The following is a 72,089-nucleotide window of genomic DNA, read 5'->3' on the forward strand; positions in this document are numbered from 1 at the left end:
TGTGTGAGATTATGGATTTAGAACAGGCAACGGCGCCATTCTGGGAAGGGCTGAACCTGATGCCCTGCCCCAATAATCCACTCATCCACATCTTTCCATTTTTTTCTATCCCTCTGCAAGGACTTTTATCAAGGCTTACCTACGCAGGTGGAGAACTAAGCCTGCCTTCTCTCTGAATTTCTGGGAAGTCCTTCTCCAACTTGAACTGTGCTGTTTTACACTGTGAGAGATTTTCAATTCCTTTTTCCTGGGAGCAATGGGCAGAACTAATCTGCATGACATTCTACCGTCTCGGTAGGGGACAGGCAGGTATGACTCAGAGTCTGTTTGGTTTCCAAAACGTCTTTCCAAGGGGTAATGGCTAACGAGCTCACCTTTGAGTCTGCCAATAAAAGAAGCCCAAGGAGACACCCAGGTCAGTTGAAATCCACCAGTCACAGAGAGGGAAGATGAGGCACACCAGCATGGCTTATGAATGCCTGCCAGGCAACCTTATAGACAGGAAACCCTGACTCTGAGAAACTGGCTTCACTGCTTCACTGTGGGATTAGCTGGTGATTAGTCCAGCTAATCACCAGCTAATCCCACAAGTAACTTTTAGTGGGAATAACCAGGAAAAACAAGGGTCATAAAGTCTGTATTCATGAAATTTTAATCTGTGTTAGCGTTTGTCTTAGGGCTCTACTTTTATTTATTCATCAAATATTTGTTGTATCGGGGATGCATCAAACAAAAATCACTGCCCTCCCACCCCTCTGGAACTCATATGCTGTTATAAGACTCAAAAAGCATCCAAATTCATAGAGTTACACCAGCTTACCAACCTGAGCCCCTTTGCCCCTCAGCCCCCAGTCTCTTCAGGGCTTAGTTAACTAGGCTCTATCTCATGTGCAACAAATACCTAGCCCTGTCCTTGCTGCTCAGATATTGATTTCAATATAGTTGAAAAGGTCATAAAAACACCAACATTCACATTCTGGTCATTAGTGTGGTAACACACTTTCTGAACATGTGACAGTTGTGACTGGTGTGTTTTCCAACTCCCTCATCATTAGTGAGTAGCTCCGCAAAGGGTGAAATTAATGATTACCCAATGATGCTGGGGAAAGAGCAGGAGATGGCCTTAACTCCCCTCAAAACCAGAGCACCATCATCATACCACACCTCTTAATAGAACTACACAATTTTCAAAGTGCCTTTACTCATGTTTTCAATTATTGATTGCTTAGAGCTTTGATCAGTTTTCCCAATAAAAACTGAAAACCAACTAGAAATCCAGATTAGTTTTAAAACATATGTCTTGGATGTCCACTATGTGTAAAACATCTTGCCAGGCACTAAAAACCTACAAATGAACAAGAGAGGCAGGACCCCTGCCTTCATGAGAGTGAAAACAAAGATGTGGAGTACTGAGGGAGCTAGGGAGGGACCCTGAACCAGTCTTAGAAAGCACTGGAAGTTTTCTGGGGAAGCTGAGCCCATGCTTGGCCCTGAAGGGCAAGTAAGACTTTGGTGAGTGGAGGAGTTTTAAATATTAGTTTCTCATTGGCCATATGACAGAATGAACATCTGTTCCATTGTCTCTGGGGGTGGTGAGAGACGTTGGAAAGAGCAGGTAATTCTGCATATTAAATTATAACTCACTAGGCGGCCGGTGAGATGAAAGAGTCTGGTTTTATAATCTTTCTTTCCATGAAGTCACCATATGCTCACCTTTCAGCTGGAACACGGTCCTAGGGCTGAAATGCTTGGCAGCTGGTGACTGTTTTTGTTCCATAAGATTAAAATTACTTTTTTAAAAAAATTATAAACACAATCAATGGAAATTGTTTTTTAAAGTTGGGAAAGGCAGAAAAGTATAAAAAAGAACAAAGAAATAAACAGTAATGCTACAATTCAGAGAATTCAGAGAATACAGGAATTTACATTTTTTAAAAGATATTTCTATTCAGCATTTTTCACTGATACAGATACTCATTCATTCACACAGACAACTGGGCTCCTTCTGGGTGCATTGGGAAGAGGAGGAGAAGGAGGTCACAATTGGTACATTTCCAGTACTTAGCAAGGCACAGCGGAATCTAATAAATAGGTTTTAAAATACATAGATAGTGTTGGTTGGCTTTTAGTTTTTAGGAGATTGTGGTTATTTCATCCTGTGAAAAGTTTAAGTTCCATGAAAATCTGAGCTATGCGTGAATATATTATTATTTAAAATGACTTTTTGAGGTAGGTGTGTTTTCTTATCCTTGCTTTACAAAGGAATAAGTTGCTAAAATATATTCAATGCATTAATGGGTAACAGATAACACACCCAGTTAGATCCAGACACCATTTTGCAAAGGATTTCACTTACCTAAATGACTCTGGCTTCCAGAATGGTAACCAGGCTCTGATACTACTTCTTTACACAATGGTTTAACTTCAGAGTGCTAAACAGAAGCGCTAAACAGGTTTAATTAAAATTGATTGAAACTTTGTAAGATTTTCTTTTCTTTGATTTTCTTTGTAAGAGTGGACTCTATTGACTGTATGGCCTTTGCTTGTGTTGGCCACCTTGATATGCATACGTTTTTGGATGCGGTCTGTACTGAGCATTAATAGGGGGAGAAGAATCTGGAAGGGTAAGAAGAGAATCAAGTAGGTTGGAAGCTAGATGGAGGACCAGCTAGAGAGAGGGAAAACCCCTGACTACATGATGGACAATAAAAAGAAAAATCATGGAAGAAGGAAATGTCTAAATTTTAAAGTTTTTTTGTTTTGTTTGAGTTTGTACATTCATTAATGCTTTTATGAGAATACATTCCTCTGAAGGAACTAAAAAAAAATGTTGAGTTTCTGGTCTGGGTCAAAGCAGTTGATCATAAAGATAATATATGTGGATGAATACCCAGGATGGAGAGAAAACTTCCCAGGCCATGGTATTGTGCATATGAGAGGAATGGAGGAGCAGAGGCAAGAGTTGATAAGTTCCTTCTCCCTAGATTTCTAGGAGACCCCAGCTGCAATCTGAGTTCTAGATAGATACAAAAATTGCAATTAATATGCATAAATAGTTTATGGTGCTGATGTGAGCTACCAGTACATCCTTAGGGCATTATGACTGCATTTTGTGCCTCCGAGACACCTTGGTGACATCAGTGTTTCCTAGGGAACCTTTCCTAAGCCTATACATCTTTTTATGCCTTCCATGATGTTGCTTCTATTGCCTGAAATGCCACTTTCCCTTTTCCCACCCTAACCTCTCACCACTCTCAATTGAAATGATACCTATTCTTGACTTATCAATCTGGACTGTAATGATTTGTTTGCTTGTCTGACTCCCTTAGTTTATAATCCTCTGGAATGCAGGAACTGTGCCTAGCACAGTGGTTAATATATAATAAGAACTTAATAATTTATTGATTCAGTGACTGAATATGAATAAACAAATAAATAAATGAATGAGAGCAAAACTTAAGTCCCACCTCTTTTATGAATTTTCCTATTCTGTATCTCTACTAATATCCAGCTTACCTGAGGAACATTTTTTCTAATATATACTAATAATATTCCATTCCTCTTACTACATTTATTGGGTACTTATTATGTATAAGACACTATGAGATCACATTTAATCCTTACAACAACCCCATGAGGTGGGTACTATTATTGTCTTTACTGGTAAGGAAATAGAGTCTCAGGGAAGGTAGGTGACTGAGTCAAGGTCATACAGTTGATAAGGGATGGAACCAGGATTTGTGCCCAGACAGTTGGACTCCAGAGCCCACAATTTTCCCACTCACCTCACAAGTTCTCCTGGTCCTTCAGGGCTAACCATAGGCTTGGCTTCCTCAGGAAACTTTCCTGCACTTGTGTCTCCATTGTCTGTTTTTTCATCTCTCCCTACCAGACTGTAGGCCCTGTGAGGCCAGAATCATGTCGCTTTTCTTCCCATTTTATGTGATCACCGTCTTGTGAAGTTATTGGAAAAGGGATTCCTGTTCGTACCAGGCAGATGAAGAAAGGGTGGGCCTGGGGATTTGTCTAGCATTACACAGCCGCTTTCTGTCAGAGCCAGGGGTAGGACCTAGGTTTTCAACTCTCATCCCAGGCTTCTTCTCTGGAAGAAAATGCCTTAGCAAAGCCCTTTGTAAACAATTTGGGGCAGATGATAGCATTCATGGAATTCTAGGATTGCAAGAAAACACAATGATTACCTAGATAAATGTCCTCCTAGAGTGGAGAGGTAGCTCATCCAAGGTTGTGGACAAGTAAGTAGAAAGATTGGAGTAATGAGAGCACAGAGAGAGAACTTGCAGTCAAAAGATCTGGGATTTAGCCCCAGTCTGGCACCCAGTTCTTACTGACTGACGCGATAGAAAGTATAAATTATTCAGGTTTGAACCAAGTTGATAATGTCTTTAGTGTTACTGTCCTTGGCCTATATGCTAAAACAGCTTCTCTCATAGTTTTTCTCTCCATTTATTCTACTTGGCACAGACACTTATTGGATTGCTTTATTATTTTTTTTTCCTCGACTTGTGCTGTCTGGCAGTCTCCTGGGCTGCTTCTCCCAGCTGCATCTCTCCAACCTCAGCCCTGGTGAGGTGCAACCCCCCCTACACACCTTTGGTTTTCATCATAGCTGCTAAGTCAGCCAGTCTGTGTCACTTGCCTCCCTTCCAGCTGTGTTCCACACACCCAACTAAGTCCATTTCCTGGCTGCCGTCCTGACCCAGAGCTGCAACTGCTAAAATATTAATGATGCCCATTGTGAAACAACACTGTGAAGCTTGCTGTAAAGTTGCCAGAGAGGTGGAAACAATGAAATGGAAGAAATAAAGCAAAACCATAATCTGAAAAAGGGCCTCAGCATTAAGACAAAGGAGGACATCCTTAGCTCTGCCTTCCTCTTCCTAATACCAGGATCTCACTGTGGGAAATGCAGCATCACTGGCTGAGATTCACTATCTTGGCCCCCTAGATGGCTTGCATAGCAAGGTGGATGAGCTCTGTGCTTTTGCTTGGCTGCCTGCTCTCCTGGGTCCCCTGAGAGAGAAGAGAAGGGCAGGGCAGCATAGATCTGAAAAGAAAAGGCCAACTGTACGGATAAAGGAAATAGGGGCTCCCTGTGGTTAAAAATCATTGGCTTGAGGGGGTTTGGAGGACGTTGAGGACAAATCAGGCTGGATTTGAAGGCAAAGAAATGTGATTCCACCCTTTGTCCAATCCTTAATGGAAGCACTTAGCACTTTATGTTTTATTTATTGGATTTCTTAACCATATTCTGCCATTATCATTACTGTATTATTCCTGGTGCCCTGCATGGTACTTGGCACAGATCACAATGTTAAGCTATGTTTTCTGAATGGATAGATGAATAATCAGAAAGGGGAGGTGAAGAGAGCGAAAACTGACCCTTAACATTTGCAGCATTGTAAATGTTAACATTTTTATTCCTTTTATGATGAAGAGAGTGCAAAGGGCTGGGGACGGAGACATCACAGGAGGAGGAAAGATAATGCCACCTCTGCAAAAGACACTCCTAAACGACACACAGAAGAGAAGTAGACCCCCCAGGACAGCCTTTCCCATCCAGAATACTGAGACCAATCCAAGTGAGTTTTCCAGTAGCTCTCACAGCTACAGGGCATATGCCAGCCTTTCCAGGTGCCAGTGAGTTAAACCCCTTTTTCAGTTTTCCAAAGCAACCTGACCACACTCCCCTTCCCTCCAGGTTCCTAATCTGAGTCCCATTCTCTGACCTCTCTCTTCTTTCTTGTTTCTGTCTTACTTGAGACTGATTCCCACAGGTTCCTCTGGTTCCTATGCTCATTTTCATTACTGGGTATGCTAGTAGCCTTCTTCCAATTTAGGAAATTCTTCTAATCCTCAGTCTTTCAGCCCCCAAACTTTTCCACCTCCTCATTTCACCTCCAAGTCTCCTCCCTCCTGGAGCACAGAGCTCTGCAGCTGAACTTCTAGGCAAGCATGGCTCATGTGGTGGGGGTGAGTGGAAGCACGTCCCCTGAAGGCAGAAGGTCTGTTCTAGGTGACGACCCTAGGTTTCCTTCAAACAGTCATAGCTGCAGACCTTCCTCCCCCTTCCTCAGTTTCTGCCCCTTCACTCCACTACTGAACCTGTTCACAGACACTGCTCAGCAACAGGCAGCTTATTGGGTAGTAAAAGCAGCAGCAAGGCTGTGACAGGTGCTCCAGCAGTCAGGCTTTTTTTCAGGCTGTGAGCATGCACACAGAATATATGGTGTGCAACAGAGCCATTGTCACTCATATAAAATGGTTGCTATGGAACATGTCGAAAGTGAGAAACTGTGGATTTTATTATAAGTGTGATACTAGTCAGAAGGGCCCAGAAAGCTGGCATAGCAACTACCAACCAGCTCAGGGAGAAGAAAAGAGAGCAGTAGAAACCACTTAGGAGTCCCAACTGATGTTAACATAAGTGGACATCCTCAGGTCTCCTGGCCCCCTTCCCTTCACCCAGATTGGTAGGTTGCAAATCTAAACATTTGCAAATTCACAGTTGTAGTCAGTCATCCGGCACATTATGAACTTCCACTGGCGATCCCTGTGGGGAGAGAGTCAGAGAGTTAACGTCAGTGAGAAAAGACACCTTAGGAAAAATCACTGCTAAGAGAAAAGCAATGAAAAACCTTTGGAGAATTTAAGGCCAACTAATTTCACTTTCCTCTCAGAAGACACATCTATGAAGTCTCTAGAAAACATACAAGTAATCTTCTATGAGGTCAGGAGTTCTGGACACCTCCTCACCTAGTTATGTTGCACCTAGGAGGGGACTAACTAGGTCACTGGCATGTTGAGGTCCTGTTTATCACCAGTGATCAGTTCACCACTGCTCTGTCTCCAAGGGACCTCTTGGACATATAGGTTAACAACTTGTAATAAAAGCACTTATTCAACATTGTCTCCACTTCACGGTAAAGAATCTTCTCTTACTTAGGCCATCCATTGGCTCATTCTTTCTTTTCCTAAATACCTATCATGTACTAGGCTCCATGCTATACCCTGTGTGTTCCCCTTCAGAAGACACTATCATAGGGAAATGAAGGGAGGGGAAACAGCTCTAAAAACCATAAAGTGAAAAAGAAAATGCCTGCCATTCTTGTATAACAGAAATTGAATTGAGTATTTGTTTAAATGGTCAGGCATGGGTATGAGAGGGCATAGAATTGCTCAATTTTGAAAAAACATGGTGTGGATACATTTCAAGGAATGTTCTTTGCTAAGAGCTAGCCTAAGTTCTTTGTTTACCCACTTAACAAAACTTTATTGAGATCCTACTCTGCACAGCACTTTTCTGGTCTGATACTGTTTAACAATGATAACGGTGATGGTAATGACAATTGTAACTACTATTTGCTGAGTCCTCCAATATATCCAGCATTGCACTAGATGCTTTACATATTTTTTTGTTTAATCCTTGTGATAAGTCACTGTTAAGGTGGAGAAGCAGACTCAGAGAAATAAGTGACCTTCATTAACATAATTAGGTGACAATTTCAGGTTCCAAGTTTGTTGAACTCTAATCTTCCTCTTTATCTTATATCAGAATGCCTCCATAACTTGATACCCATAACCCCATCGAGGACATGGGCTGTCACATCCTTTGCAAAGTCTTGATGAAGGGCAAAAAGAAAGAGTCATTCCGTATACGATCACACAAATGCTTCCCAAGCACAGTGAGGTCATTCAACCTTAGAATATACTTCTTCCTTTTCAATCTGAAAGGCCTCTTCCCAGATCAATTTCTCTTAAACACCAACAGTGATAAGATCTTCATCCATCTGGAAGGTGGGACTGAACACTCTCAGTTCTGGGAGATAACAGCAGCTATGGTACATGCTGCTCAAACAGCCTAAGGCAGCCTTTATAATTTGAGTCTGCTGCTCCAGGTTGTTTGTTTAGAGTTATTGGGCATAGGGTCCTCCAGTACAAATCTTTAAGAGCCTGGATAACCAACTATTTATTAGTATTTATTCCTGCAGTTGTCAACAGAGGACATGGCTTGTTTTAGATGGAGGTTAGAAAATTGGTGGCATGCGTATTTATCAAATGAATTTTATTACTCTAGACAAGTCTTATTTATCTCTGTGCCAACAGACACAGGTAAATAAGATCTTCAGCCAGGCATTCACACTACCCTTTTACGAGGCTTTTAATTGATGCTAAGCAAAATGTAGACTACGTGGTTGTAAAAGAATCAAGGTACTCAAATCAGGCTTAGTCGCTGATTTCTTTCCTGGACAGTGGTGCTCAAGCAGGGGCAGTTTTGCTCCCCAGGGTTCGTTGTTGTTGTCACAACTATGGGCGGGGGTTGCTACTGCCAGCTAGTGTGTAGGGGCCAGGATGCTGCTGAACATCTAGACTGCACAGGAAAGGGTCCTGCAACAAAGAAGTATCTGGCCCCAGTTGTCAGTAGTGCCCCAGATGAGCAACTCCATTCCAGGAGGAAACCACTATGCTTTGCATGTAGAGGAAAAGCTCCTGCCCAGTGAGTCCTGTGCACTGACAATATCTCTCCAAGGTAGTGGCCTCAGCCTCTTTTAGCAGAGTGGAAGAAATCCAAGTTGTGGACCTTTAAGCCACTGATTGTTAGTGACAGCAGCAGAATTGCATGGGTATATTCATTTTAAACAAATGCATGACATAGTATCTCAATTTTCCAAGATTTTGAGTTAAGCCACATAACTGAAAATTTCCAAGCCAAGCAGTTGGACATTTTAACTGCCAAAATGTATTTATGTGGTGGAAATTTTGGATGGCATGCTTTCTTTACTGTATTCCTTCCTGCCTTCTTAAGCAGGAGATGCAGAACTAATTTTCATGATGACTTGGAGACATCATTAGGAATACTGAGCACTCTGATATAATGTTATCCAGTGTTGACCGCTGGGGATACACACTCCTGCTAAATGTCACCGGGCTTCCATAGTCTTTGAGTTCTTAGGTCTTTCCTTTTCTTTCTTTCTTTTTCTTAAGTATGTTTTTGTGTGTGTCACATCATTCAGCTATTTCTTCTAACTGGTGAGGTGAGTCTCATTCTAAGTAGTATCTTCCCTCTTAATTTTTAATTTGCCCCTTCTAGAAAATAGTAACTAAGCGAGATAAAAACGTATCTAAAATACAAATAATTAATGTGTGAGAACTAAGAATTTCTCCTATGAGTAAATGTAAGGGTTTTTGTTCATGGAACCGGCAACACATATTGTGTCATTTCAGAGCTACTTCATGGTTTTTTTTCTGTTTTATTCTTGTTTTTTAAATTAAGGGTCATACTAAGTAACTTAACTTCAGTTAGGTGTGATATCATTGCACTCAAAAGCATAAATATACACAAAAGATGTCACACTCAAATTTGTCAATCTATTATTTAATGAGTTAATGAGTTAGGTTTTGTCCTATTTGAAAAATATTTATTGCTAACTTTTCAGGAATTCATTTGCTGTGTAAAGTGATGATCACCTGACTAAAAGTAGACAGATCAACCTTTTAACACCTGAATTTATTCATATCTCTTTATCAGTAGGGAGAAGAATTTTTATTTTCTTCTTATTGTTTTGTTTTGATGTAGTCAATATTTGTGATAAGATTGGGAGCTGATTATGAGAGCAAACAGATTTAAAAAATTAGTGCCGTTTTCTTTTCCGTTATTTAAATTCTCCTTTTTTATTTCTAAACATGGTTGGTAAGTTTTGTGTGTTTCTCCCCTCCAGCCCCCTCTTCTTCTCTTCTCTCTCCCTTCCCACAACCCAAAGTGGGGACCATAGGGAGAAATGGCATTGGAGAGGGTTCATCTTGACAGTGGGTACTCTTTCACTCATTTTTTGCTCTCTTCCTAATGTTTGGTAAGGAAAAGTGCTCTTTGAAATTGAGTAAAGGGAAGAGCTTAGAACATCATGGAATACCAAGTTGGGAATTTCCTGCTCTGAGCAAGCTGGAACACAACCTCATCTGCAAGGGCGAGCTGCTGCATGAAATGGGTTCAATTCCCATTTCTTTCCACTGTCCCATCAATCTCTCAGTTAATCTTAGACCAAGTAGGAAACTAAAATAGGGAAAACCCCAGATCAAGGTTCCTGCAGGCGTGATCCTTGTGTGGAGCTAATTCCTGACCTCGCTAACCCTAGCCCATGGTGAAGGCTCACCTTTCCACTGAAGAGAAAGTGGTTGTTGCTCCTCGCATATAGTGATCATAATTGTAGGAAATCATGTCCATTTCCTCACCATAGTGGCCTGGATATTCTGTTGTCAGCCTATGTGGGAAGAACAAAAGGTTAGAGGAAAAAGATAAAACTATTATTGCTGGGGGCAAACAGGAGCAAACAAGAGACATACTATAAAGGAGAGATGGAGTTTGAACATTATGGGAGACCCAAACCAGAGCTGGATGGCCTCCACCAAGCCATTCCAGGCTGCAAAATGATGGACAGCTTCCTTGCACTTCTCATATTCCTTCTTGCCATTAAACTATACACTTAGTTTAAAAAAGATGTAGATAACTCCTCAGGCCTTGAGGAAATATTGATTAATATCAATAATAGTCCATTCCATTCAAGTCCACTAGAACCATGTTTTCAAACTGTGGATTGTGACTTAATAGCAGATCGTGAAATCAATTTAATTGGTTAATACCAGATGAACTTTAGAAAAAGAAGAAATAGAATAGAAAATATCAGAGATTGCATTGTACACACTAAAGATAAGTTCTTGGGTATGTGTGTAAAAACTTTGTTTCAAGTATGTACGCATGTTTGTATTTATATGACGTTTGCATTGTGTAATAGTTTAATATGCATTTTTTACTGTGAGTCATGATCAAAAAGGTATTTGAAAAATATTAAAGTAAAAGGTAAGCTGTACAAGGGTGGTCTTTACCTAGTCTGCCATTATTTGGCACCTAAAACAGTTCCTGGTACCTAGTAAGTATTTGCTGAATAAATAAATAGCCTTGGAAGAGTCATTTAATCTCAGTTTCCTGGTCTATAGAAGAATGAAAGCTACCTTATAGGTTTGTCATTGGCACTAATACAAATATGTGTGACACGTGGTAGGAGTTGAATTATTAGGAGAAATTTTGTTTCTTCTTCCTCCTTCTCCTTTCCTTCTTTCTCCAAGATTAAGTCAATCCTGGGCCTCTCTCTGAATAGGTTCGTTGTGGTCCACCCTGGAATAAATCTAGAATTTCCTGGTTCTTATAAGGCTTCACCACTGGGGCTCTTCAGGACCAAAATAGTCCTTTCATTATGATACATTCCCCAAAGTCTTCATCTGCACCCCCAAGGCTGCTTGGGAAACAAATAGTGAGTGTTAGTAATTTAATGTGATTTGGGGTCACAGGTCATTGTCTGTTGATGATAGAAAGATCTCTCTCTGTGTAGTCATAATACTGCAAGATTGTCATGAAATCTTAAAAAGATTGATTTATAAACTGGAAGGTCTCCCAAGAGAATATCAATGCTTAGATGCAGCAAGATCAATGGTTAGCTCAAGGTAACCTGGGTTAGCCAGAGCCCTAAAAATTCACTGTCTTTGTTCATAACCATTCCTTTTCCCACATTATGCAGTTGTCCTTGTTCTCTGATTTTTCTCTTCTCAAGACATAATTATGCTCTATCAGGATGCCAGACCCAACCTGGAGTGGGTTACATGTATTTCTGCTTAATGTTCATGAAAGGAAATAAGGCTAATGCAGAAGTCTATTTTGTGCTTCTAAAGAGACCCAGAACAAGGGCTTTCTCTTTCTAATGAAAATGTTAAATGACTCATAAGTGGACCTAATAGGTTGTCATTTGGATTCCATTGGTTTATGATCCCTGAGGATTCTAACAAGTGCTAGATTCAAGTTTACCCAAAGAAAGAGGGATTTGTTGAGAATGTTGATAATGCAAATTAGGATTAAAAGAGATGGAGTAGGAGGCGTTTTTCTTGCATCAGGAAGCACAAAGTATTTTCCAGAACTTTTAGAGCATTCTTTAGATACAATGTATAAAAGTTAATTGCCAAACATTTTAATACCTGCTGAGGCAAAATCTACATAAGGTAATACTGCATTAGGCTAAATCCAATTGCCAAAACTATTGGAAATAATTAGGCTAGACTTTTATTTTTTAAGTCTTTACTGATCTACTTTCAGATGATTTGGATAGTTAAATACATTTGGAATAATTGGGAAAGAGGCTTGCATTTAAAAAAAATCATGACGTTTTAAGCTTCAAAGGCGGACAAAAGTCATCCAACGCTTTCTTCAACAAGCATTCCCTATTATTTCATTTTTGGAGGTGACCAGACCAAAGGTCCTGCTGTTCAACTGGGAGGTTTCTCTGTGGGGGACTGCTGTTCAGTGAATTTCTAGAATGCCCTGGAGAAGGTATTATGCATGCTTATTTGTGTATTTCCATCTTGATCCCAGGCAAGTTTTTGTTTTTGCTTGATTTCTGGAGTTTGTTGTTGTTTTGTTTTGTTTTTCTTATAAAATCATGAGATAAAGTTTAGACTATCTTACAGAATCCTGGATTAAGGGGGCTAGGGAAGGAGTTTGGATATTGATAGAAATTATCCCTACTTTATGAAACTGAAAATACAGAGGGGGAAAGGCCCCTTTCCTCCCCTTTGGGAGGAAAGTGAACCTCCCAAACACCGTTCATAGAGGGGGCTGCTGTTTCAATACATTCCAGGATTCTGAATTTTAGAACCAGATAGACGTGTCTCCATTTAGTTCATGATGACATCATGCACACACAAAATATTCTAATAAATGAAAGCCCTAGTAATGGCTCCTCAGAGGAAAAAAAGAATTTAAACTTTCAGAACTAGGTATTGGGACAAGGGCATAGGGACTTGTCAGGAAATTAAGAGACTACAAGGAAGCAGAAGATCAGGGTTTCATAAGCTATGGCAATGAGCTTCCAGAGGGAGAGAGGGGGAGAGTTCAGTGTGGTTCCAGATTCCTTGTGAATTACCAGGTCACTTCAGGAAGCTTTTTGGAAAAGCACACTTCATAATGAGCATTACCATACATTCCTAGACCAATTACAACAATCAAACAAGCCTTCAGCTTGGCAAGATGAAGGGAAAGGTCAGTCAGAAAGGTGTCTTTATTCAATTTACTGAAATGAGTCTATTACTGAAGCTCTTCTATCAGGAGCCTTACATACCCCTTTACAAAGAAGTACATATGTGTGTGTATGTGTTCCTCCTATCACTTTTGGATGAGTGACTATTGGGGTACAATTCCTCGCTTGACACTACTTTGTATGCCCTATGCAGGCAAGACGAGAGAGACAGAAAGTTGTTCCAAAGCTAAGTGAGAACCTGATAACATAGAACCACTTGTACAACTTCTTGTATGAGATAAGGTTGAAGGAGATTAGTTATGAACTGAAGAGAGCCCATGCAAATGGAAGGGATTTTTAAGACTGATATAGGATTTTCTCATCTAAGGTTATTAAAGCTCTGAAATTATCAGTAGATCCAACTAGAATCAATAAATGATTGCTCTCCAATACATTACCACAAACTGAACTGCAGCTGATAGATGGCATTCTCCTTCGCTGTGAGAATAGGACATATCACAGAGCTTACTCAGATATATGTTATCACATTCATTTTAAAAAGGGGAGTAGAGATAGAATTTAGTTAGATAAAGAGGATAATTTTACTTTTTGTCAGAGGTTTGCTTAAGAAATTATGCAGTTTTTAATAGTTAAAGGGTTTTGACTCTATTCTTTAACAGAAAGTGACTCAGTATAAGATTTTAACAAACTTCACCTTTATTATTGATTACTGAGACTTGAACATAAAATCAGACTTCATAGCACCAGCATCTATTTGTTACATTTCTGACCTGCTGGTAGGTAGGACAGCTGGATTATTTGGGATCATCCTAGAGGCTCCACTTTCAGGCCGTGCACCCCACTGGAGTGCACATGAACAAATGGGGCCATGTCTCATGGCCCAAAGTCAGCTAGTGTCACATCCTCAACCTTATCCCACTTTGTGGGATGCCAGAGAGGCACACACTACAGACTTCTACCATAAAAACTGGAAGAAAACTCAGCATTTACAAGTTAACAAACCAGAAAGGGGTACCTGAGGAAGCCATACTTGAGCATTTTTAAAGACAAGAGTAAACAATGTTTTCCATCCCATTTTTTAGAGCTCAGCCCATGCTCAAACAACATTTCAGAGAAGCTTCTTCTGGTCAGTCCAATCTCTAATTCTGTTTTGCTCCTATTTTCTCCACTTCCCAATTAGCACCTTATTTAAAATATCATATTCTAATGTTCTATTACTTGTTAGCACCACATATTTAACATTTGATTAAAAACAAAATACTGTATAGCATCTTGTTTCATGATGATGATCAAAAGAGTGAACTCTTTGAGGGGTCATTGGTACATGGAAGTCATATACACCTTTATGATCTAGTTCAGCAGTGGGCATGGAGGAGAAATTCAACATTTATAGACTTGATGTGTTGAAGCTGGCCTACATTCTGCATCCAGCCAAAAAGAGGATACCCCTTTCTGACAGGCAAATCATTGAGAAATGTCTTAAATAAACAGAATCTGTTTGTGATCAATCCTCTTGCATAATAAATGCTTTCCTAGGTAAGCTACAAGAAATGAGAAAACTTTAGGTTAGGCTAATTTGCCAGTGGCCTGGCATCCCCAATAGGTGCTGTATCAGAACCTGCTTGAATTATTTTTGCAAAAATGCAAAAAGTAAAACCCAATTGCACTTATGCATAAAGGAAAGCAACCTCAAGGGAACAGTCACCCTGGCTTCTCCTGCAAAGAGCTGGGGAAAGTGGTCAAGTGAGACTAAACGACTCTGTAGTCACCAAAGTGCCCTTCTCTGCAGAGAGACCCTGAACTCTGGGGGTATGAGAAAGAATGCAGTATGTTCATGTCTGTCCTCTTGTGGTGGATTTTGGAGATCTATATATCAAACAGTTCAAGTATGTATCACAACATGGGGAACACAGTTCCAGAGATATCTGTGACAAATTAGAAGAGGAAAGTCCCTAAGTATTTTCCAAATTATTCTCTTAGAACTGAGTTTCCAGCTCACTGTCCAAGCTCAGGGCTGGTCAGCAAACACGTTTGTTTTGATTCATGCTGGCTTTCACTGGCCACCTTATATCATGGTTGCCATGGTCCTGCAATCAGTGGGGGCAATTTCACCTGCAACATCTCCCCTTCAGCAAAAATAACCACTTTCTTCTCTGTTTTCACTACTAGATGCCTACTGTATTGTTACCTAATAATTCATCTGTCCAGGGCTTATTTCCTTATCAACACTCAGAGAGCTCAGTTCTCTGCAAAGAACATGGGATTGGGAAGCAGATAGACCTGTTGGAATTGAGTTCAGTACTTTGAACAAGTCACAATTTCTGCACCTCAATTATCTGATCTGTGTCATAGTATCATGAGTCACATGCATAAGAAGTAAATGAGGCACAAGCCTCTTAGATAGCCTCATCCACCAGAGGGCAGCCAGCAGAAGCAAGGAGAATTACATTCCTGCAGCCTGTGGAAGGAAAACCACATTCACAGAAAGATAAACAAAATGAAAAGGCAGAGGACTATGTACCAGATGAAGGAACAAGATAAAACCCCAGAAAAACAACTAAATGAAGTGGAGACAAGCAACCTTCCAGAAAAAAAATCAGAATAATGATAGTGAAGATGATCCAGGACCTTGGAAAAAGAATGGAGGAAAAGATCGAGAAGATGCAAGAAATATTTTAAAAAGATCTAGAAGGATTAAAGAAAAACACCTAGAAAGAATTAAAGAACAAACAAACAGAGATGAACAATACAATAACTGAAATGAAAAATACACTATAATGAATCAATAGCAGAATAACTGAGGCAGAAGAACTTATAAGTGACCTGGAAGACAGAATGGTGGAATTCACTGCCATAGAAGAGAATAAAGAAAAAAGAATGAAAAGAAATGAAGACAGACTAAGAGACCTCTGGGACAACATTAAACACACCAACATTTGCATTATAGGGGTCCCAGAAAGAGAAGAAAGAGAGAAAGGACCTGAGAAAATATTTGAAGATATTATAGTCAAAAACTTCCCTAACAGGAGAAAGGAAATAGCCACCCAAGTCCAGGTAGCTCAGAGAGTCCCAGGCAGGATAAACCCAAGCAGAAACATGCAAAGATATATAGTAATCAAATTGACAAAAACTAAAGACAAAGAAAAATTATTAAAAGCAACAAGGGAAAAATGACAAATAACATAGAAGGGAACTCCCATAAGGTTAATAGCTGATTTTTCAGCAGAAACTCTACAAGCCAGAAGGGAGTGGCACAATACATTTAAAGTGATGAAAGGGAGGAACCTACAACCAAGATTACTCTACTCGGCAAGGATCACATTCAGATTCAATGGAGAAGTCAAAAGCTTTAAAGGCAAAAAAAGCTAAGAGAATTCAGCACCACCAAACCAGCTCTACAACAAATGCTAAAGGAACTTCTCTAAGTGGGAAACAAGGAGAAGAAAAGGACCTACAAAAACAAACCCATAACAATTAAGAAAATGGTAATAGGCATATACATATCAATAATTACCTTAAACATGAATAGATTAAATGCTCCAACCAAAAGACACAGGATCATTGAATGGTTACAAAAACAAGACCCACATATATGCTGTCTACAAGAGACCTACTTCAGACCTAGGGACACATAAAGACTGAAAGTGAAGAGATAGAAAAAGATATTCCATGCCAATGGAAATCGAAAGAAAGCTGGAGTAGCAATACTCATATCAGATAAAATAGACTTTAAAATAAAGAATGTTACAAGAGACAAAGAAGGACACTACAGAATGACCAAGGGATCAATCCAAGAAGATATAACAATTATAAATATATATGCACCCAACATAGAAGCACCTCAATACATAAGGCAACTGCTAACAGCTATAAAAGAGGAAATCGACAGTAACACAATAATAGTGGGGAAATTTAACACCTCACTTACACCAATGGACAGATCATCCAGACAGAAAATTAATAAGGAAACACAGACTTTAAATGACACAATAGACCAGAGAGATTTAATTGATATTTATAGGACATTCCATCCAAAAACAGCAGATTACACTTTCTTCTCAAGTGAAAATGGAACATTCTCCAGGATAGATCACATCTTGGGTCATAAACCAAGCTTCAGTAAATTTAAGAAAATTGAAATCATATCAAGCATCTTTTCTGACCAGAACACTATGAGATTAGAAACAAATTACAGGGAAAAAACCGTAAAAAACCCACAAACACATGGATGCTAAACAATACGTTACTAAATAACCAAGAGATCACTGAATAAATCAAAACGGAAATTAAAAAATACCTAGAGACAAATGACAACAAAAACACGACAATCCAAAACCTATGGGATGCAGCAAAAGCAGTTCTAAGAGGGAAGTTTATAGCAATACAATCCTACCTCAAGAAACAAGAAAAATCTCAAATAAAAAAATCTAACCTTATACCTAATAGAACTAGAGATAGAAGAACAAACAAAACCCAAAGATAGTAGAAGGAAAGAAATCATAAAGATCAGAGCAGAAATAAATGAAACAGAAACAAAGAAAACAATAGCAAAGATCAATACAACTAAAAACTAGTTCTTTGAAAAGATAAACACAATTGATAAACCTTTAGCCAGACTCATCAAGAAAAAGAGGGAGAGGACTCAAATCAATAAAATTAGAAATGAAAAAGGAGAAGTTACAATGGACACCGCACAAATAGAAAGCATCATAAGACACTACTACAGCAGCGCTATGCCAAAAAAAATGGACAACCTGGAAGAAATAGACAAATTCTTAGAAAGGTGTAACCTTCCAAGTCTGAACCAGGAAGAAACAGAAAATATGAACAGACCAATCACAAGTAATGAAATTGAAACTGCGATTAAAAATCTTCCAACAAACAAGAGTCAAGGACCAGATGGCTTCACAGGTGTATTCCATTAAATATTTAGAGAAGAGCTAACACCCATCCTTCTCAAACTCTTCCAAAAAATTAAAGAGGAAGGAGCACTCCCAAACTCCGTCTACAAGGCCACCATCACACTGATATCAAAACCAGACAAAGATACTACAAAAAAAGAAAATTACATCCCAATGTCACTGATGAATATAGATGCAAAAATCCTCCACAAAATACTAGCAAACAGAATCCAACAACACATTAAAAGGATCATACTCCATGATCAAGTGGAATTTATCCCAAGGATACAAGGATTCTTCAGTATATGCAAATAAATCAGTGTGATACACCATATTAACAACCTGAAGAATAAAACCATATGATCATCTCAATACATGCAGAAAAAGCTTTTGACAAAATTGAACATCCATTTATGATAAAATCTCTCCAGCAAGTGGGCATAGAGGGAACCTCCCTCAAGAGAATAAAGGCCGTATACGACAAACCCACAGCAAACATCATTCTCAATGGTGAAAAACTGAAACCATTTCCTCTAAGGTCAGGAATGAGACAAGGAAGTCCACTCTCGCCACTATTATTCAACATAGTTTTGGAAGTCCTAGCCACGTCAATGAGAGAAGAAAAAGAAATAAAAGGAATACAAATTGGAAAAGAAGAAGTAAAACTGTCACTGTTTGCAGATGACATGATACTATACATAGAAAATCCTAAAGATGCCACCAGAAAACTACTAGAGCTAATCAATGAATTTGGTAAAGTTGCAGGATACAAAATTAATGCACAGAAATCTCTTGCATTCCTATATACTAACAACAAAAGATCAGAAAGAGAAATTAAGGAAACAATCCCGTTCACCACTGCAACAAAAAGAATAAAATGCCTAGGAATAAACCTACCTAAGGAGGTAAAACACCTGTACTCAGAAAACTATAAGACACAGATGAAAAAATCAAAGATGACACAAACAGTTGGAGAGATATACCATGTTCTTGGATTGGAAGAATCAATATTGTGAAAATGACTGTAGTACCCAAATCAATCTACAGATTCAATGCAATCCCTACAAATTACTAATGGCATTTTTACAGAACTAGAACAAAAAATCTTAAAATTTATATGGAGACACAAAAGACCCCAAATAGCCAAAGCAATCTTAAGGGAAAAAAACGGAGCTGGAGGAATCAGACTCCCTGACTTCAGACTAAACTACAAAGCTACAGTAATCAAGATAATATGGTACTGGCACAAAAACTGAAATATAGATGAATGGAACAGGATAGAAAGCCCACAGATAAACCCACACACCTCTGGTCAACTAATCTATGACAAAGGAGGCAAGGATATACAATGGAGAAATGACAGTCTCTTCAATAAGTGGTGCTGGGAAAGCTAGACAGCTATATGGAAAAGAATGAAATTAGAACACTACCTAACTCCAAACACAAAAATAAACTCCAAATTGATTAAAGACCTAAATGTAAGACTTGACACTCTAAAGCTCTTAGAGGAAAACATAGGCAGAACACTCTGTGACATAAATCACAGCAAGATCTTTTTAAATGCACTGCCAGAGTAATGGAAAAAAAACCCAAAATAAACAAATGAGACCTACTGAAACTTAAAACCTTTTGCAAAGCAAAGGAAACTACAAACAAGATGAAAAGACAACCCTCAAAATGGTAGAAAATATTTGCAAATGAATCAACAAAGGATTAATCTCCAAAATATATAAACAGCTCATGCAGCTCAATATTAAAAATACAAACAACCTAATCAAAAAATGGCGAGAAGACCTAAATAGACATTTGTCCAAAGAAGACATACAGATGGCCAAGAGGCACATGAAAAGCTGCTCAAAATCACTAATTATTAGAGAAATGCAAATCAAAACTACAATGAGGTATCACCTCACACCAGTTAGAATGGGCATCATCAGAAAATCTACAAACGACAAATGCTGGAGAGGGTGTGGAGAAAAGGGAACCCTCTTGCACTGTTGGTGGGAATGTAAATTGATACAGCACTATGGAGAACAGTATGGAGGTTCCTTAAAAAACTAATAATAGAATTACCATATGATCCAGCAGTCCCACTACTGGGCATATACCCAGAGAAAACCATAATTCAAAAAGACACATACATCCTACTGTTCATTGCAGCTCTATTTACAATAGCTAGGTCATGAAAGCAACCTAAATGCCCATCGACAGATGAATGGATAAAGAAGATGTGGTACATATATACAATGGAATATTACTCAGATATAAAAAGGAACGAAATTGGGTCATTTGCAGATACGTGGATGGACCTATAGACTGTCATACAGAGTGAAGTAAGTCAGAAAGAGAAAAACAAATATCGTATATTAATGCATGTATGTGGAACCTAGAAAAATGATACAGATGAACCGGTTTGCAGGGTATAAATAGAGACACAGATGTAGAGAACAAACTTATGGACACCAAGGCAGAAAGCGGGGGTGGTGGTGGTGGTGGGATGAATTGAGAGATTGGGATTGACATATATACACTAATATTTATAAAATAACTAATAAAAGCCTGCTGTATTAAAAAAATAAAATATAATTCAAAAAAAAGTAAATGTGTTAACATGGTAGGTGCTCAATAAATAAAAATCATCATTATCATCATCATCGTGATCATCAGGAACTGAATCAAAGTCTATGAGTTGTACTTATTTTATATTCATTTGTATTCCGTCTGATTAAATGAATTCATGAATAGAAGAATGAATGATTATTTCTAGAAAACAGTAAAGGGGAGCAGACTAGAGAGAACAAAATGACAAATTTGGTCTCAAATTGCGAGGTTTACTTTGTTCTAAAGTAGCAAGTAGGGCCTGGCCTTCATTACCCAATGCTTACTAGACAACCAGCGACATCTCTGAAATTTCTGCTCTTGAAGTTTGAGCATAAGAAGGGAGGCAGCACTGATATGCATGCAGCAAACACATCTCTGTATTATAAATATGGCACAGTGATTACGATGGCCACCCCAACTGATGAAAGGTATGACTGATTTTGCTCAAGCTCAGAGGGGCCATTGTCTCCCAAAATGAGTGCTTTGTGCATCATGCAATGACAGGCAATGGTTGGTCCAGGGCACCGAAGCATCTAAACTCAATGCAAGCTGCTTTAAATGTTAACATTCAGTCCTATTTCTCAAAGTGTGGGTGTCTCCATCTCTATAATAACAGCTTCCCACCTGCTCAGAAGAACCAGTGTAGAAGCCGCCCTTCCTACCAGACCTCTGGGAACAGTGCTGCAGCAGGCATCTGAGCTGGGGTGGGGGTGACAGACGCCACAGTGGAGGTGCCTATGAGGTCATTCTTGTCTCTGCCATGATTTCATGGGAACAGTCATGCAGACACTATCCATCTTGTATTAAAATCTGAACAACGAGAGTAGGAGTTAAAGATTAGCTTTGATGGAGCGCTTTGGGGTAGACAGAGGAGAATATTCTGATGAACAGATTTTGTTGTTGTTGTTAGCTAGAACTATCTAAGAATTAAGAAAAAAAATTCTGTGGCTATGGCTTGAGCAGAAGAGAGAGGGGGACCAGGCAGTGGAAAATAGAATGAAACATCTGAGAGTCATAGAAACTCAAGGCTGAAGGAAAACTAACGGGTTATCTATGTTAATTCTGAGGAAGGACATTATTTTTTCGGTCAAAACATATTATCCAGTGAACCTGATGAAAGGTCACGAATCTGGAGAAGAACCATTTAGGAAAGGAAACACATGCTCAATTAAAAACTGTCGGTTCCTGGGACATATTCTACACCTGGACAGCCTTAGCGTGCTGATGGGAGACAGCCTGGTGCATGGCATGCAGCCACTGGAGCTGTTTGGAGACTGAGGAATTATTTCCAACAGTCTCTGAAAGGTTGTGGCTTCCTCAGTGACGTGTTTGTGGTTTGCAGATGAATGGACAAAGAATTAATTCTCACATATAAATAAATATGTGTAACATTTACATATGTATCCAATCTCAGTGGGGACCGATGAGTGACGCCATGTCTGCATCTATCAGGAATTCGCTTTCTTGCCAGAGTTCAGTGATGCTGTATTATCTCATGAGAAACTGCAGAGACTGAAATGGGAGCAGCACCTTGGTTCCCACCAAACAAATAAATCCCGCACTTATGTGGGAGTTGGTTGGATGATTTTTTTTTTTTTTTCCTGTGCAGAGTGGTGCTATTCCTGAATCCCTAAAAGCTTGCAAGCACAGAGAGGATAGATGCTCACTTCTCAGTGTCAGGCTCAGTGCTGCAGAATGGCCTTCAAAGTGGGAAGAGAAAAATGTCCCCACCTACACATGTCCAGTTCCCTGGGAGGTGATTCAGGCTAGTTAAAGTGATGTAAGGGAAGATTTCAAATAAGAGAGTTATCAGGAGTTTTCACTGTGGGAAGGTGTGGGAAAACAGTTCTCACTCCAAAGGGCTGTTAAAAGGATCAAATAAAATGATGCACGTGAATGAAGTCCTTTTCCACTATAAAACATCATCATATCAATGTCAGGTTTCACCACTGTTACAGTTCCTATGCTCCTGTGATGTTTTGTTATTCATTCGAGAAATTTATTAAGGGCCTACTTTGTGCCAGGCAATATGCTGAGATGCTGAAGAAATATGACCTAATTCATGCCCTAGAGGTTTCATTCAATTTGGAAAAACATATACCGTCATGACTCAGGAAATTTAAGGATGCCACTAAAATGTCTAGACACACCAGTGGGGTAGTGAGTCATGCACTGCTTACCATGGTGACACGGCAATCTCATTCTGCTGCTGCTCCAAGTGTCCCTTTGAAAAAGTACCATTTCCTTGACAACCGTGGTAGCTCTCAGCTCTAACACCACGCAACCAGAAAGAGGTGCAGCCAAGTGAAGCCTTCCTTAGAGGGACCGCTTCTAAGTTGACTTGCTGTGTCTTTCTGAGTAATTCTCTCCTCTCTCCCCCCACCCTTTGGTTCTCCCAACCATCAGTGACATGTCTGGGTGATGTAGTGTGATGAGGAAGGGAGAGAGTGGGGTGGTGAAGGAGGATGGGCAGACCATTGCAGACCAAAGCCAAGGATAAATGTTGCTACCAGAGATTTGAATGTCTTGGGCAACTTAAGAAAAGTTGCACATCTCTATTTGTCAGTCTTTGATATCAAGACCTTGTACCTACCTACATAGCTCCATGTTCATTAATTTCCTAGTGTCTTAATGATTGGTGGGCTCCTTCTACTCTACCCCAGCACGTGAAACCCCTTTGGCCTTGGAGTCAGGACCTTTCACAGTTATATCCTACACCCTAGCCATCCATGCCTGTTTGCCTGCTGTGGTGGAGTAAGAAAAGCTTTATGGAGGCATTTTGGAAAGCTGGACGAGGTCCCTGCCCCATCAGATAGCTACTGATATCAGCTGACCTTGATCTCTGAATTTACCATTTATCATTGCTTCAAACAGAAAAATGTTAAGAGTTTGGAGATGCATATCCCTAGAGACATTGTGCCCCACTTGGGCACCTGTGGAGTAATGCTCTCTGGTTGCAGAGAATAAGCATAACCCACAAGGCTGTTCTTCCAAGCATCACACTGTGGAGAGATACATCCTTTGAGTCACCAACCTTCAAATGTTGACACTTTTGGATTCCTTTGTCCAAAGCAGAAATGTCTGACTTGTTTGCAGACTGAAGAACTTGGGACAAGTTATGTTGTCAACATCCAGTGTAAGTTATCAGGGTAAATAAATATACACACATTCTCCTAGTCAACTCAAAGGCTAGGTCAGGGGATATTTGGTATCAGCCCAGGGAGTGGGAAAGGAACAAAATTTCACAGACTGGAATTACATAGTTATCTAGAAAGCACTAGCCTCCTTTTTCAGTCTGTAATTATATACTATGTTTGCCACTCTGACTTGGAACAGGGTTGGCGTCTTCCAAAGAAGTCCCGTGGGAAAACATAGGTTCCCAAATGGGTTCAGCAGCCTTGGATGTGATGAGTAGTTATTTTGATAGAGGGAAAAGAGCACTGAAACAGGAGTCAGTACACTTCAGCTTAGAAGTGAACCCCCATGAAATAGCTGGGTGGTTTCGGGTAAGTCACATTCTTGCTCTATTCTGTTTGTTTCCTTCTCTGCCAAAAGAGGGGTATAGGAGCATTGGGTTGATGACCTGTAAGGTCTCTCCCAGTGTGAATATTATTCTGGTGTTTTCTTCCACTCATCCATCCATCCATCCATCCATCCATGCATCCATCCATTCATCCCCTTCTATAGGCTAGATGCTATATTTAAAACTTGTTTGTGACAGCCCAGGTTTATTTGAAGCCAGAAACCTGGACCAGAGCACCGCCACTCCCAACCCCCCGCAAGCTTCCCTCCAGCCGCAGAAGCAGTGAGGAGTTGCGTTTGGCTGCTAAACTCACCAGCAGGAATATGGGCATCTCTTGCTGTAGCGACAGCAGTAAAATTGCCACTCCCGATCCAGCACTGACTCAAAGTAGCGGCTCTGGAACCCTGCCACCAGTCCATTGTTGGAGCACGTCTGGTACCTGAAGAGAAGAGAACAAATCCAAGTAAACCAATGATGCACAAGTAGACCCCCCCCCCTTTCCAAGATCCCAGCTCCCTCAGTTATTGAGTCATGCCACTCTTTCAATGACCTAGATTCCTTACAGTTTATTCCATTTTTATGCAAATCATAAAAAAACTTTGTTTTACTGGTAGGAATGATGTATACTCACCATTAAAATTCAAATGGTTCACAGTCTTTCAACCGAAGGAAAATTGGGAAACTCTGCTCTTGTTAGACCTCTATGAATATATTGTTAGATGGAAGAATGCATAAATGAATGGATATAGAGGCATCTAGAATTTTTACAAATGCAATATTGTATTGTTCATGCCATTTAAAATAAAAGATAATATAATTCACATTACTTGAATTAAAATAAAAAGAATATAAAGAGAAGCTTTCACAAGACCTTCTTAGAAGCATAAGCCTGGAGACTGAGCACAAAGATACTCAGCAGGCAAAGCCCCGATGGGCACAGCGATTTGTACAGGGTGACCCAGTACAGGCTGTGGGGAGCTGGGACCACAGCCCCAAGTTCTGACAACTTATCCAGGAATCTTTCTATTGCCCACTAGACAGCAAGCTCTACATGGTCAGGGAGTGTTTTGGTCAAAATTCTATCCCCAGTGCCCACTGTGGGTCCTGGCATATGGAGGCAGTCCTTACAGAGTGGTGACGGGCCACCTGAACTCGTCAAACATCCTCTAAGGGTCCCTTTCCTGTCCAAGCTGCTCAGTTCTAATTCTTCTAGTCCACAGACCCTCCCTGCAGTCACATGAATTTTCACTCTTTCATTCTGTCCGGGCTGCTGTTGATCTAGGAATCAGCCTGTTTCATCTTCACAGCACCTTTCTAGCTAAGCGTTGGCTTAGAACAGTGTAATCATTTCTCCCTTTGTTCCATCTCCTGTCCCACTTTCTCCCACTCCTTCCCCACATCCCACCGGTGCCTTAAGGCTTGCTCCTTTTGCTGTGTTGATGAGATTGCTGTACTCCACCTGGCCACAGTGGGCTCCCACCTTGGGCAGAGTGAGAGCTTTCATAAAACCTTCCAAAGGAGGTCTTTAGCTACCTCTGCTTCTTTGTATTTTTACCCACCTGGCCATTGATCATGTTCCCTCTTATGAGTAAGCAGAGAAGGCAGTTGTCTCTGTGTCACGACCTGAAAGCTGCTGGAATATAACCCTGTTTTTGAAGGAAAGGTAAGTTTCCAGAAAATATAATAGATAAAGTAAGAGTAAGTACCCAATGCTGATAGGTGAGAGGGACCTTGCTGACACACAAACTATAAAACCATCAGTGACTGGATTTCATTTCATTCTTTTTAATGATTGGAAATGATCTTCTGGATCTGACAAAACTAGATATTAAATATATTTCATGTCTGGTCAGAAAGCATCTGTACTTTTCATCATTTATTATTCATTTATTCATTTATGCTTATATATATTCAAACGTGTTTATTTATCCATTCATTCATTCATTCAACAAACTTGTACTCCCTCACTATTCTGTATCAATCACTGTGCTTCTGTGTTGAAAGAAGAATTGAGAGATGGGCTTGGTACTCAGTCACCATACAAACTGGCTTGAATTCCCTGTTCCCAGGACCTGTAAGAAGTTCTGACAGACCTTAGAAAGCTCAGCTGTAGGAGATCAATAGTGCAATTTATGACAAAAATTGTGACCTATGCCCTTTGATGATCTAGTCTTCTTTGCTCTACCAGTGCTCACATCTCATCAGGAGTATTACCACCTTGGAAAACACCTGGTACGTATCAGGAAGCCACACATTTGGAATGGACAACCAAGGTCTGAAGGGTAGCCTTGGGGGCTGATCTTCCAGCATGGCCTTATTCTATCCTAATTCTAGCAATGCAAGTGAAAGCCAACTTCAACAGAAAGCTCTAAGAGTTGTAAACAAAGCTCATATGTGTCCAGAGAGAGATGGTGCAGCAAACTGGTGCTCTCTGTGATCTTCCTCCTTACCATCACTAAAATTATGCCTTACTCTAAAACAGCCTTTTCAGAACTGAGCCAGGCTGTGCTTTCCCTGGAGCTGTTGTTCCATTGTCTTGGTTTGTCCTGTGCACTCAGACTATCACGGGGATAGCATTCCCAGGGTGGTGAGTTCCCATAAGCAAAAATAAATGTAGCAAGATAAGCTGAATGGTTTCACGGGGTACCAGTTCTGAAGGCCATCCAAGTTCCATGAATTCTCCGCCGGCTGCCAGCCAGGCAGCTGACCCCATAGTCCTGTATGGGAAGTGTGTGTGTCACTCTCTCACACACCACCTCAGATAACACTGCTCTGTGAAGATTATTTGGACACTACAGGCCTAGGGCCTAAGAACATATGATGAAAGTTAGACAACCAAACAGAGCTCACCTCCCCCAGCTTCTGTCCCATTGCACTCACATTTTAGTAGAGTGAGCCTGCACCGGAGTTTGGCAGTACATGAGGCCAACACAATGAAATTATTCCTTCTAGAATTGGATTTTTGTAAGGGTACATTTTCACACTCATGTGAGAGCAGTATAGCAGGGCAGTTAAGAGCATAGGCTATGTTGCTGGACTGGTGCTCCAACCATTTCTGACTGTGTCACCTTTGACAGGCTTCAGACTCTCTAATGGTCTCAGTTTCCTCATCTGTAAAATGGGCATAATAACAGTATGTACTTATTAAAGTTATTGTGAAGACCAAATAAGGCTATGTATATACAACTCTGGGGGTAGTGTCTATTAATGATTAATAAATTACTTACTATTGTCATCATACTTTCATTTAGTCCACACGGCACTTGTGAGTATACTCTGTGAAATCTGCCCTTGGCTTCCCAGTCTCCATCAGTGGAAAGCTGGTGGACTCATGTGTGTTCCTTGAACTGCTGTTTCCCTAAAACAAAGCTCACAGCAGTCGACTGTCTTAGTCGTTGACACACCCACTTTGCAGCATAGATATTTGAGTATGACTTATTGCCCCCAATAGATGGTAAAGTCCTTGAAGGAGAAAGATCACTTAATCTTCAATTTTAATTCCCCACAGTGCCTGACAATGGGGTCCAGCAAATGTTTGATGGAAGAATGAATGAACAAATGAATGATCAGGGCATCTTCCATTATCAGAGGCAGAATGGACTTTTAAAAGCCTGTCATTCAAATCCAGCAAGGGCCCTGAAACTCCCTCCAAGTAGTTCTCAGGAACTCACGTGAGCGATCCATCTTCCCACTTCCACCTTCTCTTTCAGGAACAAAGCCTACTCCAGGACGGGGGTGCAAAATGAATGTAGCTTTAGGCATTCCTCTCCCTTTCAATCACCTTTTTAAAAAGTACCTTATTTAATAAGACTCACCTAAACATTTGGCCACAAACTGCAGGATTGCAAACACAGGAGCCAGGCAGGTGAGAAAGGGAATGAGGGCAGCCTGTCAATGGGAGTGGCGGGGGAAGTTGGAGAAAACTTGAATCATTAAAGTGATTCAGATTCAATTTTTAAAAAAGGTTGATGGTGAAAGGACATTCCTGAGGATCTGCTTTACTTCCCAGCACTTGGTTGTTGCTCCTGAATGGTCCACAGAAAAGAGTTTGAGCCCAAGACTGCAGCTTTCCTGGTGAACAGTGACAGGAGCCCAGCTGAGCCCTAGGCACAGACTCCCTGAGAACATTCCCTCAGAGTCTGAGGACCCTGGGCTGTCCTCATTCAGGACTCTCTCTTCTCCATTTGAAAAGACATATTTTCTTTCTTATCATCCCTTTGAAGCCTGGAGGCTCAGTTTCACAAACTGGAGCACTGTTAGCTATGATCCACCTGACACTAGAAACTTTCTAGAAGGAAAATCAGCAGGCAGTTACTCCTCCTCTGACAATAGTCATGGATCTTTTCTGAGAAAGTGGTCTTTCTGAAAGTGGTTTCTCTCAGGGCCTTCACCCTGAAAGCAAAGACAAAACCTTCTCCTGCATCCACAATAGCAAAACATGGAAGCAATAGGATGCAGGGGAAAGAGCCCTTGTTGAGGAATCAGCAGACATGAGTTCTGGTCCTAGCCCTGACCTTCACGTGCTGTGCGGAGCCTCATCTAAGTCACTGTGAGGATGAAATAAAATGATGCCTGCAAAAATCTTGGCGAAGATAGAAACAGGAAGATCCAGGATCCAAACTCAGATTTTTCTGAAGCCAAAGCTCCTGTTCATGAACTTTCAGGGAGCACAAAATGCTGCTCCAGGACTGTCATTCTGCTTCTGGTCCAATCTCCAGCCAGGCTTTCTCACTGTTTTTTGTGTTCTTCATTGGGTCCAGGGCTGTTGGTCAGGCCCAATGATGGAGGCCAGGACTGGAAGGTGTGCACATATCTGGTTTTGCTGGTGAACTCCTCTGTGAAGTTTTAGTCTCTCCTTCCAGTCTCTGCTGGTCTCAGTCCCAACTCAAAGAAAGTCCAAACTCTTAGCAAGTTGGGGGTGACATTGGGTTGAGCAGAGAACAGGGTAAAGGAAAGCAGCACTATCTTGGTTAAGAGCTTTTACAATCCTATCAAATAGATGGGCTGGTTGTGCTGGTATCTTTCTTCCAGCTCTATATACATACAGACGTGTTTCCAGGACTGCTAGCCAGTCTTCAGCTCCATGGCAATTATGGAATAAGAGCAGCTTTGATCATCATCCAGGCTGGTGGCTACTCCATGTGACGGGAGACCATGTGGCAAAGCTCCTACTCCCCAGTGTTTCTCTCCCAACCCAGCTTGATGAGGGTTTAAGTTCCACCAAGGGAGACTCATTCTTTTAGAGTAAAGTTTGATTCCTGTAAATTCTATTTTCCCCAGAATAATCCTTTGAGTTGCTATCAGACATTTATAACATGGGTCACAGAGTTTCAGAATGTTTGTTAAGTCTTTCAACAAATAGTCATTAGAACCTACTCTATGTCTGGTGCTGTACTTGGTCTGCAATCCTTTCCAGACAACTGTGCTAGTAAGAGACACCACAACAATACAGATATTGGAGAGAAGAAGTAGATTGGTACTAAAGACAGAGAAGAGAAACAAGAGACAGGCTTGGGATGGTGGGGCAGTGAAATGGCAAGGGGCAGAGTCAAACCAGTTTGGGAGCAAGTTTGCCTACGTAAAGGAGCTTTAAAAGTTCTGGATTTCTCTCTTAAGCCCCAACAGAATGACTCCATTCCCCATCTTGTCCTTTCTGCTGACATTTATACCTACTTCCGCAAAATGGAGATAACAATTTCTACCCTGATAGTATTACATGAAGATTAAAGAGATGCTATATGTCAAGTGTCTACCCCAGAGCATAGCACAAAGTTTATTATGAAAGGGCAGGAAAGGAGCTCTCTCAGAGATCTCCGTCTGAACACTAAGACTGAGCTCCACCCAAAAGCAAGCAAACTCCAGTGCTGGAAGCCCAATGCCAAACAACTAGCAAGACGGAAACACAACACCACCCATTAGCAGAGAAGCTGCCTAAAATCACAATAAGGTCACAGACTCCCCAAAACACACCACCAGACACAGTCCTGCCCACCAGAAAGACAAGATCCAGCCTCATCCACAAGAACACAGGCACCAGTCCCATCCACCAGCAAACCTACACAACCTACTGAACCAACCTTGCCCACTAGGGGAAGACACCCAACAGGAACTATGAACCTACAGCCTGTGAAAAGGAGACCCAAAAGACATTAGGTTAAACAAAATGAGAAGAAAGAGAAATATGCAGCAGATGAAGGAGCAAGATAAAAACCCACCAGACCAAACAAATGACGAGGAAATAGGCAGTCTACCTGAAAAAGAATTCAGAGTAATGATAGTAAAGATGCTCCAAAATCTTGGAAATAGAATGGAGAAAATACGAGACATGTTTAACAAGGACCTAGAAGAACTAAAGAGCAAACAAACAGAGATGAACAACACAATAAATGAAATTAAAAATTCTCTAGAAGGAATCAATAGCAGAATAACTGATGCAGAAGAATGGATAAGGGACCCAGAAGATAAAATAGTGGAAATAACTACCACAGAGCAGAATAAAGAAAAAAGAATGAGAAGAATTGAGGACAGTCTCCGAGACCTCGGGGACAACACTAAACACACCAACATTCAAATTATAGGGGTCCCAGAAGAAGAAGAGAAAAAGAAAGGGACAGAGAAAATATTTGAAGAGATTACAGTAGAAAACTTCCCTAACATGGGAAAGGAAATAAGCATCCAAGTCCAGGAAGCACAGAGAGTCCCATACAGGATAAATCCAAGAAGAAACATGCCAAGACACATAAAATCAAACCATCAAAAATTAAATACAAAGAAAAACTAGTAAAGGCAGCAAGGGAAAAGAAACAAATAACATACAGGGGAATCCCCACAAGGTTAACAGCTGACCTTTAAGCAGAAACTCTGCAAACCAGAAGGGAATGGCAGGACATATTTAAAGTGATGAAAGGGAAATACCTACAACCAAGATTACTCTACCCAGCAAGGATATCATTCAGATTTGACAGAGAAACTAAAACCTTTAGAGACAAGCAAAAGCTAAGAGAATTCAGCACCACCATCCAGCTTTACAACAAATGCTAAAGGAACTTCTCTAGGCAGGAAACACAAGAGGAGGAAAAGACCTACAAAAACAAACCTAAAACAATTACGAAAATGGTAATAGGAACATACATATTGATAATTACCTTAAATGTAAATGGATTAAATACTCCAACCAAAAGACATAGACTGGCTGAATGGATACAAAAATATGACCTGTATATATGCTGTCTACAAGAGACCCACTTCAGACCTAGGGATACATACAAACTGAAAGTGAGGGGATGGAAAAAGATATTCCATGCAAATGGAAATCAAAAGAAAGCTGGCATAGCAATTCTCATATCAGACAACATAGACTTTAAAATAAAGACTATGACAAGAGACAAAGAAGGACACTACATAATGATCAAGGGATCAATCCAAGAAGAAGATATAACAATTGCAAATATTTATGCACCCAATATAGGAGCAAATCAATGCATAAGGCAAATGCTAACAGCCATAAAAGAGGAAATTGACAGTAACACAATCATAGTAGGGGACTTTAACACCCCACTTTCACCAACAGACAGGTCATCCAAAATAAAAATAAGTAAGGAAACACAAGCTTTAAATGACACATTAAACAAGATGGACTTAATTAATATTTATAGGATATTCCGTACAAAAACAACAGAATACACTTTCTTCTCAAGTGCTCATGGAACATTCTCCAAGATATATCATATATTGGGTCGCAAATCAAGCCTCAGTAAACGTAAGAAAACTGAAATCGTATCAAGCATTTTTTCTGACCACAATGCTATGAGACTAGATATCAATTACAGGAAAAAAAATGTAAAAAAATACAAACAGATGCAGGCTAAACAATACATTACTAAATAACCAAGAGATCACTGAAGAAAGCAAAGAAGAAATCAAAAAATACCTAGAAACAAATGACAATGAAAGCACGGCAACCCAAAACCTATGGGATGCAGCAAAAGCAGTTCTAAGAGTGAAGTTTGTAGCAATACAATCCTACCTCAAGAAACAATAAAAATCTCAAATAAACAATGTAACCTTTCACCTAAAGCAATTAGAGAAAGAAGAACAAAAAAACCCCCAAAGTTAGCTGAAGTAAAGAAATCATAAAGATCAGATCAGAAATAAATGAAAACAAAATGAAGGAAGCAATAGCAAAGATCAATAAAACTAAAAACTTGTTCTTTGAGAAGATAAACAAAATTGATAAACCATTAGCCAGACTCATCACAAAAAAGAGGGAGAAGACTCAAATCAACAGAATTAGAAATGAAAAAGGAGAAGTAACAACTGACACTGCAGAAATAGAAAGGATCATGAGAGATTAGCACATGCACCTATATGCTAATAAAATGGACAACCTGGAAGAAATGGACAAATTCTTAGAAAAGCATCTTCCGAGACTGAAACAGGAAGAGCTAGAAAATATAAACAGACCAATCACAAGTACTGAAATTGAAATTGTGATTAAAAATCTTCCAACAAACAAAAGCCCAGGACCAGCTGTCTTCACAGGCGATTCTATCAGACATTTAGAGAAGAGCTGACACCTATCCTTCTCAAACTCTTCCAAAATATAGCAGAGGGAGGAACACTCCCAAAACCATTCTATGAGGCCACCATCACCCTGATACCAAAACCAGACAAAGTCACAATAAAAGAAAACTACAGGGCAATATCACTGATGAACATAGATGCAATAATCCTCAACAAAATACTAGCAAACAGAATCCAATAATGCATTAACAGGATCATACCCCATGATCAAGTGGGATTTATCCCAGGAATGCAAGGATCCTTCAATATACACAAATCAAACAATGCGATAAACCATATTAACAAACTGAAAGGTAAAAACCATATGATAATCTCAATAGATGCAGAAAGAACTTTCAACAAAACTCAACACCCATTTATGATAAAAACTCTCTAGGTAGTAGGCGTAGAGGGAACCTACCTCAACATGATAAAGGCCATATATGACAAACCCACAGCCAACATCATTCTCAATGGGGAAAACCTGAAACCATTTCCTCTAAGATCAGGAACAAGACAAAGTTACCCACTCTCCCCACTATTATTCAACATGGTTTTGGAAGTTTTAGCCACAGCAATCAGAGAAGAAAAAGAAATAAAAAGAATCCAAATCAGAAAAGAAGAAGTAAAGCTGTCACTGTTTGCAGGTGACATGATACTAGATATAGATAATCCTAAAGATGCTACCAGAAAACTATAGAGCTAATCAATGAATTTGGTAAAGTAGCAGGATACAAAATTAATGCACAGAAATCCCTTGCATTCCTATACACTAATGATGAAAAATGTGAAAGAGAAATTAAGGAAACAATCCCATTCACCATTGCAACAAAAAGAATAAAATACCTAGGAATAAACCTACCTAAGGAGACAAAAGACCTGTATGCAGAAAACTATAAGACACTGATGGAAGAAATTAAAGATGATACAAACAGATGGAGTGATATACCATGTTCATGGATTGGAAGAATAAACATTGTGAAAATGACTCTACTACCCAAAGCAATCTATAGATTCAATGCAATCCCTATCAAATTACCAATGGCATTTTTTACAGAACTAGAACAAAAAACCTTAAAATTTGTATGGAGACACCAAAGACCCTGAATAGCCAAAGCAATCTTAAGAAAGAAAAATGCAGCTGGAGGAATCAGGTTCCCTGACTTCAGACTATACTACAAAGCTACAGTAATCAAGACAGTATGGTACTGGCACAAAAACAGAAATATAGATCAATGGAACAGGATAGAAAGCCCAGAGATAAACCCACCCACATATGGTCACCTTATCTTTGATAAAGGAGGCAAGAATATACAATGGAGAAATGACATCCTCTTCAATAAGTGGTGCTGGGAAAACTGGACAGCTACATATAAAAGAATAAAATTAGAACACTTCCTAACACCATACACAAAAGTAAACTCAAAATGGATTAAAGTCCTAAATATAAGGCCATACACTATAAAACTCTTAGAGGGAAACATAGGCAGAACACTCTATGACATCACAGCAAGATCCTTTTTGACCCACCTCCTGGAGAAATGGAAATAAAAACAAAAATAAACAAATGGGACCTAATGAAACTTAAAAGCTTTTGCACAGCAAAGGAAACCATAAACAAGACGAAAAGGCAACCCTCAGAATGGGAGAAAATATTTGCAAATGAAGCAACTGACAAAGGATTTGTCTCCAAAATTTACAAGCAGCTCATGCAGCTCAATATCAGAAAAACAAGCAACCCAATCCAAAAATGGGCAGAAGACCTAAATAGACATTTCTCTATAGAAGATATACAGGTAGCCAACAAACACATGGACTGAAAGTGTTCAACATCACTAATCATTAGAGAAATGCAAATCAGAACTACAATGAGGTATCACCTCACAGTGGTCAGAATGGCCATGATCAAAAAACCTACAAGCAATAAATGCTGGAGAGGGTGTGGAGAAAAGGCAACCCTCTTGCACTGTTGGTGGGAATGTAAATTGGTACAGCCACTATGGAGAACAGTATGGAGTTTCCTTAAAAAACTAAAAATAGAACTACTCTTTGGCCCAGCAATTCCACTAGTGGGCATATAACCTGAGAAAACCATAATTCAAAAAGAGTCATGTAGCACAATGTTCATTTTAGCACTATTTACAATAGCCAGGACATGGACGCAACCTTAGTGTCCATTGACAGATGAATAGATAAAGATGATGTGGCACATATATGCAGTGGAATATTACTCAACCATAAAAAGAACTGAAATTGAGTTATTTGTAGTGAGGTGGATGGACCTAGAGTCTGTCATACAGAGTGAAGTAAGTCAGAAAGAGAAAAGAAATACTGTATGCTCACACATATATATGAAATCTTAAAAAAAAATTGGTTCCAATGAACCTAGAGGCAGGACAGGAATAAAGATTCAGATGTAGAGGATGGACTTGAGGACCCGGGGAGGGAGAAAGGTAAGCTGGGACAAAGTGAGAGAGTGGCATGGACATATATACACTAACAAATGTAAAATAGATAGCTAGTGGGAAGCAGCTGCCTAGCACAGGGAGATCAGCTAGGTGCTTTGTGACTACCTAGAGGGGTGGGATAGGAAGGGTGGGAGGGAGATACAAGAGGGAGGGGATTTGGGGTATATGTATACATATAGCTGATTCACTTTTTTATACAACAGAAACTAACACAACAGTGGAAAGCAATTATACTCCTCCAATAAAGATGTTATTTAAAAAAAAAGAAAGTCAGGAAGGCAGGAAAGGTAGTAGTTGTTATTATTACTATTATCATAAATATTTGCAATTAAATGGAAAGAGCAGCTACATCCTAGTCTCCACAAAACACTTTCTGTTGGAGCCTACATTAGGAATTATCAAGGTTGAACTCTTCCAGTGGGCAGTGAGATTAGCCTTAGAAAGTAGATAATAAAACATAATTTCAAGCTCACCTGCTCCAAGAAATCTTCCTTTCTTGACAATTCTAACTCTTACTGATTTTTCTTCCTCATGACACGTTGATGTCACCATCACACATTTCTCCTAACATGTACTATCTCTGAACCATCTCATGGTGGGATAGTGCAGGGGTTTTGAAGGTAAACACTGTACCACCGATTACTGGTCCCCCTGCCACAATGATGGGAGTATGAACAGTCTCTTTAAATATTGCTGAGTTATATGCAATCTGCTCTCTTCCTGCCTACATCTGGGTAAGAGTTCTGCTATCTTCTCCATGTCGGGTTTTAATTCTGCTAGTATCTAGCAGGTTTTAAGATGGTGAATCAGAAATGAACTGCTGAACAGCTTCTCTGGATAGAAAGCCATAGGACAGGAAAAGGGAGAAATAGAAATTCTTCCCAAAACACAAACTCCTGCCCTGTTTTAGAAAAATACAAGCAGTAGAGGCTAACCCAAAGGCCTCTGTGTAGATCCAGGTTATATTATGAGATGCATTTATGTCCTGAGATCACTTTTGGCCTGAGAACAATTCCAGGTCATGCAGGGATTTCAGGCTTAATTAACCACAGGAGCTCCTGAAGTCAATTATTTACAATATTTGTTAACCAAGAGATCTAATACTACCACTGTGTTATCTGAAATGTGAAAAATATTTGACACTCATATTGTACACTTAATATGTATACTGAATTATATGTTCCCAAAGCAAAATGGTACCTTTCAGTGGTCTTTGTAATCTAGCAATTTGTATATTTCAACTCCAGCGTTATAATTGACCAACTGTGTGATATTTATCTCTTTGAGTTTCAGTTTCCAGAGAGTAGTCATAATAGTAAGGATAAATAACTCTTATAAAGGACTTACCATGTGCCAGGCATTGTGTTAAGCACTATACTTGCATTAATTATTTTAATCACCAAAACAATCCCATGAAATGGGCTTGGATAATCAGTTCCCCACCACCACCACCATTTGATGGATAAGGAAACTCAGGTTTAGAGAGGTTAAGTAATTCCCCAAAGGACACACAGCCAATAATACATATATATTATCTCATTTAATTCTCACAACAATTCTAGGGCATTGTCTTTGTAGAAGTAGAAGCTGAGGCTTAGAAAGTTGACATGACTTTCCTAAAGTTAGTAGTGGGGCTGCATTTTGAGAACTGTTCTGTTTGTCTCCAAAGTCCATATTCTTTCCATTACTTCAAGATACCTCGAAGAAACTCACACATACACACACACACACACACACACAGAGAGAGAGAGAGAGAGAGAGAGAGAAGTATCCTAACTCTGTGGAAATCTCTTATTCATTAGGAATATTATATCTGACAAGTGTGCAGACAGAAGCAAATCCCCTACTGGGAGGAGTGAACGTTTACCATCCTTAAGAGCACAGCCAAGACCCATTTTGCAAAGCCCAAGTTCCCTCAGACATTGATTCCTAGATCTCAGGACAGTGACCAAGATGGAAAGTTGGCAAGAATCCTAGATCTGCTATAACTCTATTCTCCCACACTCAACCTTGTTTCCCTCAGAAGCCAATCTTACATAGATGTGATATCTTCTTTAGCCCAGAACTCACTACAACTTTATCCAAGACCAAAAATACCACCAACATTTAATATTCACCAGCAGCACTGTGGCATCAGCACTGTGGCATGGGTTCCACCTCTGCACTAGCTATGAGCAGGCAAGTCTCCTAATGCTTCTGAACCATGGTCCTTCATGTATAAAATGGGGAAAATAGTAATGCTGCCTTGCAGTATTATTGTGAAGATCAAATAAGATTAGACCATGAGTAGTACAAGGGCATAGACTGTATGTTATTTATCTTCATAATCTTGGAGTCTGGCAAAGTTTGTGATAATAAACATTTGGTAGTGAATGAATAAGCAAATGAATGTATGAATGAGGAATACTTTATAAACTATAAAGCACCATATCAATTAGGATTAAGATAATAGCACTTATACTTAATGTACCTGTTTCATTGTTTTTTCAATTGCTTCACTCTTGGCTTTAATTCCTAATCTATGATGTAGGGAGGTTGTTCTAGATTTTACATGAGATCCCTCCCAGTGCTTAGATTTTGTGATTCTGTTACACTCTGCCTTTTAAACTCCCAATATGTACTCTACCAGCCTGCATCATTATTTTTTAATCTTTTAATTCTGAAATAATTTTGGAGATACAGAAGATTTGTAAAGATAATACATAGGATTCATGTATGCCCTTCACCTAGCTTACCCTAAAGTTATCTTTCATCACTCTGGTGCCTTTATGAACACTAAGAAATTAACATTGTACACCACTAAACTCCAGACTTCATTTAGGTTTTACCAGGTTTTCCATTAATGCACTTTTTCTGTTACAGGATCCAAACCAGGATACCATGTAGCATTTAGCCCATATGGCTTTTGCAATAAAAAGTTTTACTATTGTATTTTTAAAAGCATATTTGGACATTAAGATTTGGGGGATAATGGAAACCTAATAAAGAATTTATCCTGAGGTAACAAGTGTGTCAGCCATCCTCTGCGCATGGTTTAGAGAACTTCAGGAAGTCAAAAAAGACCATCCTGCATGGCGGTGAATGAAAGAAGCCAAAATGAGATGTGTACAATAAAGTTGAGCTCCATATTATAGACACTGGAATATTGAGAATCAAAAATGTAAGCATAAGTTTGTTTTTGAAGTCTGTGAGTCTGTCTGTTTGTAAATAAATTCATTTGTATCATTTTTTTAGATTCCACATATCAGTGATATCGTATGATATTTGTCTTTCTCTGTCTGACTTATTTCACTTAGTATGATAATCTCTAGGTCCATCCATGTTGCTGCAAATGGCATTATTTCATTCTTTTTTATGACTCAGTAGTATTCCACTGTATATATGTACTGGGGGGGAGGGATAAATTAGGAGTTTGGGATTAACATATACACACTACTATATAGAAAATAATCAACAAGGACCTACTATACAGCACAAGGAACTCTACTCAACATTCTGTAATAACCTATATAGGAAAAGAATTTGAAAAAGAATGGATATATGCATATGTATAATTGAATCACTTTGCTGTACACCTGAGACTAACACAACATTGTAAATCAACTATACTCCAATATAAAATAAAAAATTAAATTAAAAAATGTAAGCAAAATGGTTTCCCTTGCAGGAAGATCTCAGGCTTCTTTGTTGAGGGCACTGTGGGCTGCTCGATGCACTAACTAGTCTTATTTGGTCTTTTGCTACATATTTAGTGGGGCCCACTATGTGCCAACATTATTCTAGTGCTGGGCAATATTCTATACAGTGGTGAATGGGACGAAGTCCCTACATTCATGAAGCTTATAATCTGAAGGGGACAAACTATAAATACAAATCATGTAATGACAAGAGCACTGCAGGAAACATAACGCAGCTTGGGGAGTAGAGTGTGAGAGACGTTGGTTTAGAGGAGGTGGTCTGGGAAAACTTCTCTGAAGAGGTGAGCACTGTGTGTACTGAATGATCAGAATAATGAATCAGGACGGATTGCTCCATACTAGACAGAACCTCGGTCTCAGTTAGAATCAGATTATGGAAAACTGAGTTCCTACTGTAAAAAATTAATAAGCAGAAACCTCAATTAGAGTCAGGAGACCAGAAAAGAGTGCTCTCATACCCTTCAAAGATAGCAGACCCAACAGAAGAAGAAAGATTTCCTCTTCTTGCCTGGCAAGAGCTCAGCCAATGAGAGATTGTCATAATGCAACCAATGAAAAGCCATGAACTCTGTTTACTATAGGTCCCCCAACTTCCTTTTCCCCTCTATAAAGGAATTTTCTCCTCTCCATTTTGCAGGGGACTTGTGCATGCCTCACTATAGTTGTAGACCTCAAATTGCAATACTTTGCTCATCCAAATAAACCCATTTTTTTCTGGAGTTATAACTGGACGTCTATTTGTTTTAGGTCAACATTTTGTTGTTCCATATGGGGGTCCAGTGAAGACCCCCGATTACTCTGAGGCTTGTAAGCAAACAGGTGTGGTACCACATTGAGCTCATTGTTGCTCACTGCTTTTCTAACTGACCCTGGGGTTTGAGGGCAAGTCTTTCTCCTGGATCGGAGCTTCACCCTCTTTGCGTTTTGAAGCTCTCCAGGTTTTATTTGGGATCTGTTTTAAGGTTTCATCATTTTGGTTAAGACCTTGTTCTGTATGCGACTACTCATTTGGCACTTCGGCCTGATTTTTGAAATCAGACTGATCCAACTTGAACTGGCTAGCCATCAGCCCATTCGTTCAGGAATAGGGGCTGTTCTATTGGAACTGTGCTGGGCAGCTTCCTGCCTGGCTCTTCCAGGACTAGACTGTTCCCTTAGAACTGGCTGGTATTAGGCCTGCAGGCTGTTTGAGCTATTTGAGCTGCTTAAGTTGTTTGAAAAGAATTATTTTACTCTAGAGAAAAAGCTCTGAGAAATAGGATCCCAGTTATCTAAATATTTTGAGGGTACCCCTTTCCTACAGGGATCCTGGCCCATTTTATGTTTGAAAACCAAGGTCCTTCTTCATGTGCATGTCTAACCAAACTGGATTGACCTAACCGAAAGCAATTTAGCATATCAATGACCATTATGAGGAACTTTTGAAATCCCTAAACGTACTTTTCTTAAAACCAAATTGGACAACCATAGCTCTAAAATTTCCAAAACGAAATGGAATGCCTATTTTGATTGGTATTTTTAGGCTTCCAAACATTATCAGCAGCCTAAAATTGCATCTTTGCAAAATAAGATTTTAAGAGGAACTAAGGTAAACAATTAAAGAAAGATAACATGGCTCCCGAAGCCTCAGGCTCTTCTTCCTTGGCTTCTCTGTCTCAGGCTCCATCTCCAGCACCGTCTTGTCTCACTCCTTCAGCTCCTCCTGCTCGGGCCCCACCTCCAGTGCCAGCTTCCCCCTTCCCTTCTTTTTGCCTGCCTACACCTCCCTTACGTCCCCAGTTCCCCAATACTAATTCTCTTGCCAGATTTCCCCTTTTCTCTGAAACTCTCCCCACTCCCTTTTCCTCTGAACTTATCAGAACCTATCCCTTTAAAATTAAGCTTTTTGGGGATCCAGAGGCTAAACCCTTAATTTCTTATATTTCCTGGACTAACGCTGAACTGCGAGTCACGGTCAGAGATTCTCCCAAAGTAACTGGAGATCCTCACAGATTTGCTGAATTAATATAGTCATTCAAATTTATCAACCTGGTTTCTAAGACTTACGTCAGCTTGTTCATATGCTTGTCAGTGAAGACCAGGTGCAGCATTGAATGAAAACTGTTAGTAGAGGAAAGCCCGAAAGGTCTCTAGAAGTACAACCATGAGACCAGCCCACTAACTTATTATATGATCAGGCTCAGGCAATCAATAAGTGACTTCACTGAGCAATTCCTAGGGCTTTTCCAAAGCCTGTTGATTGGAACAAAATTCAGGCTTGCACACAAAAATCTGATGAACCTGTTTATGACTCTTACAATCGATTTCATATTATTTTTAAAGCAAATTCTGGTCTTTCTTCAGATGTTGATTCCACCCATGTAGCTTGTAACTCTATGTTTAGTAATAGGCTGACCCAGAACATCTCCCTTCTGGTAAAAAGGACCAGGACGGAACAGGAAAATTTGTCCACTCCAGATTCAGTTAATCTGATAAACCAGCTCTCTCATACTTTAAATGAGTCACCTAAAAGGAAGACTGACAAAATTCTTAACCTTCAACTCCAGCAAGTGAAGGCCCCTAAATGACCCCCCACCCACCCTGAGTTTCTGATATTATTGCAAAAAGCTAGGACATTGGAAAAGAATTTGCTACAAATTTAAGTGCTTTAGGTGCCTTCAGCCGTCTAATCAGCCTTTCCAACATCTTCCCAGTTCTCAGTGACTAAGCTCCTGGGAACTATAGGAGCTCTTCCCAATCCTCCCTCTTAACTGACTTGAAGAACGTTTCTCCAGATGGAGGATAAATCTCTTCCTGACCTCACTGACACTAGAGCCACACTCCTGGTACTCAACCCCTCTACTATCAATCACCCCTTGTCTTGTAGTACTAAAAAAATTCAAATAGTAGGGATCTCTAACAAACCACAAGAGGTTTCTGTCCTTGAACATATTCCCTTTTGTTTAGGCCCTTTGAAAGACACATACCTCTTTCTCCTTAGTTTCTCTGACCATCCATTTATTAGGTCAAGACTTCTTAGAGAAGTATATAGAACTTTCTTTCTCCCAAAAGGAGAAAGCAATTCTAGAATTGACAGTAGTTATCAAAGCAGCCAACCAGGTGAATTAAATGACTCTTTGACATCTTTTATTTGCTTTGTTTTTGATGGTACTAGAGTTTATTCTGGAAACACTGATCATCTGCCCCTATTGAATCAATTACCACCCTCCTTATTGGCAAAATTCACAGCCCACCTCCCATCAAGATTCAAATAGATCTCTTAAAACCTCTTCCCAGAATTAATCAACATCCTGTAAGTAAAGAAGCCCTTCAAGGCATAAAAACCATATTAGAAGATTACAAGGCTCAAGGCCTCACTGTCCCTTAACTAGTCCCTGTAATGCTCTTGTTTTACTTTTGAGAAAACCTAAGGACTGAGAGTGGAGGTTTGTCCAGGACCATTTAACCATTTCAGTAGAAGCTCTCCTGAAAATTCTCATCACACTCAACATTTCTCAGCTTCCTCACTTCATAAGAAGTCCTTTTGTTAGCTGTTCCTCACATCACTCTTTTATGTTGTAATAATCTTAATTCTACTACTCTTCTCCCCTCTGTCACTGATGAAGTTCCTCTTGACTGCTTAACACTGATGGATCACCTACTGACTCCTTGTAAATGATCTGTAGGAAATTCTTTGGGTAATGTTGACTATTCATGGTTCACTAGTAGTTCTTATTTAAAAGATGACAATGGCAAATATTGTGCTGAGTATGCTATTGCAACTTCTTTGGATATTGTTGAGGCAGTACCTTTATCTATGGCTACTTCAGCCTAACAGGCTGAATTATATGCTCTTATGTGGGCTTGTACCTTAGCCAAGGATAAAACTGCCAAAATTTGGAGTAGCTCATGATTTTGGAATGTTGTGGAAGCAACATGGTTTCCTCTTCTCTATCATGTGATGTATCTTTGGTAAATTCATAAATTCAAATAATTAGCTCTAAAACAAGCTGCCATTTTGAAATATCTTCTTGGGAATTCTTTGAAGCCCTGGGGAAAAAGCAGATGCCAGTATACTGAATGCTCTTCTTCTGAATTCAGACTCCATGTAAAGCTGGTTTGCCTCAAATTAGCCTCATCAAATTTCAGATTCACAAAATCTTTATTGACTGTCCATGATGTGGCAGGAATTTGTTTTAGATTTAGATTTGTTCTAGAGTTCTCCTACACTTTCTCCTGTAAGCATCACGGTAACACCCTCTGACAGCTTGTGAGGTGGGTGTCACACTCTCTTCTTTTTTTCCAGAATGAGAAACTGAATGCCCAAGACCACAGAGCTCCGAGATGATAGAAACAGGAGCTGCAAATCAAAGTTTCCTGATTCTAAGACCAGAGCCCCTTCCACCACACTCCAGCTCAGCCTCACTAAAAAATTCCAGTTTCATCTTGTTCCACACAGGACCCACGTGTTCTACAGCCTGGGTCAACCCAGGTTTGAGAAGACTCCCCAAGAACAACTGAGGCATGCTCTGAGATGGCAAAATGCCACTCATGGAACCCAGGTAAAGCTTCCAAGCAGTTGTTAGTGAGGGACCAGCATGCACACTTCAGAATCTGCCAACTGAAGAAGTGATTTTCAACAGAGAAACCCTAACAAAACAGCAGTGCTACAAGTCACTCAGCCGTGACAGAAGCACTTTTTAAAGACTGCGCTCCAATTAGCAAGTGTCTTTAGCAGACCCTATGTACTGTTGTCACATCTGTGTTCAAGATTCCTTGTCCCCTTTTAAAATAAGCCTGCAAGCTAATGTAGTTATACAAGGCAGCCAAATTGCACGAAACTGTCAACTCTTCCTCCGGAACAGATTAAGACCCTGCAGCCAACGGGAAGATATAACTGCGTCCCTGTTTATGAGCAATTTCTTTCCTTCCAGATTTTTCAGAGACTGGAGTCTAAACTCAAAGCAATAATCATCCAACAAAAATGCCTCTGGGATAATTGGGATCAGTTCTGGGGCAGCTGAGTCCTACTGTTTTTCATGTTTGTACATTTTTTACTCTGTGATTAATGGAGGAGGAGATGAGAAAACAGAGGGTGGAAAGGGAGAAAGAAAACAAATATCATTTGACTCTGCATACTCAAAAATGTAGAAGAAGGGAAGGTGGAAGAGAGATAGTGCCGGTCAGCTTCTCATTCGACTCACATTGGTCAAACAAAATCATATAATTTCGACTCCCTCTCATGCTTTTCTTCAAATAGTTTGGGAGTTAATGACAAACCAGTCACACGCTGGCAAGTTTGAAACTAAACATAACTTGCCTTCTCTCCCTAGCAGGGGTAAACACAAGAATCAACAGAATGAAAGAAAAATCCAACTGTCTTTTCAGAGCCAAGCAGAGGAAAGAGAATTGGAGCCATGGAGCCTTGCGAGATCATGCAGTCTGACCGCTCACTTTCCAAATGCGGTGGGAGCCTAGAGAGCTGAACCCGTGGTTCAAGGTCACCCGGCAAGTTGTCTTTAGAACCAGGATCTAAATCCAGGCCTCCTGAATCAGAGCCCAGGGTTCTTCCTTTGGGATTTAAGAAATCATCTGAGTGTGTTTTGCTGTGGCTCTACAAGGGGAACATTAGAGAGGGGCCCCACCCATATAATAGCCCCCTAAGTTGGAGGATTAGACAGACAGTTGTAATTTGGTCATCCCCATGCTCTGTGGCAGGCAACTGGCCTGGCTACTGGGAACCACTGGAGACTGTCAGTCATTGAGGTGAGGCTGGATTCTGAGCCAGCCATCTGTCAGAAGGGGTTTTGGATAATTAAATCTGCTCACTAGAGGCAGTGGGGGGGATGGGAAAGACCCAATTATGGGGCCCCCCACTTGAAGCTGCCTGTGTGACCCTCTCCCCATCCCTTCCACAGGCTGGCTGAGCCCCTCCTCAGTCATGGTAGTAATCAAGCTGGTCCAATCCCTCCAGGGCTGGCTTCTGCTGTGATCTGCAGAGCCCTCCCTCCCCAGGATGAAGAACTGCCCTGAGTCCAGTCCTGTGGCCCCGGCTGTGCTGACTGAGCCCACACTCGGCGGAGGGAGCAGACTCTCAAGTCTGTCTCACCCATCACCATGGCTAAGCACATATACTTGGAGCTGAGACTCACTGGATCCAAATCCTTGCTCTACCACTTCCCAGCTGAGGAAACCCCTGATCTCTAGACTGCGTTCTGTCTACCTATAAAATGACTTCGAGATTTGTTTTGAGCATTAAATGAGATAATCCATATAAATCACCCAGCATGGTGCTTGCTCAGGGTAAGCACTCAATCAATGGCCGCTGTTTTTATTACTGAGGGGTCCCCTCCACCCATCAGTCTTTTCCTCTTGATCTCCCATCGTTGTTCTGTGTGCTGCTGGAGTGACCCTCAGAGTCTTGTGCTTGACCACCCCTAACCCCCATTATACCACATGCGTGCTGGGAGTCCTCATAGAATCTTCTCTCTACAGTTACCATAACAGCAACCTGCCAGTTGGGCTTCCTCTTCCCCAGGCTGACCTTCCACAGGGTCTGTTTCCACCCATTTCCCCGACCCACCCAGTGGTCCTGCTTTCATCCTGGCTGCTGTGATTAACTGGCCTCACAGACCATAGCTCCTAGGATGGGCTCTGACCAAGTTCTAGGGTGAGACAGTCACACGGCACAGTGAAGACACAGGCTCAGACCATTTCCATGTCCTTAACCGTGGCAGAGCCCAGTCAGAAGAGAACAGTCCTTCTCCCCAAAAGACTTTAGTAAACTATTTCCCAGCAATGAAACCCATTTTAAATTCAGACAGAGAGAAGGACCTTGGTACTCAAAACTGAGAGAGCACATTTAATCGGGGCAGGAGAGAGCTATTTAATTTCACTTCTCTTTGCCTAAGCTTCTTTGACCCCTCTCCCCATTCGTTTGCTCTAAATCAATATTTCTCAAACTGTCTGTGGTGAACGTCCCATTGTTTATTTCCCCCAAACTATTGGGTACCAATACTTTTGTAAAACAGTCAAAATAAATTACTACCAAACTAAAATGTCACTTGGATGTCACAGCAATGTTAAATTGCTATAAAGTTCCGTAAATACTTTCAATTTCTGTACTTAACTTTCGGCGAACTGGTAAACGTTTCACAGACCCATACTAGTCCTGGACCAAACTGAGAGTAGGGCTGCTTCTGGAAGGAACAGAACCACAGAGGAGTCCATCATCCATGGACACCCCCCCATTCTGGGTTTTTGCCCTGTAATGCAGTCTGCTCAGCAGTGGCCCTGCCCCACCCAGAGCATGCAATGGAAAGGTTCCTTGTAGAACTTGCCCAGTCTCCAGTAAGTGCTGTTCCCTGAGCGTCAAGCATCCCCCAGTGAGAGGGATATGCTGCGATAATACCGGCCGTGTGCAGCCTGCTGGCTCTTACCATTCCATTCCAGCCCTGTTGATCTCCTCCCACCAGCATTCTGTAGGCTCCCCGAGGCTCTGAGGCGTGGGCATGCAGGCGTAGTTCCACTGTCTGTCAGAACCTTCCTTCTTGTTGAAGATGCTCTTCACGGCCACCACCACCTCCCCATGGGGACACTGGTAGCTGAAGCCCTGCCGGTTCAGATTCACCCACCCATCATCACTATAGTCATGGTACTGCTGATATGAGTACGCGTAGTCATCATACTGTCCCCAGGCCACGGTGACCAGTGGCAGAAGCACCCACAGAAGAGCAAGGTCCATGCTGTCTGGGTTTCTGGCAAAAAATGTCACCCTGTGTCTGCTGGGCTGCTGGTTTTATAGAGCTGCTGCTGACATGTGGCTTCCAGATGTGGGTGAGCAGGCTCCAACTGCAGTGTGTCATCGTTTAAGCAAAACTTTTCAGCGTGGAGATATTGGCCGTAAGTACATTCAGTTTGTTTTAAGGTGGAATTCTAAGAAAACGTAAGGAACACGCAAATGGAAGAAACTCCCTAGAGAAGGAACAACTTAGCAGATAGATTATAGAAGCAAATGGCTTCACACTCCTCAGAAACATTCACTTGAAAAAAGGAGCAAATTTATCCCACATCTCTTAGCACTTCACTTCTCTCTTCCCTACCCCACCCACCACTAGCAAACCCCTGTATTTGTTCTCCAAACCAGCCTTCCAGGACCACACAAATATGCAGAAAGTGATTTCAAAACACCAAAATAATAGGTTGAAGGGTCAGAGTTATTTAGATTTCTGCAAGGCTAGATGCCTGCTCTAAGTTCTCAGCCCAACATCTTTTAACCCCGAGTATAAGCACGGAATGCCAGTTTGCAGGCTACCCTGAGAATTTTTAAGTCACATATGGAAGTACTATGGGCCCCTGGAGAGATAAGTTGGGCATTATCACTACATTTAAGCATCCTTCTGAGCTGCTGAAATTGGGCCCCTCTACACCTAGAAACTGTGCTCGGCTGTCAAATACATCATGAGTTTAATTTAAATAAAACCACTTTTTATTCTTTGGTGGTTTTCCCCTCTGTGTTGAGTTTTCTTTTTAATGAGGTATAATTTACGTATAATAAAATTCATCTCTTCTAATGTTCAGCATACAGTCATTCAACCAGTACCATAATCAAGACACAAAACAGTTCCCTCAACCCTCTAGACCCCTTATGCCCCTTGGTAGTCAAGTCCTTCCCAATACCCAGCCCCTGGTAACCACTGATCTACTTTCTGTCACTGTAGTTTTGCCTTTTCCAGGATGTCAAATAGATGGAATCATACAATATGTTGTCTTTTGTCTGACTCCTTTCACTAGGAAAAATGCTTTCTGGATCCATCCATATTGTTGTGTGTTAGTGTCAATAGTTCATTCCTTTACACTGTTGAGTGGTATTCTATGGTATGGCGGTACTACAGACTGCTTATACATTTACCAGTTGAAAGACATTTGTTTTTTTCCCTAGCTTTTAGTAATTATGAACAAAACTACTATAAACATCCATGAACAGGTTTTTGTGTGATGAAATTTTTATTTCATTTGGGCAAGTATCTAGGAGTGAGAATACTGGATTAAGTGTATATTTAACTTTGTAAGAAACTACCTGATTTCTAAAGTGCTGAACTATCGTGCATCCCTCCTAGAAAAATTGCAGTTTCTTTTATTTTAACCATTTTAACAAGTTAGTAGGTTTCCAGTGGTATTTCAGTGAGGTTTTGATTTGCATTTCCATAATGACTAATGATTTTGAGCATCTTTTCATGTGTGTATTGGTCATCTGTCTGTTTTCTTTGGTGATTTAGCTCTTCAAATTTCTTGAGCCCTTTGGGCATCTCCTAAGTGGGTAGTATTTCCCATTTTTCATCAGGGCTGTCCCTAAGGAAGTTTCTTAAAATTGTGGTTGTAGACCAATGATTTCTCAAGCTCCTGTGAAGATTGTTAAAATGCAGATTCCTGGGTTCCACTCCAGACCTAGTAAATCATAACCTCACAGGTGATGCCCAGGTATCTACATTAAAAAATTCTTCCACGTGATTCTTACTCACACCAAAGTTTAACAACCACTTTCCTAAAGAAATGTGGATCCAGGGGAAAAAAATCACACTATGAATTCCACCCCTTGTCAACTTATAGCACATTTACCAGATGGCATTCAGGCTAGATTAAGGTAACCTTGAAGGAGAAAGTCACACATGGGAGGAAAGCAAACGTGTGTATATTTGTGTGTGTGTGTTGAGCATGTAATTTGCTCTGATGATGTAGTTATCAAAGGGAGGGGAAGAGGCTCTGGGCTGAATAGGCATGAGTCCCAGTTTTGCTTTAGTACCACCTTCTCCAATAACAGGGGTACCCAACCCCTGGGCTGCGGACGGTACTGGTCTGCAGCCTGTTAGGAACCTGGCCACGCAGCAGGAGGTGAATGGCGGGTGAGTGAGTCAAGATTCATCTGTGTTTAGAGCTGCTTCTCATTGCTCTCATTACCACCTGAACTCTACCTTCTGTCAGCATTATGGTGAGTTGTATAATTATTGCATTATATATTACAATGTAATAATAATAGAAATAAAGTGCACAATAAATGTAAAGCACTTGAATCATCCCGAAACCCTTCCCAGCTCCCCCGCTCCCCTGCCCCCCTCCCCCGCCGGTCCGTGAAAAAACTGTCTTCCTTGAAACCGGTCCCTGCTGCCAGAAAGATTAGGGACCACTGTCCTATCACTCCTATCCCTAAGTAACTCCCCAGTGCTGGCAACTGGAGTCCTTCAAGCTTAGGGCAACCACTTTGGTTTATGATATGCTGGAGCAATTATTCTCAACCCTGTCAGCACTTAAGAATTACCTGGGGAACTTTTGAAAGACACCAGTGTCTGAGCCTCACCCCAGATCCGTCAGATCAGAAACTTTTGAACCAGGCCCAGACAAGAGTATCCTTTAAAACCTTCCTGTATGATTTGCATGTACAGCCAAGGTTGAGAACCACTACTGTAGAGGTTTGAAAACGGACCATCCTGATGCTCATGAGTTATATCCTGCATTCTGGATATGACTTATGAGCAATCTTAAGACTTAAAGAGCTCCAAGAGACAATGCAAATCATTGCAAGCACTCATCTTTATCATACATTCATTTCCCAACAATTTCCAGGCTCTGCCTGTTCCCCATTGTCTTCAGACCTCTTTTATCTTACGGTTTACAGCTTCCATGGCTAGACTCCCTGTAATGTGCACAAGTAAACATCTTTAGAGTTTAAGCTAGTTTGGGTATAGATTCTTGTTACTTAGAGTTGATAGTATCCTAGCTCATGCAGTGTCTCCGGGGATTCTAGAAACTGAGGACTTGCAGCCCATTGCTGGAGGTTTCACAGAGACTGGTTGTCCTGAGCAGACATTAAGAATGTAAGTTTAACGCATATGCAATGTACCATGCATTTTCAACTAGGTTATCATATCATCTTTCTCACAGCCTTGTATATATTAGTGAGGCATTATTGGGATTTGTTTTCCACAGATGAGAAAACCGTGGTCAGGAACTTTTTTGGTTCAAATTCCTAGGGCTGGAAGGGCATGACCCCCAGGTCTTCTGATTCCTAGACTGTGATTCCATTCATCATTTCATCAAAACTGCAGTCCACTAATTATATATCAACATTTAGAAATAATTGCCATGCAAAATATTGATAAGGTTATTAATATTAAATCACACATACTAATTTTCACTATGAATTTCTGCTGTTGTTGGCAAAGTATGCTCAGTAGGCCCTGGGGAACTTCAAGAACTCAGTATTAGATCAGTAGTTTTCAAAGTGTGGTTCTAGGACCCGCAGCGTCAACATCACCTGAGAACTTGTTAGAAACTCAAATTCTCTGGCCCTACTCCAGACCTACTGAATCAGGCATTCTGGGGTGGGGCCCAGCAATATTCATTTTTACAAGCCCTCCAGGTGATCTGATGCATGCTGTAGAACCACTACACACGTTATCTCAGAAAACTCTACCTAAATTTCAGGAGTCACTTGGTAAGGAGTAATACAGTCATACTAATGCCTATCTGACCCCAGCTCAATCATATTTATTCCAGAGCCCACAGCGTAATCACTGGACTGTCTCACTTCCTAGTAGTAATGAACTTGAGATGTTTTGGAGAGACTCTGCCAATGAGCATTCCAATGCCTGGATCATTCTTCTTCCTTTTCCTTTTTGTCTCCTTTTCTTTCTTCTCTGTCTCCTCCTTCTTCTAATAGCTTTATTGAGATATACTTCATACACCATACAATTCACCATTTAAGGTATATAATTCAATGACTTTTGGTATATTCACAGAGTTCCAACACCATCACCACAATCAATTTTAGAACATTTTTATCATCCAACAAGAAATTCTGTACCCATTAGCAATCACTCTCCATTTTTCCTCAACCCTTTAGCCCTAGGTAACCACAAAATTACTTTCTGTCTCTATGGATTTGTCTAATCTGGGTATTTCATATGAAAGGAATCATTCAATATGTGGTCTTTTGTGATTGTTTTTTTAGTTAGCATTTTTTCAAGGTTCTTCCACGTTATAGCATGTGTCAGTACTTCATTTATTTTTATTGCCAAACAATATTCCACTGTATGGACATACTGCATGATATTTATCCATCACAAATTGATGGACATTTGGGTTGTTTCCACCTTTTGGCTATGAACAATGTTGCTATGAACATTTACATGCAAGTTTTTGTGTGGCCGTATGTTTTCATTTCCCTTGGCTGTGTACCTAAGAGTGGAGTTTTGGAGCTATATGGTAACTCTGTTTTCAACTTTTTGAGGAGCTGCCAGACTGCTTTCCAAAGCAGCTGCACCATTTTACATTCCTACCAGCTGGGTATGAGTGTTTCAATTTCTCTACATCCTCACCCATACTTGTTACTAGGCCTACGTTCTTCGGAAAGCTATGGAAAGCCACCGCTGCTCTGGTGAGAGTTTTTAGAGCCTGGATCCACTCCTACCTGGAAGCCTCCTCAGGCATATAATCCCTTCTTGAGAAATTCTGAATATGCTGTTTGGTCTGATCTCAACGGGGAACCTCCACAAAGGCCTTTGAATCAACACATCCCTCTGAGTGAGTTACTTTTAGGATTGGGGCAGATCCTGTTGTACATTGCTAGTTAAAACAGTATATACTCACGATGTCACTCCAAAGAAGATCTACATCTACTAGAGCAATCTGGATAAGACCTGTTGGCTCCATGGACAAGCTATTGGAAAGGCAGAAGGCATGGCTCATCCTAGTGCCTGGGAGAAGGTGGTAGCCCCAGATGAACAGATTACTTAACCTAAAATATTGACTGGAAATTATTGGAGGATTCCATTTTTGGGCACTTTCTTTTTTCCTTTTTAACGTCTGTGTATAATTAGGATTTGGCTGCAGCGCTATGTGGCCAAAATACAGGGTCTTTATATATGTACTCTCAGGAAAGATGGCAAGTGTCTGCTGAACCATTCATATTTTCCTCCAAACAAGAATATTTGCCAGCTTCACAGTTTAGCTGAGGAAGGTCTTGAATAGCCGTGGTATACCCAGGCTGTCCTCCTCTTCCTGAAGCTTGCCTCTCTTTGTGTGATCCTTTGCTTTCCTATGATGGAACCCACATTTTTGCCATTTGAACCTAGCCTTGAGAGCTAAAATGTTTAAAATGCTCATACTGCAGGCAGCAGAGAAAGTTAAGGAAGTTCAGGAAGAGCTGAAGTTAAGAAGAGAGAGGAGAGAAGATTGGGAGGGGTAGAATAAAGTGCACCTACTGTGTGCTGGATACTCAACCATGTGCTTTACATGTGACAGACCAGTTAATCTTCCAATAGTTCTAGGATAACCATTTTATGGTTGAGGAAAATTAGGTTCAGAGAGAATTAATAACTGACCCTAATTTTCATAGCTAGCACAAAGCACCAAGGGAACTTCATTGAATTCATCAGTCTTCTTCTCTTAATGAGGAGATGATATTAACCAAGGCAGTGGCAGGACCTGAAAGCAGTGGCACACGATTCTAAAAAGAGCAGGGGCTCCTGGACGCCAAATATCTGGGTTAGAATCCTGGTTCAACAAGTAAATGAAACGACATTAGACCAGCTTATCTTGCTTGGCACTATTGATACTTTGAGCCAGATAATTCCTTGTCGTGGAGACTGTCCTGTACATTATAGGATGTAGAGCAGTATCCCTGGCCTCTATCCACTAGATTCCAGTACGTCTCCCCTCTCCAAAATGTGATAACCAAAAATACCTCCAGACATTGCCACCCATTCCCTGGGGAATAAAATCATCTCTGGTTGAGAACCACTGGGTTAGACAAACCTGTTTTATTATCTGTAAAATGAGAGATAATAACCACCATGAGATTATTGTGAGAATCATATCAAACTGTGGTCTGGCAAAGCCTTTGTAAATTGCAATGCTTGACACAAACGTAGGTTTTCGTTATCACCTCAGAAAAACACTAGACACTGGAGCGGAGGCGATCGTTATGCAAATCGGTGTGACTGAGCAGCCCAGGGCTCTGCAGGCAGCTGAGTATCCTTGTGCAGATATGTGACTGGCGGAATTAGTCTGGGAATGAGCAAGACTGGGAGGGTGTCGTTTCACCACCGTCAGGGGCTCCATTAGTCCATGTGATGAGTGTGGATGGCAGAGGTCACTGAGAGTGAGTTGCAGGGCTGAGCAATGAAGGCAGAGAGTGAGGGAGGAGAATTTAGGAGGTTCGGAAGCAGCAGGTAGAAGGAGGAGCCTTCATGGTGGAGAAGGAGGGCTTCACGTGCACTGGAACCAAGATTGTGAAGGGAGAGCCAAGCCAGGTTGGTCTGAGACGCTCATGGAAGGAAGCTGGTAGGTCTAAGTGCCGAATTAGTATTTGGGGATCTGTGAGGATGAATGAAGCCCAGAGACATGGAGGCTGCTGGAAATATCACTGTAGTAAATATATTATGTGCTTGTAAGTGAAACAACATGTTGAAATCAGAATACATGTAGTCAAGAGCTTATGATCTGCTAGAGAACACTGCTGAAAGGAATGTCCCGTTGGGAAGATATGGATACAGATGAGGAAAAAAAGAAAATAATTCATTCAGAAAGCACTTAAGTGGTGTCATTCCAACTCAAATTTCCTAATTTGAAATCGGCCTTTTAAATGCTTAAAGCTATGTATATAATCCACATGATCTAGCAGGTAGTAGGCACTCAGTAAATAGTTAGTCTCTTCCATTGGCAGGGCTATAGCATGAATCAGTTCATCCTTGCATTGATTGGAGGCGGTAAAGCTAGCTTTATTGTTTCCACTTTACCAGTTTGGAAATGGAGGCTTTGAGAAGTAATGGCCCAAGTTACAGACATATTGGGTGACAGGGTCTGGATATCAACCCATGTCTCCCAGTTCCAGATTGAGGGTCCTGAAGCACCCCACATTGCTCTCACAGTCAGTCCCAGCACCCCTGCCAGGTCTCGCAGAGGTGTGGAGGACTTGGCATCGTGAGACTTGACGAATGTGTCCAGTAGTTCATGCACATTTAACACGTCCTTCCCTCTGACCATCCTGAAGCACGCAGGGGAAGGGTGTTAACAGGGGAAGGAGCCTTCCTGAAGGTGACTTTCCTCTCCAGGGAGACAGTATTTCCATTGTCTCTGCCAGTTGCTTCCCCAGCGCTGTCTGTCTGCCGCTTCCTCTGATCTTGCCTGACTACCTTAACTAAGAGTCACTCTCTTGCTCCCATTCCCGCAGGGACGCACTTGTACTTCCTTTGGGGTTGTTCACTCACTTAACCTTTCTGGCCTTCAGATGATGGACTTGGTCACCTAAGAAGCCTACTGTCTGTCCCAACTCTAAAAACACATGACCACTCCAGATCAGCATTTCTCAAAGTGAGGTCCACAGACCACCTGCATCATAGTCACGGAAAAATGTGCTAAAGGCAGATTCCTGGGGCCCCATCAACCCTACTGAAGTGCAATCCCTGGGTCTGGGGCCCTGGAATCTGTGCTTTTTATGAGCTCCCCCACCCCCACTCCCACCATGACTTTCATGCATAACAAAGTCTAGAACCACAGGGTTAGGTGCATATTCATTCCCTGAGAATGAGTCTGATTTCATATTGTTCCCAGAGTGAGTGAGGCAGAACCACACAAGGCTCCTCTGCCAACTACCCAGCTGCTGGTCCGGGTCCAGGTGTGTCCGTGTCTCCAGGGCACGCGGGCTGCGGTGAGGGCTTTGCACTATAATCCTGTTTCCACGGAGCCCACCCTGGCCTCCTGCTCACACACCGCCCATGCAGACAGTGACAGAGAACTGAGAACCACAGCAAAGGCTGCAGCCCAGCCTTCCTCCCCTCCCTGTCAGCAGCCTGGAGCCAAGCACGCTGGACGCTAATGACTGCTATTTTCTAACCCAGCTTTTTAAAATGCTGCAATATTAATGTCTACCAAAATAATGCAACCCTCTTGGACAGTGGGGTTGCTTCACCTAAGCAGAAGCACTGATTGAGTTGCCAAAGCCATGCAGGGTGTGTGTGTGTGTCTGTATCTGTGTGTCTGTGTGTGTATCTCTGCATGCATGGGTGTGCGCACGTTCATGCACTCATACATATATGCACATACTTTACTTTTAATCTACACAAAATTAAATAAGACAGTATGTAGAAAGAGCTTGAAGAGAGGTTGGTATTAAAAAAAAATGAGTTATGGTTTTGCAAGGTGACGTGATGGATATTCTCCATTTCTCTTTCCGGATTACTTCTCTTTCCTGCCCTGGGCCCTGAGAAGCGTAATGCACTGCATGAAAGTGCCCTCCTGCCCTCAGGTCCTCATTAGGCTTGGCCAGTGGGAGGCACTAAGAAAACTGACATCTCACAGACCTGCACACTTACATCAGTATGTCTAACTGTGGCACACACTTTTATACTCATGATTTTGAATGTCATCTTTGCATTCTTTGAAGGACAACTTTTCCCAGTTTTTCAAAGGAGGTGACTGATGCTGAGAAAGAAACTTGCCCAAGTTATCAGCTGGTGCAGATAATCTGTTTTAAAGCCTGGTGGAACACAAAGCTCTCTCCCCGAATGGAACAAGTTGCAAAAGTGGGCATTTGGATGGAGTGGTATGAGCCCTGAGGGTAGAAGATTGGTGGGTGGAAGTGGGACTGGCTTCACATTGAACAAGGAACCACAGTGATGCTTCCCAACATCACACAACTGAAAAGAACATTCTTCTCCCACTGGGTAGCTAAGGGCCACAAGCAACTGGAGACAGATGTCCAGTGCTGAGGACCGTCACCATGCTTCAGAATTGCCCTTGTATTGAATCCAGGCACTTATCATTTATATCAGCCAGGTCCTGGCAAGAAACAGGTACATATTCAAGAGGGATGACTGGAGAGAATCAATGAAAGAACCATGTGCAAAGGTGTGAGCAGGATTAAAGGTGAACCCCCAGGTAAGCTACACTAGAAAGAGCTGAAATACTGCCCCCAGGCCTGAAGGGGCAGGGAAAGGGTGATGTTACTGGAACCTAGTCTTAGAAGAGGGGACAGCCAACAGAAGCTGAGGCTTTATGGAGAGAAACCCCGTCACTGCCTACCAGGGCTTGGCAGGGAAATTACTATTTTGCCCCTTTCTTCTCATCCTTTAATATTCCCCTGGTGCCTCCCACTGGCCAAGCCTAATGAGGACCCGAGGGCAGGAGGGCACTTTCACGCAGTGCATTACGCTTCTCAGGGCCCAGGGCAGGAAAGAGAAGTAATCCGGAAGGAGAAATGGAGAATATCCATCACGTCACCTTGCAAAACCATAACTCATTTTTTTTTTTAATACCAGCCTCTCTTCAAGCACTTTCTACATACTGTCTTATTTAATTTTGTGTAGATTAAAAGTTAAGTATGTGCATATATGTATGAGTGCATGAACGTGGGCACACCCGTGCATGCACACAGATACAGACACACACACACACACACACACACACACACACCCTTCATGGCTTTGGCAACTCAATCAGTGCTTCTGCTTAGGTGAAGCAACCCCACTGTCCAAGAGGGTTGCATTATTTTGGTAGACATTAATATTGCAGCATTTTAAAAAGCTGGGTTAGAAAATAGCAGTCATTAGCGTCCAGCGTGCTTGGCTCCAGGCTGCTGACAGGGAGGGGAGGAAGGCTGGGCTGCAGCCTTTGCTGTGGTTCTCAGTTCTCTGTCACTGTCTGCATGGGCGGTGTGTGAGCAGGAGGCCAGGGTGGGCTCCGTGGAAACAGGATTATAGTGCAAAGCCCTCACCGCAGCCCGCGTGCCCTGGAGCCATGGACACACCTGGACCCGGACCAGCAGCTGGGTAGTTGGCAGAGGAGCCTTGCGTGGTTCTGCCTCACTCACTCTGGGAACAATATGAAATCAGACTCATTCTCAGGGAATGAATATGCACCTAACCCTGTGGTTCTAGACTTTGTTATGCATGAAAGTCATGGTGGGAGTGGGGGTGGGGGAGCTCATTAAAAACACAGATTCCAGGGCCTCAGACCCAGGGATTGCACTTTAGTAGGGTTGATGGGGCCCCAGGAACCTGCCTTTAGCACATTTTTCCGTGAATATGATGCAGGTGGTCTGTGGACCTCACTTTGAGAAATGCTGATCTGGAGTGGTCATGTGTTTTTAGAGTTGAGACAGATAGTAGACTTCCTAGGTGACCAAGTCCATCATCTGAAGGCCAGAAAAGTTAAGTGAGTGAACAACCCCAAAGGAAGTACAAGTGCGTCCCTGCGGGAATGGGAGCAAGAGAGTGACTCTTAGTTAAGGTAGTCAGGCAAGATCAGAGGAAGCGGCAGACAGACAGTGCTGGGGAAGCAACTGGCAGAGACAATGGAAATACTGTCTCCCTGGAGAGGAAAGTCACCTTCAGGGAGGCTCCTTCCCCTGCTAACACCCTTCCCCTGCCTGCTTCAGGATGGTCAGAGGGAAGGACTTGTTAAATGTGCATGAACTACTGGACACATTTGTCGAGTCTCATGATGCCAAGTCCTCCACACCCCTGAGGAACATGGCAGGGGTGCTGGGACTGACTGTGAGAACAATGTGGGGTGCTTCAGGACCCTCAATCTGGAACTGGGAGACATGGGTTGATATCCAGACCCTGTCACCCAATATGTCTGTAACTTGGGCCATTACTTCTCAAAGCCTCCATTTCCAAACTGGTAAAGTGGAAACAATAAAGCTAGCTTTACCGCCTCCAATCAATGCAAGGATGAACTGATTCATGCTATAGCCCTGCCAATGGAAGAGACTAAATATTTACTGAGTGCCTACTACCTGCTAGATCATGTGGATTATATACATAGCTTTAAGCATTTAAAAGGCCAATTTCAAATTAGGAAATTTGACTTGGAATGACATCACTTAAGTGCTTTCTGAATGAATTATTTTCTATCTGCTAGATCATGTGGATTGTTACATATACATATAATACACCTGTATTATAATGATGGAAAAGTACTGAAGGAGTAGAGTATAAAGTACTAGTATCCCCACAGGTGTAATCTGTTTCTTCAAAGTACTTGGATACCCTACAAATGAGATTGCATAGCTCTGAAAGGAGGTCGTCCATATGCTGCAACCTTTGCCCTGTTAATTAGGAACCACACACACACACACACACACACACACACACACACAGCTTTTGGCATCAGAAACAAACCCATGAGACAAAAAGGTGGCTTACAGGAAGCGCATGGTTTTAAAGCACAGTAGTGAAGCACACTGCCGTGAGCCAAGGACAGCAGCGGGGAGAGTGAGGTTCCCTAAACAATAGAACTCCCAAAGCACTGCTCACGATGGGGAGTCGGAGCCCTGTGTAAACACCACCCCTGGGAAACAGCCTCCCAATCCCTGACGCAAGTCCCGCCCTTGTTCTGGTCTCAGTCTGCTCTTCCAGTGCAGGGACTCTGCTCTCCTGGCCTGAGAGTGATGAATTAGGCTGTCGGGGGTGGGTACGAGGAAGAGCAGTAATTTTCCTGAGCAATGAAAACTGACATTTTCCCATGGCTAATCAGAAAGGTACTAAGCACCATTATGTTAGTCAAGCCCTTAGAGCTCCTGGGATGAGAGACATTATATAAGCATTAATTCTTATTGCAGTTGGAAGGAAGAACAACTAATACAGGAAATATTTTTAAGGGCTGGAATGGAAGGCTCTGAGTCAGGGATGACTTATGATGTCTTTGCTGCTCCTTTCACTGAAGGCGTCATCACAGGGCTTACCTGCGCATCAGCTTTCTGGCTAGCTGTCGGGTTGCAGGACAGTAGTAAGGACAAGAACATTTCCCCTGGAAAGTGTGTTCTTAAAATGTACTTGGACTCATTGAAAGTGGGATATAACATATGAAAGTACCTTGTGTGTTAGAAGGAAAGGGTTCTTATCTCTTCCATCCTACCTTTCTGTGTAGACTGTACTATGGAATAGACAATTACCCTGAAAGATTTGAACATTTACGTGTCACTAATTTCTAGAATGATTTTGTTGGATTGTTTGTAAACAATCCTTTTGCCACTTTAATTGGAGTTGTATGAATGCCATATCTGAATTTGGAAAAAATATTCACTTTGACAGTACTTTCTTCCCATCCAGGAATGTAATATACTTGTGCATTTATTAAAGCAAAATCATTTATTAAAGCTTGCTGGGACCTTGGATAAGTCATCAAACCTCTCTGAGCCTCAGTTTCCTCATTTGTTAAACAAGGGGATTGCATCAGATGAGGGTCCCTTTCCATCTCTAACATTTAGTAATTCTATATTTAAAATATATTCTTGAGAAAAGATACGCTTTTTAGTGTTGTCAAAGCTTCTGTCTCTGAAACCTCAAAGTCACTATTAAATTATTGGTTCTGGAAAAGAATCGATCATTGAGAAAGTTTAGGAGCTGTCCTCTCATAGTCTACCCCCTGCTTCTTCACCAGAGCCATATTATTTTCAGATGTCTAGAAATATCATGATTTTCTTACTTCCTGGGCTTTGTGTGATCTTCCAACAGTGCAGGACACTTTCCATGGCCTCTTGCCCTTTCACTGGGCTCACCTCAACCCACGTGCAGACTTCCACTTAGACAGCACCTCTCCTGGGAAGCCTTCCCTGACCCTCCCATCTGGATAGTGCTCACCTGTGCATTCCTGTTTAAGTGACCCTATTATACCACCTCCCAAACTTGTGTGCTTGCTTATTTATTTTTTAGAAACTTTCTCTAGATTGTAAGGTCCCTGAAGATAGAAATTCTATGTTATTCACCCTTACGTCCTATTTCTAATGGAGTTTCTGGCCCATAATTGATGCTTGATAAATATTTATTGTTGCTATGGTAGAATTGTAAACTCTGAGCCAGTTACAAACTTCAACAGTTTAGTAACAATTTAGTACCTCTGAGTAACATTTTCACATTTGTCATTGTCAGTCAGCTCTTCTCAGTGCCCATTGTCATGGAGAGCTGCTCCAAAAATCACCAGCTTGGTTAGGCTACCCAAAGGCATTTGGGTACTTACCCTAGGACCATCTGAGAAACACGCTATTTTCGCTTTTCTGGAATGGGAAGTACATTTCACAGAGTCTCCCTAGGGTTCTGGAATCTTGGGATTCTCCCTTACCTCCTTTGGAGAGATAATCCAGATCTGTGAAAGTGGCCTCAGATGGGGTCTGCTCCAAGAAGACTTCATGAGAGAAAGGCAAAGGAGAATTTGTTAACATTTATGGTAAATCCAATGCAAAGCTCCTCAAACCCCACAAGGACTAGAATACCCCAAATACAAACTTTGAGGAAGGAGATCCATCTACAAATTTTGACTTTGAGTCCTTTAAAAGAATAGTCCAGAAAAGGCCAGGGATAAATATCTGAATACAAATTGTTTTACATCTTGATAATCTCCATAAATATCAAACGATGCCTTCATCCCTTCTGCTTCTAATAATTGCTATGTAATTTTGACTGATGAAATGAAGTTTCCATTTTAAGGCAGGACAAGAAAAAATTAAACATAAAATTCTCTCTGTGTGTTTATTTGGGCCTCCTCCCTCCCTAATGTGCAGTGTACATCTGCATTACACATTAACCACAGCTCCTTAAAGGTAGGAGTGCCTGTTCAACCATAAAGATCAATTTTTTTTTTCTTTCTTCTCACACTAGCAATGTAACTTCTCAAAAGAATAGTGTTCTTTCCCAGCTCTGTAGGGGGTCATGGTGACTTGCTGCTTGCTTTGTACGCACTTACCTGGACTATATATCCTTGGTAAACTTTATGTAAAATATCAGTATGTCATTTTGATGTATGATCCTTTGTCTCGAAAATGTACATGACTGTGCCTTTGACTTCTAACAAGCGGAACAGTTCTCAGAGCTTTCTGAGAATTTGCCTTCCTGGTTATAATCCTCAGTTTGGCTGGACTAAAATTCTTTCTTTTTCTTCTTGATAGCTAATTGAATTTTCATCGACATGACAAAGTTTCTTCACTCTCTGAGTACAAATTCTTTCATTGTAAAATAAGGTAATCAGTATTCATCTTGGGAGTTATGGTGAGAATTAATCTACTCCCTTTTCTTCCTAATTGCCAATTTATAATCCAGCTCACAACAGGAAGGCAATTTGATGAAAGGAATCTAGGCTATTTTTTTTTTTTTTTCATTTGCTTTCTAGTCCTGGGTTGGAGAAAGGAAGGTGAAGGTATACTTATGGTCAAAAGCCCAGGAATCTTTGATCAGTTTTGTGGAGCTTACTCTTCCCCTAATGGATTAGAGAGGTTGGAAAGGAATCATCAGGACTTGACATCAAGTCCCTGCCCTCCAATATTCCTTGAAGCCTCAAGTAAGTAAACATAACTCTCTGAGTCTCCTCAATTATAAAAATTGGCATAATAATATCCAGTTCTCAAATGTATTATGAGGATGAGATGATAATTGTGTCTGTGAAGTGCTCAGGCAGTGCCTGGCTCAGAGGAACCAGTCAGGAGTTGAGGACAATTCCTGTCCTCTTTTCTAGGCTGCACAGTCCTGCCCTCTGAGACTCCATTTCCACGGCTCATCCAGTAGACATAGAGGTGCAGCCTGGGATGCTTTCAACTCCTGCTGATTAGAGAACTTACTCAAATAAGCAGGTGCGTGGTAGAGTGGTGAGGTGAGGGGTTCTGGAGTCAGCAAGAAGAACCTCCTTTGGCAGTTGGTTATTTGAACTCTATGTTTGTGTTTGCCCAGTTGTAACATAGGGATAATAGTATCTACTTCATAGGATTGTTGTGAGTATGAAAGGAGAAAATGCACAATGCTTCATAGTAAGCACTCAACGAAAGATATCCGTTGACTATTTTAGGCAAAAAAAAAAGCTCAACTCACATGCATCCCCCTCCCTGAAGAGTTTTCTGATCACACAACTAAGATGTCATTGCTTTGAGCTGCCATAACACATTGCCCGTATTTCTTTTCAGCACGAAATTGTCATGCTGCCATGTGTTAAAATTAGCAGCTTACACGAGACTCCCACACAAAGTTGTGTGCTTCTTGAAGACAAGGACTGCTTGTTTCAGCCATGAGTTCCTCAGAATCAGTGTGGGTACATAGTAAAGGCTCAAAAGCCATTGTTGAGCTGAACTGAAATGATGAATTAAAACAGAAAACTCCTTCTGCCAAACATGATAACTAGGAAGAGAGGTGCCGTGCCTCCCCAGCAACAACTAAAACGGCAAGAAACAAATCAAATTTAACAGTCACCCTGACATGGGTGGTCGGGAAATTGATTGAGGGTGAGAAGTGATTGAAAGACACAAGTAAAAATTCCATTTTACAGGAAAAATCACTGAGAAAAATATGAATAATGATATTAAACAAGTTATTTGGAGAGCATCGAGATCGATGAATTGGGCAATTTTTCCCAGGTTTGCCAGGAAAGGGAATCAAGGTCACTCAACTCCTGACAGTTTAACCTTTCAAATTCAACTTTATTTACTCTCACTCAGCTAAAGACAAATCAGCTGACACACTAAGTAGAATAAATATTAAATGGTGGATCACTTACAACTATGATTTACGGACCCTGTACAGTTTGTAGTATGTGTGCAGATAGCATTGTACTGACAGACTCTGAGAGGAGTGGGGACGAGGTGAGGAGAGGAGAGATGGGAATTAAACCTCTGCAGGTTTCCACTCATATCACTTCCTCCTCATCTGGGAAATTTTATCTTCTCCTTATTGGCCAAGAAACTGTTGTGCAAACACCTCACACCTGACAGACCGGTTGGATGAGAACCATGGTATGAGGTTTCAGATATCAGGGCGAGATATGGCAGTTATTTTCCATGAAACAAAAGCAGACAGCATCCCTCAACTCCAGGGCTTCATCAGAAGAGACCAAATACTTGCCACCGGCACCAAACATGTAAGCAGGATGCAGTGCAGGAGAAAGGGAGGGAGGGGGTGTTTATTCCAGCACATATGCAGCCCCTGTCCTAAATCGGAGCCAAACTGGATGCCAGTGAACCTAAGTGATGCAGGGTTCCACTGATACAATTCTAGCTCCTCATCAATGTTAATGAGCCATTTACAATTATGGTGAAAAATAATATTTTTAAAAACTAAAAATAATATTTTAAAAAACTAAACTTAGTATCTTTCGTTTGCCTAAAAGGTCCAGCACATACTGGTGTTAGTGTAGATGGTTCTAATTCTTATGCTCCTGAAGTCCACAGACTTTCGTCTATGCCTGGGATCTGCCTTGCACTCATGCAGACTGTCAGGCAAGTTGCTTAACCGTACAAGTTTGGGAGGGAGTGAGCAGTTTCCCAACAGGTAAAATGAGGAGGTCGGTGCAACTTATCTCCAAGACTATGATGCTTAGCATTCTAAAGATCATAGACAACTGTGAGAATCTGATGAAAACACTAAACCTTCCTTGCAGAAGAAAGTGCATACATTAGACTTTTAACATACATTTTCAGGGACGTTATGGACACCTTGAATCCAACCACAGACCATGGGTCCCTGCAACCCAAAGGATTCTTTCCTAATATTTTATGACTATGAATTCCTACCAAGAGAGGATAAACCACGGGGCACTGCTTCTGCCTTCAAAGACCTAATTTTAAATTCAATGTTCTAGAGAGTATCAGGTTAAAACTTTAAAAATCTGATATTTCCTGAATTTTAACCCATACGGTATTATAAAATTTTAATCAAACAACTTCAAATAAGCCTTAGGTTCCTTTCTGTATATTTGTAAATAAAATTAAATTTTCTTAATGAACCAGACTTTCTACTTGAATTACGATTTCAAAGGTATTTCTCCAGGAAAAAAAAGTTGACCCTAGACTGTAAATATAAATAAATAATCACATTTTGATAAGAACTAATATTCACCTGTGAAACCTTATTATAGGCCTGATTAAAGGAACCACCCTGATGTGACCATTGTATTAAAATGCCAGGAAAACAAATTTAAGGGTTGACCACTTAGCAGAGCACTGTGTCAGTACAATCACAAATTCCCTTTTAAATGTCTACTTTGTGACCTGGAGCATTTTAAGGATTAACCCAAGAGGTCAAACAGGAAATGAGTTAGGTGGGTGGTGAGAGGTGACAAGCATAGGAGATTTCAACAGAGGGGGAAATATTAAGAAAATGTCACAATCATAACATGGCTAAAAGCTCTATTTGGAGGAAAAAAGTATTAGGTATCTTAGCACCTTCCAAATCACATCCTTTTTTCTACTTAAAACTTGTTCAGACTGTCTTATTCATTTACATATTTCCAAAGCCCAAGTCAGCATCTGACCCATTGTTCTTTCTGCAAATTTTTGGCTTCCTTCTTCCCATCTTTTGGCAAAAAAAATGACAGAGTAGGAAGCAAAAATATCTGTACATACCTCATCTTCCTGTTGCAGCATCTGAAATCCTATTAGATTCTGTTCCTTGGGCCAGTGTGTGAAGTCCCCAACCCGTCCCTGTTTATGCTGTAAATATTTCTCAGATGGTTAAGACTATAATGGGCTTGTAATCATTAATATGATGTGAAATGTGGCCTCCCAGTTCAATTTCTCATAGTTAGCCGAGACTGGGCCCGGAAAAACGAAAGACAATGAGCAAGGACAGGTAAGTTCTGACTGACATCCGGAAGAGAGGGAGACCCTAAGAGATGACTAAGGACACTTGTGCTGAGATGGGATGTGCTGGGGGAGAAGACACCCGGCGGAAAGGGAATGCTGAAAGAACCAGTTGAAAACGCACAGGGTAAACTACCTTCTTTTTAGTTTCGACCCAAATAATTCCAATCACTCTAGTCTGGATGTGGCAGTTGTTTTACTTTGAAAACTTTGTACATGGGAGGCATTAAAAATATCTGTGGAATGAACGAAATTATCACCCACACCCCTGAGCCCTATGATAACGAAGTTAAAAATCCTTCTCATATAAAATGCAGTTCTAAAGCCGAGGCCCCCTTAGAGCTGACTGACTTTCATCAGTGACAGTGTGGCCATCTGTCTGAAATAAATGCTTTTAAGGTCATTCTCCATAATTCTGCAGCCCATGTTTCTTTCTAGTCATGCAATCTGTGCATTTCATTCTATCATCATTTCCTTTGCTTTTCAGTGTGACCACATTGAGAATACAACTATTCTACTATTCACTGTATTGGTAGCATTTATGGAGCATCTAACAAGCGCCAGGCATTAGAGAAAGTATCTGAAAATGCATTTGTTCATTTGCATCAGGTTATATTAACACGTTTCCCATTTTACAGATGGGGCAATTGAAATTCAGGGAGTTCAAAGACCTTCAGTTAGTAAGCCCTGGCTCAGGCTTCCATTCCATACTGTGTGCTTCAAAGTCAGGACTCTAAGTCCGTCTGTGCAACTGTGCTCTGCAGAGAGCAGGCACTCAGTCTAGGCGGCTGACAAGTGAGAAACAGTTCACCATATTAATTGCAAATTACAGGAGAGCTCAAGTCTCCCCAGGAATAATAAATGCCAAGGCCCTGGTACCATGTCGGCTCCATTTAGTCTGGACTTGGAAAACTCTCACTCTTCTAAAGCTGTGCCCCTGAAAGCCTGCTGTTCATCAGGCAAAATACAAGGAGGGAGATCTGGCAGGGCTGGTTGTCATTTTCACACTCTGCTCAAAGGTGTGGGTGATGTATCAGAGGCCTGCAAGTGGCCTTGAGAAGTAGACAATTTCTCTCCTACCCCTTCCCATACCTGGGGACTCTGTAGCCCCAGCTTGCAGGTTGCTGCTTTCTGGGCAGAGCGAGGCGGTCTGGTGCTGTTTCCCGGGGACGTAATCTCGCCTTGAGCGATTCCTGTTCTCACTGCCTCATTCTTCTACGCTAGCCTGGTAGAAACTACCTCGTACCAGCTAGTGAACCAGAACCATGACCTATTCCTTCCTGTAGGGCAGTAAAGGCAAGGTCTGGCCTATGCTGGTAACCACAAACCAGCCTGGGCTGCCCTGGGTCACCTCATCTCCCAGTGAGGCAGCTTGGCTTTCTGATTGCTTTCTGAGTCCCAGCCATCCCAGAGCTGGAAGGTCAAACTACCTGCTCTGCGATTGGCATCTTAATCATAAGTTCTTGTAATCATCATCACATTGCTGTGAAAATGATCAGAATGTCTCTGATTTCCCAACTGGGAAGCAGTGGCTCAGCTAGGTGAAGGAACATACCCGAGGCACACCCTAGAGAATGTCGGAAAGAAGATTCAAACCTAGCCTGTCTGGCTGTGCAGCCCACGCTTTCCCTGAGACCACACTAGCTTACAGCCTCTCTCTCCTGCTCCTCTGCAGGACACTCAAGCAAGAGATAGCAGTCCACTCCCTGCGAGAGGTTCCTCTTTCCAGCTGAGGGCTGGGTCCCTGCACTATTTATTCCACTGAGCCAGAGCAGGGCCCTGAAACTCTTCCTCTCGACCCCACTTCCCACTGCAACTTAATCACATTCGTTAAACCAGGAACAACTGGTTTTGCAGCGGCATTCACCTGAGGCTAAATTCACCTTCAACCATGTCCTGTGCACTGCTCTCTGAAATCTTGAAACTTAATCACAGGTTTTTCAAAAGCCAGTACTGTTTCCCTATCCCACAGTGCAATCTTCTAGGCTAGAGATCAGAATGCCTGGTCTTGATGTAGTGCAAAGAGCATGGACTCTGGAATCATACAGGATGATCCCAAATTCTGTCACTTAATCACTCTGTGACCTTAGGCAAGTCACTTAACCCCTCTGAACTTCAATTTGCTAATATTTACCTCCCAGCGTAGATGTGAAAATTAGCGGTAATGTTTATAATAAGCCTAAGAGTGAGGGGACATAGTAGATTCTTCACAACCAGTAGCTATTTTTATTATATGAACCACTTCATTGGTATGTGACATAGGGAAAATCTATGCCTATGTCATGCCTCAGTTTCCCAATCTGCAGAATGGAAATAATCTGAGTCTCCTGCCTAATTCAATCTCACAAAAGCTGTAGAGATAGTGTACCTGTTTACTGTAAAAGATTGAGTTCCCTCAATGACTAAAGGAGAAAAATTCTGGCCATGCATGACCCATAGCCATTATATTATTATGCAACTTTTGTTTTCTCCAGAGCTTCTTGCTCTTGGCAAGCATTAATTTATTCATTTTCTCATCTTCCCTTTTAGCATCATACACTGAGGACTTTATTAAGCTGTTCCAGGAAAGCAATGCACTTCCTGTCTCTCATTAAACACATGATGAGTCTGGGATGTTGTTAGTTATCCAAAAATAAATCAGGTCACATATAAGCCAGATTTTCTGGCCATTTTAAGGACCAACTCAAAGAACCTCTTGTTGATCTAATAAAAAAACTTACCTGATTATTTTGGGTTGCTTCAGGGATTCATTAACATTTATGGAATACCTATGAGGTGGTGGTTGTTTTATATGTGTATATATATAACATAAAATAAAATAAAATAAAATATAATATAATATAATATAATATAATATAATATAATTGATATAATATAATATAATATAACAAGGTCTAATGAAGAAACATGGGGAAAATTGTTTTTAATTTTTTTAAAAAATTTTATTGGGGTATAATTGCTTTACAATAGTGTGTTAGTTTCTGCTTTATAACAAAGTGAATCAGCTATACATATACATACATCCCCATATCCCCTCCGTCTTGCGTCTCCCTCCCATCCTTCCTATCCCACCTCTCTAGGTGGTCACAAAGCACTGAGCTGATCTCCCTGTGTTATGCAGCTGCTTCCCACTACTTATTTATTTTACATTTGGTAGTGTATATATGTCCATGCCACTCTCTCACTTCGTCCCAGCTTACCCTTCCCCCTCCCTGTGTCCTCAAGTCCATTCTCTACATCTGCTTCTTTATTCCTGTCCTGCCCCTAGGTTCTTCAGAACCATTTTATTTATTTATTTTTTTTAGATTCCATATATATGTCTTAGCATACGGTATTTGTTTTTCTCTTTCTAACTTACTTCACTCTATAACAGGCTCTAGGTCCATCCACCTCACTACAAATAACTCAATTTCGTTTCCTTTTATGGCTGAGTAATATTCCATTGTATATATGTGCCACATCTTCTTTATCCATTCACCTGTTAATGGACACTAAGGTGGCTTCCATATCCTGGCTATTGTAAATAGAGCTGCAATGAACATTGTGGTACATGACTCTTTTTGAATTATGCTTTTCTCAGGTTATACGTCCAGTAGTGGGATTGCTGGGTCATATGGTAGTTCTGTTCTTAGTTTTTTAAGGAACCACCATACTGTTCTCCATAGTGGCTGTATCAATTTACATCCCCACCAACAGTGCAAGAGGGTTCCCTTTTCTCCACACCCTCTCCAGCATTTATTGTTTGTAGATATTTTGATGATGGCCATTCTGACTGGTGTGAGGTGATACCTCATTGTAGTTTTGATTTGCATTTCTCTAATGATTAGTGATGTTGAGCACCCTTTCATGTGTTTGTTGGCAATCTGTGTATCTTCTTTGGAGAAATGACTATTTAGGTCTTATGCCAATTTTTGGATTGGGTTGTTTTTTTTTTTTGATATTGAGCTGCATGAGCTACTTGTAAATTTTGAAGATTAATCCTTTGTCAGTTGCTTCCTTTGCAAATATTTTCTCCCACGCTGAGGGCTGTCTTTTTGTCTTGTTTATGGTTTCCTTTGCTGTGCAAAAGCTTTTAAGTTTCATTAGGTCCCATTTGTTTATTTGTGTTTTTATTTCCATTTCTCTAGGAGTTGGGTCAAAAAGGATCTTGCTGTGATTTATGTCATAGAGTGTTCTGCCTATATTTTCCTCTAAGAGTTTTATAGTGTCTGGCCTTACATTTAGGTCTTTAATCCATTTTGAGTTTATTTTTGTGTATGGTGTTAGGGAGTGTTCTAATTTCATTCTTTTCCATGTAGCTGTCCAGTTTTCCCAGCACCACGTATTGAAGAGACTGTCTTTTCTCCATTGTATATTCTTGCCTCCTTTATCAAAAATAAGGTGACCATGTGTGCACGGGTTTATCTCTGGGCTTTCTATCCTGTTCCATTGATTTATATTTCTGTTTTTGTGCCAGTACCATACCGTCTTGATTACTGTAGTTTTGTAGTATAGTCTGAAGTCCGGGAGCCTGATTCCTCCAGGTGCGTTTTTTTTTCTCAAGATTGCTTTGGCAATTCAGGGTCTTTTGTGTTTCCATACACATTGTGACATTTTTTGTTCCAGTTCTGTGAAAAATGCCCTTGGTAGTTTGATAGGGATTGCATTGAATCTGTAGATTGCTTTGGGTAGTAGAGTCATTTTCACGATGTTGATTCTTCCAATCCAAGAACATGGTATATCTCTCCATTTTTTGTATCATCTTTAATTTCTTTCATCAGTGTCTTATAGTTTTCTGTATACAGGTCTTTTGTCTCCTTACGTAGGTGTATTCCTAGGTATCTTATCCTTTTTGTTGCAATGGTAAAAGGTTGTGTTTCCTTAATTTCTCTTTCAAATTTTTCATCATTAGTGTATAGGAATGCAAGAGATTTCTGTGCATTACTTTTGTATCCTGCTACTTTACCACATTCATTGATTAGCTCTGGTAGTTTTCTGGTAACATCTTTCGGATTCTCTATGTATAGTATCATGTCATCTGCAAAGAGTGACAGCTTTATTACTTCTTTTCTGATTTGGATTCCTTTTATTTCTTTTTCTTCTCTGATTGCTGTGGCTCAAACTTCCAGAACTATGTTGAATAATAATGATGAGAGTGTACAACCTTGTCTTGCTCCTGATGTTAGAGGAAATGGCTTCAGCTTTTCACCATTGAGAATGATGTTGGCTGTGGGTTTGTCTTATTATGTTACCTTTATTATGTTGAGGTAAGTTCCCTGTATGCCTACTTTCTGGAGGGTTCTTACAAATTGGTGTTGAATTTTGTTGAAATGATCATATGGTTTTTCTCCTTCAATTTGTTAATATGGTGTATCACATTGATTGATTTGATTTGTGTATATTGAAGAATCCTTGCATTCCTGGGATAAAGCCCACTTGATCATGGTGTATGATCCTTTTAATGTGCTGTTGGATTCTGTTTGCTAGTATTTTGCTGAGGATTTTTGCAACTATGTTCATCAGTGCTATTGGCCTGTAGTTTTCTTTCTTTGTAACATCTTTGTCTGGATTTGGTATCAGGGTGATGGTGGCCTCATAGAATGCGTTTGGGAGTATTCATCCCTCTGCTATATTTTGGAAGAGTTTGAGAAGGATAAGTGTTATCTCTTCTCTAAATGTTTTATAGAATTCGCCTGTGAAGCCATCTGGTCCTGGGTTTTTGTTTGTTGGAAGATTTTTGATCACAGTCTCAATTTCAGTGCTTGTGATTGGTCTGTTTATATTTTCTATGTCTTCCTGGTTCGGTCTCAGAAGGTTGTGCTTTCTAAGAATTTGTCCATTTCTTTCAGGTTGTCCATTTTATTAGCATATAGTTGCTTGTAGTAATCTCTCATGATCCTTTCTATTTCTGCAGTGTCAGTTGTTACTTCTCCTTTTTCATTTCTAGTTCTGTTGATTTGAGTCTTCTCCCTCTGTGCCACCCTCTCGATTTCCCCTTTTATTACTGTTAGTGTTTGCCTTATGTATTGAGGTGCTCCTATGTTGGGTGCATAAATATTTACAATTGTTATATCTTCTTCTTGGATTGATCCCTTGAGCATTATGTAGTGTCCTCCTTTGTCTCTTGTAATAGACTTTATTTTAAGGTCTATTTTGTCTGATATGAGAATTGCTATGTCAGCTTCCTTTTGATTTCCATTTGCATGGAATATCTTTTTCCATTCCCTCACTTTCAGTCTGTATGTGTCCCTAGGTCTGAAGTGGGTCTCTTTTAGACTATATATATTCGGGTCTTGTTTTTGTATCCATTCAGCCAGAGTATGTCTTTTCGTTGGAGCATTTAATCCATTTACATTTAAGGTAGTTATTGATATGTATGTTCATATTACCATTTTCTTAATTGTTTGGGGTTTATTATTGTAAGTCTTTTCCTCCTCTTGTGTTTCCTGCTTAGAGAAGTTCCTTTAGCATTTTTTGTAGAGTTGGTTTGGTGGTGCTGAATTCTCTTAGCTTTTGCTTGTCTCTAAAGGTTTTAAATTCTCTGTCAAATCTGAATGATATCCTTGCTGGGTAGAGTAATCTTGGTTGTAGTTATTTCCCTTTCATCACTTTAAATATGTCCTGCCACTCCCTTCTGGCTTGCAGGGTTTCTGCTGAAAGATCAGCTGTTAACCTTATGGGGATTCCCTTGTATGTTATTTGTTGTTTTTCCCTTGCTGCTTTTTTTTTTTTTTTTTTAAACATCTTTATTGAAGTATAATTGCCTTACAATAGTGCGTTAGCATCCGCTTTATAACAAAGTGAATCAGTTATACATATACAATATGTTCCCATTTCTCTTCCCTCTTGCATCTCCCTCCCTCCCACCCTCCCCATCCCACCCCTCTAGGTGGTCACAAAGCACCGAGCTGATCTCCCTGTGCTATGCGGCTGCTTCCCACTAGCTATCTATTTTACATTTGGTAGTGTATATATGTCCATAACACTCTCTTACCCTGTCACATCTCACCCCACCCCCTCCCCATATCCTCAAGTCCATTTTCTAGTAGGTCTGTGTCTTTATTCCCGTCTTGCCACTAGGTTCTTCATGGCCTTTTTTTTTTTTCCCTTAGATTCCATATATATGTGTTAGCATACTGTATTTGTTTTTCTCTTTCTGACTTACTTCACTCTGTATGATAGACTCTAACTCCATCCACCTCATTACAAATACCTCCATTTCATTTCTTTTTATGGCTGAGTAATATTCCACTGTATATATGTGCCACATCTTCTTTATCCATTCATCTGTCGATGGACATTTAGGTTGCTTCCATGTCCTGGCTATTGTAAATACAGCTGCAATGAACATTTTGGTACATGACTCTTTTTGACCTATGGTTTTCTCAGGGTATATGCCCAGTAGTGGGATTGCTGGGTCATATGGTAGTTCTATTTGTAGTTTTTTAAGGAACCTCCATACTGTTCTCCATAGTGGCTGTATCAATTTACATTCCCACCAACAGTGCAAGAGTGTTCCCTTTCCTCCACACTCTCTCCAGCATTTATTGTTTCTAGATTTTTTGATGATGGCCATTCTGACCGGTGTGAGATGATATCTCATTGTAGTTTTGATTTGCATTTCTCTAATGATTAATGATGTTGAGCATTCTTTCATGTGTCTGTA

At 40.9% G+C, this 72,089-nt stretch overlaps 1 protein-coding gene across 1 annotated transcript; it reads right to left on the reverse strand.

Annotated features, from left to right (window-relative positions):
- Positions 1-5,417: 5,417 nt before the first annotated feature.
- On the reverse strand, positions 5,418-46,663 carry DPT (dermatopontin). The gene is made up of 4 exons (XM_007172478.3): positions 46,269-46,663; positions 24,436-24,561; positions 10,170-10,277; positions 5,418-6,571 (listed from the first exon to the last, which is right to left on the reverse strand). The coding sequence occupies exons 1-4, from the start codon at positions 46,571-46,573 to the stop codon at positions 6,505-6,507; spliced, it is 606 nt and encodes a 201-aa protein (XP_007172540.1). The 5' UTR covers positions 46,574-46,663; the 3' UTR covers positions 5,418-6,504.
- Between the last annotated feature and the right edge of the window lie 25,426 nt (positions 46,664-72,089).

The sequence above is a fragment of the Balaenoptera acutorostrata genome, chromosome 1 (assembly GCF_949987535.1).
Source record: "Balaenoptera acutorostrata chromosome 1, mBalAcu1.1, whole genome shotgun sequence".
Lineage (NCBI taxonomy): Eukaryota > Metazoa > Chordata > Mammalia > Artiodactyla > Balaenopteridae > Balaenoptera > Balaenoptera acutorostrata.

Coding starts and splice junctions, on each gene's coding strand:
- DPT (XM_007172478.3), bottom strand. CDS start 46,573: ATGGACCTTGCTCTTCTGTGGGTGCTTCTGCCACTGGTCACCGTGGCC. Junction 24,562..46,268: donor AACAGGGCTGGAATGGAATG/GTAAGAGCCAGC, acceptor TCTTCTCTTCAG/GTACCAGACGTGCTCCAACA. Junction 6,572..10,169: donor ACTTTCTCTTCAGTGGAAAG/GTGAGCCTTCAC, acceptor CTCTCCCCACAG/GGATCGCCAGTGGAAGTTCA.